The sequence below is a fragment of the Prionailurus viverrinus genome, chromosome B4 (assembly GCF_022837055.1).
Source record: "Prionailurus viverrinus isolate Anna chromosome B4, UM_Priviv_1.0, whole genome shotgun sequence".
NCBI lineage: Eukaryota > Metazoa > Chordata > Mammalia > Carnivora > Felidae > Prionailurus > Prionailurus viverrinus.
In genome coordinates this window covers 90,756,328-90,828,416 of record NC_062567.1, presented here as the reverse complement: position 1 = coordinate 90,828,416, position 72,089 = coordinate 90,756,328, and the positions used below count along the sequence as shown (strand labels likewise).

General features: G+C 39.4%; 2 protein-coding genes across 9 annotated transcripts; both read right to left on the bottom strand.

The window, feature by feature from the left end:
• Positions 1 to 3,926: 3,926 nt before the first annotated feature.
• SLC35E3 (solute carrier family 35 member E3) lies at positions 3,927 to 20,651 on the bottom strand. Of its 6 annotated transcripts, none has more exons than XM_047865996.1 (5): positions 20,042 to 20,651; positions 19,068 to 19,178; positions 15,038 to 15,196; positions 11,734 to 11,816; positions 3,927 to 4,224 (listed from the first exon to the last, which is right to left on the bottom strand). In XM_047865996.1, the coding sequence occupies exons 1-5, from the start codon at positions 20,441 to 20,443 to the stop codon at positions 4,206 to 4,208; spliced, it is 774 nt and encodes a 257-aa protein (XP_047721952.1). In that variant the 5' UTR covers positions 20,444 to 20,651; the 3' UTR covers positions 3,927 to 4,205. The 6 variants fall into 6 exon arrangements, 3 of the variants coding, with proteins under 3 accessions (XP_047721952.1, XP_047721951.1, XP_047721953.1); XM_047865995.1 differs by lacking the exon at positions 3,927 to 4,224 and adding an exon at positions 6,289 to 6,753; XR_007153863.1 differs by lacking the exons at positions 3,927 to 4,224; positions 11,734 to 11,816 and adding exons at positions 16,542 to 16,711; positions 16,813 to 16,917 and having other exon boundaries at positions 15,054 to 16,229.
• Positions 20,652 to 26,651: 6,000 nt separating this feature from the next.
• Positions 26,652 to 70,997, bottom strand: NUP107 (nucleoporin 107). 3 transcript variants are annotated; one of them, XM_047865992.1, is made up of 28 exons: positions 70,872 to 70,997; positions 68,776 to 68,867; positions 68,257 to 68,343; positions 67,084 to 67,199; positions 64,314 to 64,458; positions 61,089 to 61,192; positions 58,270 to 58,397; positions 57,217 to 57,265; positions 54,983 to 55,054; positions 54,486 to 54,574; positions 52,338 to 52,416; positions 50,442 to 50,555; positions 45,799 to 45,889; positions 45,564 to 45,640; positions 43,545 to 43,604; positions 42,483 to 42,628; positions 42,311 to 42,359; positions 38,982 to 39,051; positions 38,546 to 38,664; positions 37,745 to 37,783; positions 37,290 to 37,440; positions 36,843 to 36,955; positions 35,441 to 35,543; positions 34,823 to 34,983; positions 33,915 to 34,040; positions 30,948 to 31,061; positions 27,323 to 27,490; positions 26,652 to 26,954 (listed from the first exon to the last, which is right to left on the bottom strand). In XM_047865992.1, the coding sequence occupies exons 1-28, from the start codon at positions 70,877 to 70,879 to the stop codon at positions 26,847 to 26,849; spliced, it is 2,778 nt and encodes a 925-aa protein (XP_047721948.1). In that variant the 5' UTR covers positions 70,880 to 70,997; the 3' UTR covers positions 26,652 to 26,846. The 3 variants fall into 3 exon arrangements, with proteins under 3 accessions (XP_047721948.1, XP_047721950.1, XP_047721949.1); XM_047865994.1 differs by lacking the exons at positions 68,776 to 68,867; positions 70,872 to 70,997 and having other exon boundaries at positions 67,084 to 67,223; positions 68,253 to 68,328; XM_047865993.1 differs by lacking the exons at positions 67,084 to 67,199; positions 68,257 to 68,343; positions 68,776 to 68,867; positions 70,872 to 70,997 and having other exon boundaries at positions 61,089 to 61,160; positions 64,314 to 64,457.
• Positions 70,998 to 72,089: the final 1,092 nt, after the last annotated feature.

Genomic DNA, 72,089 nt, shown 5'->3' with positions numbered 1-72,089 from the left:
TAACTTTTTGTTCAATTGTATAAAACATTCTGATTCTAACAAATATGGTCAGTGAGCCACTCCATGATTCTCTAAGAACTCTAGTCCAAAGAGATTAGTCTTTCTTCTGAACCCCAGGCAGAGAAAAACCTAGAAAGTCTGAATGTTCCCATAGTAAATCCCAGTCTTTGAGACCCCAGATCCCAACAGACTAATTTATTCCGAGCATTCCATCTCCTGGTAAGACACCGCCCTCATCACTGTCTGGCACCAAACTGCCAGCACTAATCTTATTTATTTTTATATCTTTTTAAATGTTTATTTATTTTCAAAGAGAGAGAGAGCAGGAGAGGGGCTGAGGGAGAGACAGAATCCCAAGCAGGCTTTGTGCTGTCAGTACAGAGCCCGACACAGGGCTTGATCTCCTGAACCACGAGACCATGACCTGAGCTGAAATCAAGAGTCGCACGTTCAGCTGACTGAGCCACCCTGGCACCCCATCCAGCACTAATGTTAAATGAGAGAAGAATTGAGAAAACAGGAAGCTGACTTTGGGGAGTATAAGAACAAATAGGAAAAGGAAAATGAAAACATTTGGTTGATACAGATCATTTGATTGTAAAAGAAAAAATATTTTTTATGGATATTAAAAAATTCAAAATTTAGAAATGCATATGAACCTAAAGTTGCTTTAAACAAATAAAGTCCTTAAAAAAAAAGAGCACACAATCCTGGCTGGTTAAATAAATAAGCAGGCTTGTTCTTGTGGGGTACATAGTATTTATGGGATTTTTAAATAGAAAAATGTGAATTACTGTGGCTTGGGTGATGGGCTCTTTTCCAAATTAAAAACAGCGTAGCAAAAAATATCCCCCAAATAGCCATAAAAAATTTGGTGAATGGGCAATAATTTACCTTCCAATCACTTCATATAGAGTGTGAAGCAATTTTGATAAATCAAATGAAATCATGCCTTCTAACATAACATGAAAATAAATTACCTTTAATGTTTTGAAGATAATTTCTAAAAACAATCCATCAGCAAAAAAAAATGCACATGAACAAGAAGAATTCTTATAGGGGTCAAACAAAATCTTTCTCATTTAATCACATCTGCTCTCAACATAAACAAATGAGAAATTTTAATTTTGATCTGAAAAAGCAGAACCAGGGAATTTTGGAGTTGAAGAGTCCCTTGGAAATTATCTGGATCCAGGCCCTCATTTTGTAGATGAAGAAACTGAGAGCCAAGAGTCAAGCAGTTTGCCCAAAGACAAAGACTATTTAATTGCAGAGCCTGGACTGAAAGTCATGGTTAGCCTTGATCTCCAGGCTAACCCGGTTCCATCGTGCCATGCTAGTTCCCAGACTGAGACTGGTCTTTCTCTCAGCAGGTTTATCTTTTTTTAACCTTAGCAATAATAGAAACCAAAAAATGCATAACGGATCATTCCTTAATGGGCTTGCAAACAATTTTATTTTTTTTTTCAACGTTTTTTAAATTTATTTTTGGGACAGAGAGAGACAGAGCATGAACGGGGGAAGGGCAGAGAGAGAGGGAGACACAGAATCAGAAACAGGCTCCAGGCTCTGAGCCATCAGCCCAGAGCCCGACGTGGGGCTCGAACTCCCGGACCGCGAGATCGTGACCTGGCTGAAGTCGGACGCTTAACTGACTGCGCCACACAGGCGCCCCAGCAAACAATTTTATTAATACCAACCCATATTTCAAGAATACCTTCAGGAGCCAAAAATGAAACTCCTTTTCAGGGCAAAAGATCATCCCTTTTACAGAAAGAAGTATGTGTGCTACTTACAAGGTGGTTTCCAATTTTATTTATAATAATAATTTACCATTAAAGTCTTCGACTTACACACAAAAAGCTCCCAGCTCATGTCAACCTACATTCAGTATCACTTGCAATATTGCATGTTGCAAAAGAAACAGAATCGTCTTTACTCTAGGATTCCATATCCTTTCCTCTCACCCACAAATGACTCTGCCTGCTCCAATCTGCTTTTGCCACCATCACTGCACTGAAACAGCCTTACTAGGGTCAACAGTGAATTGTCAGTAAATGCAATGGCTACTTTTCTGTACACACCTACCTTAACCTTCTCAGTAGTGTTGTCACATTTGCCCACCCTCTCTCCCATTACATTATCGTTTTTCTCCTACCTCTTTTCTTCCTTCTCAGAATTCTATTCCTCCACCAGTCTATGCTGGAGTTCCTCAAGGCACGGTAGTAAACGGTCTTCTTGCTTTATATGAGCCTCCTGGGCAAGCCCATCCTGATCTATGTTTTCTTCCGTATCAGGCACACTCTGTGAACTCCCCATGTGTTACCTCCACTCCAACTAAAAAACTTCCTGCCTTCTAGACCTTCCATTTTTAACTGGATGTCTCAAAGACACCTCAAAATCTGGATGGCTATGTACGAACTCATAATCTTCCTCCTTCCCATGTCACACCCCGTCTTGTGTTTATTTCACGAATGGCACCATTCTCTCTCCAGCTACACCAGACACATGTGATTCCCGACATCACCTCCTCCGTGCCCTCCATTTCCAATCCATCTCAAGCCCGGTTGATGCCATCTATTAAATTCTCTTGGACTGTCCCGCTCTAACATCTCACCGCCACTCCTCCCTCTCAAGCTATCATATCTCTGTACATTGTCTCCCAGCATCCCTCTGGTTCTCCTCCATTAGTTTCAAGACAAAGGGGTTGCTTGCGAAAACACTCAGAACACTCCCCTTTGCTCGTACTACATTCCTAACATAGCCTGCAAGGTGTCCCATGGTCTGAGGACGGCCTTCCTTTCCAGTCTCATGTTCTACCTTACCTTCTTCCCTCCTTGAAATGTAGCCTTTATAGTCCATCCTGTTTGCAGTTCTTTAGACTCATTATAATTCCTCCAACCAATGGGTCTTTGAATGTGCCTTCCCTTTTTACGAGAATGTGATCCCCTCTCTCCACTTACCTAACTTCCATAAATTCATCACATCCCATCTCAGTCATCTTTTCTTCACGGACACCTTCACGGACCGCCAACCTGGGCCAGATTCTTGCTATATGCTCTAGAGAACTAGGTTTTTCGCATTTGCCTGTAATTTGTAATCATAAATTCACTCTGTTTTTATTTAATGTCTATCTTTTCTGCTCGACAGAAGTTTAAGATCATAGGGAACACAAGACTGTTTTGGCATAAAAGGACTACCTTTGCACAGTGCCTCCTAGAGTATCTGGCACATATGTTCAATAAACTTCTGCCGAGTGAATAAAATGATCATCATATTCCTGAGGTTGGCAAGTAAAACCCAGTTCAAGTTTAGAAACAGAAATGCAAAACAGAATACATCTAATAAATCTGGTCTCCATTCTTTTACTCAGACTTTCACCTTTGGCCATTCTGTACACGAATTCACCCAACAACTGTTTACTGATGGAGTCAATGTGCAGTGCCTGATTAATGCTGCTGCTTTTAAATAAATTAAAAAGACAGCTAAGACTTAAAAACGGCAAGGTTTAAAAAGCATTTTAAAAATGAAACAGGAGAAAGCTTGCCTCATTTCAGAGACAGATTTCTCCTTTATGTCATTTAAGATTTTATTTTGGGGCGCCTGGGTGGCGCAGTCGGTTAAGCCTCCGACTTCAGCCAGGTCACGATCTCGCGGTCCGGGAGTTCGAGCCCCGCGTCAGGCTCTGGGCTGATGGCTCAGAGCCTGGAGCCTATTTCCGATTCTGTGTCTCCCTCTCTCTCTGCCCCTCCCCCGTTCATGCTCTGTCTCTCTCTGTCCCCAAAAAATAAATAAATGTTGAAAAAAAAAATAAAAAAAAAAGATTTTATTTTTAAGTAATGTTTATACCCAACATGGGGCTCAAACGCAAAACCCCAAGATCAAGAGTCGCACGCACCACCAACTGAGCCAGACAGACGCCCCTGTGTTATTTAAAAATTTTACTTTATTAGATTCTGCATTTTTGTCCAGCATTACCAATGCATATACACATGCATGCCATCCTTTTTCCACTGGTTCTAGTAAGTTCTGACACACAACAGGAAAGTAAAAATAACAGGTTCTCTTTATTTGTAACAGATAAAACTGAAGTTCAGCCATTTAACACAAGATTAAAAACAAGTGTAGTTACATCTGTAACGAAAGGACAGTGGGCGTTCGTCCACAGCACTGTGTTTCTGGTTTGTTTCTGTGGTCGGGCCTCCTCATTTCCCCAGGAATTTCCTTTTCAATGGGAAGATCATTTTCAGGGCAAAAAATGTTTATCAGACTCTGGTTCCAGTAGTACATATTTTATTCACTTCTATATACACGTACCCCTACTTGATCTTGAGACAACCTTCTCATTGCATTCCTGACATCAGTCGTTTATTATAGCCCTCCCCCGACATTTACTATGCCCCAAGTGTTTACAATGAAAAAGAATTTGCGCATAGCACAAATCAACTCAGCTGTCAGTGTACAGAAGTCACATAATCCTCACGGCGCTGAAATATTTTTCTCCAGCTTTGGGGAAATAATTGTATGTTGGTTTGAACACACACAGACAACATTTCTTAGACAAACATAATGCCTAAGGCTCATCTGGTAAGACAAATTGCTTTGTAATTCTTAGCACGATAAAATATATCTTTAGAAACTGAGAACCAAAGAATATTTACTATTCATTCATTCATTTATTTATATTTTTGGACAGAGAGAGAGTGCAAGCTGGGGAGAGGGGCAGAGGAAGAGAGAGACTCTCAAGCAGATTCCACACTCAGCACAGAGCCCAACACATGGCTCAATCCCATGACCCTGGGATCATGACCTGAGCCGAACTCACGAGTCAACGCTCAACTGACTGAGCCCCAGAACCAAAGAATATTTAAAACAAAAACAGAAAATCATACGTACCAGTCACACAACTAATGGACCGATACACTAAAATTCTGTCAAAATAGATTTTCAGTGAGGCTTTTCATCTCAAACAGGCCAGGGGAAAAAAAAAATCTTAGAAGGTACATTTTATTCACGTGGCTCTTTGTCCTCTTAAGAGTTGTTTTTTCATTTAACGTTTATAAGTAATATTTTTTAAAAGAACCATTTATTACAAGAGGGGTTATCTGTCCCAGTCAATTTCTTGTGAGACATTATTAATGACAGCTTTTAACCCTCCAATGTCAAGAAGCTGGAAGGCAGAAAGACGCTTTGCAAGTAAATATGTATTTCCTTAAGTGGAAACCCTGTACTTCCCCTGCAACCTAATTTTTTAGAAAATTATCCCTTTAAAAACTAGCAGAACTCCCTAAATATTGATTATTCTTCTGCTTCTCTTTAAAACCTTTCCTCATATTTTCACCAAGTTTCTGCCAAATGTTTGGACACTATTTGCCCGGACTTGTTGCCTGAAAATTTTCCTCAGCCACCTTAGAAAGATCGAACGTAGTTCACTGCAAATCGTTCAAGGCCAACGGAAGCTCTACGGATGCCTCCAATGTGGTAGGTAGGGGGTGATAGCAGGGAGGTGGTATTAGGAAATTACCAACGTGAAATGCTCAAAGAGGCCAGGAGAATGGGAGAAGACACCTGCTCAATTCCATCCATCATCTTCTCTTTGGACTGTTTCAACACGGAGCTGTTTTGTTTTTTAACTTCCCATAGTGTCTCTAGAGCTCACAGAGAGCTCAGAAATAAGAGAATACCTGTGGCAACTGTGGTTTTCTGGATAACATATAACTTCTTATATCTATTTTCTACCAGAAATATAGCGCTTTTAGAATTGGATTTTGTCTGATGGTCTTCTTTCCTACACTTTGTTTTCTATAAATGATATTTCATTTCTGTAAGTTAAATAATCAGGAGGTTATACTAAACCAACTAAAACAGAAATGCTGGATTTAACTTCTGACTTGCACATTTTGGCTGAAATTCTAAAAGAGCTCACACTGCAGGCCACCTACGAGCAAGGAGAGGAGTCCTCTGTGTCCTTCCTCAGAAGGGCTGGAACACTTAAAAACCATGACACCTCTGTAGTACAGTGATATGGATTCCTTTGTCACTATTATAGAATTTTAATTTCCTGTATTTCATTTGGTATAACCAAACCATCCTACAGACTTCATATAACCAATCCTTGAAAAGAAGCACGAGCCATTGTTTTAGAGGTACTTTAAAAGAGAAAGTTAGGGGCGCCTGGGTGGCGCAGTCGGTTGGGCGTCCGACTTCAGCCAGGTCACGATCTCGCGGTCCGGGAGTTCGAGCCCCGCGTCGGGCTCTGGGCTGATGGCTCGGAGCCTGGAGCCTGTTTCTGATTCTATGTCTCCCTCTGTCTCTCTGCCCCTCCCCCGTTCATGCTCTGTCTCTCTCTGTCCCAAAGGTAAATAAACGTTGAAAAAAAAAATTAAAAAAAAAAAAAAAAAAAGAGAAAGTTATATTTATGAACAAAATTTCCTTTGTGTTACTTCTTGCAAACCATCATTCAACAAATTTGGCAGTGTAAGTTTTTCTTCTTCTTTGAAGGTAACTTGCACACTTAACGTCTTTTATCTTCTTGGGGTGGCTTTCTTTTCTCCACCAAAACCCAATTAAGGACGCTGTACCAATTTACTCTTACTTCCTTCCTGTTCACTGAGTTTAAAATGGGTATAAGCGAGAATGCCAAATAACGTGCATAACATGCCAAGACCCTGATTAATTGACAATGGATCCTTAAATAAAACATATCCTCCAAATAAAGTGATGCAGAACTTGAAGTGTCCGAACATGTTATAGCTGAAGTTTGTGGATAAGGATAAAAAACCCAACAAGCTAGACTGTTCTATTCACATACGCACACACACACAGAAGGAAAAGCAAGCTAGATGTCATATTCACACACACGCACACACGTAGATACGAAGCAAAGCCTTCCTGTGGCTGGAAGAGCCTCATGGAGCATGGATTGAATTGGCCCCCCCCCACCTGAGAAACGAGAACTTCAATCTGGATCAATCCTAGTTCCTTCAGTAGACTTCAGCAACAGTGACAGGAGAGCGCCTCAACTCTTTCTCTCCCAAAAGAAAAGAAAGAAAAGAAAAGAAAAGAAAAGAAAAGAAAAGAAAAGAAAAGAAAAGAAAAGAAAAGAAAAGAAAAGGGGCTATACGATAAGGTTGGAAAAGGAATTCAGAACAAGGTACAGAGAAGATATTTTGCTGAGCCACTTATATTTCCTAGTGCTATGTCTAATAAACTTCCCTTGGCACATGAGGGGAGGTGTGTGCGGCCCCGGAGACCAGACTCAAGGTGAACACATCCGGTATGCTTAAGTTTAGGAGGGAAACAGGGACAGTATAGGGAGTAAGACCCAGCACCAACGACATGCTAGGCGCTATGCTAGATGTGTGGGTCACCCCACTGTATTAAGCATGACATTTACCTTCACCACAGTATCACTCTTCCCGTCCTGTAACTGTTGGGGCCCAAGGACTTCAAGTAACTTAGATCACAGAGTTAGTAAGTGGCAGAGCTGGAGTCCAAACACAGACGGGTCTATTTAACTCCAAGCCCCTGTTCTAGTCTGGTGCGTGGCCAGCAGTAAAGTGCTGCTGGGTTAGGGGTTTCCAAATCACTGTTCTTAAAAAACAGACTACACACACACACACCTCACTCCTTTAAAAGTTATTCTTACCGTATTTTACGACTATTTGCTCAGAGGTTTGATGTGTACCCCGCGACTCTTCGGATAATGCTAACAGAAGCAGCCAATGCTCTGTGCCTCAGTTTCCGCGTCTATAGGACAGAAATGGATAAAAGCTCCCTCACAGTGCTACCGAGGGGACGAACTAGAGAGTGTGTGCAAAGTTTCCAGCATGTGGCAAGCCCCACACGTGTCAGCAGCTGTCAACAGCAGTGCTGATGCAGAGTCAACATCTGCCAGGTGCTTGGCGCATATTCTCTCAAACACTCCCGGTAGCCCGACGCTGTAGAAGTTATCACCCCCCCCCCGCCCCCCCCCCCCCCCCCCCCCCGATTCCTAAGAGAGGGCGGTGACAGCCGACAGCACTCACAGGCGGCTCAGGTGCACAGGGAACGGTGGGCCCGGGCGTGCAGCCCTCGAGCTGTCTGACCTCGAAACCCGGGCTCCGGCCCCCGTTGTGGGGCCACCCAAGCAGCCTGGAAGCTCCTTCTGGGCAGGAGGGCGCAGGCCGCGCACCGGGGTACCTGCAGCTGCCTGAGCCACTAGAAGTGATATCCTGGAGGGCAGAGGGTCTTCCCCAGGACATTAGTTGTAACCACCACAACACATGCTTCGTTGCCCATTATGAACGATCTCAAAGTGCAGTGGCTCTAACACGCTCGGTGTTGCCTTATGCCACAGCCTCTCTTTTTAAGGAGTTCACGATCTGTGGAAGATGTTTATACTGGAGGGGAGGCGAATTTAAAGAAATTCTTCAGTGAGGTAAAAAAAAAAAAATAATAATAATAATACATTCAATTAAATCAAAAAGGAACAGTCTATACCTGGTATCTCCAATTCCCCTCTCTAATTCTGCTCTCTGCTCCGGTCAGGCTTTCACCTTGACACTCAGCTCTCGTCAGAATGTCCGCACCCCCTCCTTACCAAGCCCCCTCCTCAATTCCCGGTCTTCCCTGACTTGGCCTGTCGGCACAGCTGACCCCTTCTCCTTACGTGGGGTCTGAATCACTTCCCTCCCCTCCTTCGGTTGCTCCTCCTCGGCCTCTGCTGCCAGCTCCTCTCATCTGTGGAGGAGTAAATGCTGACACGACCAGGGACTCCATCTTTGGGCGGCTCTTCTTCTGCTTGTTTGCTTGCTAATCTCAACCAGCCCGACTGCTTTAAACATCTACACGCGACACACAACTCTGTCTGGAATATCTGCATCTGAGAACCTCGATCCTGGACGCTCAGACTTGTTCTACCCGCAGCTCCCTACCCCAAAGCTTCCTTTGGGCTGTCCGCTTTCAGCTGATGGCAGCGCCATTCTACCAGGTACTCGGGCCAAAACCATGTGAGCCAACCTGCTCCCTCTCCAATATACTGTCCACAATTTGTCAGCAAAACCTACTGGTGCCACTGGAAAATATGCCCAGAATCCAATCACTTCTCACTATATCCACTGCTACCATCCTGGTACCAAACCACCATTTTTTCTCTGGGCTCCCTTCTTCTCCTGCCTTTTTTAGTGCAGCGGTTCTCAACCGGGGTGATTTTGCCACCAGAAAGGTCCGGACACGTTTTCGGCCGTCATACTCGGGGCATCTAGTGGGTAGAAGCCAGGACGCTGCTAGACATCTTACAATGTGTAGGACAGGCCTCTGCCACAAAGGACTGTCCAACCCCCAAGGTCAACAGCACTGAGTCTGAAAAACCGTGCTTCAGTCCGTTCTCAACACAGCATCCCAGACTGATCCTATTAGAACATAAGTAAAATCACGTCATTTTCCTGCTCCAAGCGCCCACAGCTTCCCATCTCACCCGGAGTCACGGTCTGTATGTAAAAGCTCTGCTCAGCCCGGCACCCGGTTCCTCTCAGAGCCTTACTATTCTCTGCCCTGTACTCTTCCTGCTGCAACTCTACAAGGCTTCCTTGTTTCCCCAGGGCCTCTCACCACCGGGAACACTCTTCATCCCAATCTGCATGGGGCGACTTCACTTCCTTCGGGTTTTCATTTACAAGTCCCCTTTCTGCAGATGCCTTCCTGACTACCCCCTCCGAGGTTTCAACCCACTCCCCAGCATTTTGGATCCTCTTGCCGGCTCTACTTTTTCTCCTTGGCACTTAGCACAATCTAATGCTCTAGATGGGTATGTTAAACATTTTCTTGTTTATAGTCTTCCTCGCCAGAATTGAAACCTGTGAGAACAAAGAGTTTTGTCTATTTGGTTCACCACAGTACCTCCAGTGCCGAACACAGAGTACATATGCCATCATGTAAATACTTATTAAGTCAATGCATGGTTTACAGTGAATTGTTCAATAAATATTTGTTGAATGAATGAATGTTCTTAACCAGGGCACATCATCGAATGCCTTGATTTGGCAGCATGGTGCACAAGTTCTGGGACTAGACTGCCATGGGTTCAAATCTGAATACTACACATATGACTGTCAGTGAGTTATTTAACCTCTCTGCACCTCCGTTTCCGCCTTTACAACATAAAATGATAGAATTTAACTCACTGAGCTGCTTTGAGAGTGTGACGCCTGATACACCTTAGGTGTTTCTTTCTAACAGTGCCTGGTACAAAGAAATATTTAGTGTTGGTTCTTCAAAAATATTATTCTTAGGGCACCTGGGTGGCTCAGTCGGTTGAGCATCTGACTTCGGCTTAGGTCATGATGTCACGGTTCATGAGTTGGAGCCCCGCATCAGGCTCTCTGCTATCAGTGCAGACCCCACTTTGGATCTTCTGTCTCCCTCTCTCTCTGTGCCTCCCCCGCTTGAGTGCTCTCAAAAACAAATAAAACATTAAAATGAAAATAAAAATATAATTCTTATTATAACTTGTTGGTGTTTATTGATAGTTGGCAAATATGTTGCTTTTTTACTTTGCTGGCATCTCAGTGTTCACTCATTTAAATCAATCAGCACACTTGGACATAATGTTACTAAACTCCCTCTCTCATTTGGGGAAATCCTTTTTTTGTTTTTTTCAGTAAATTGTTTTTTAAGACTTTTTTAAAAGTTTATTTCTTGAGAGAGACAGAGAACATGGTGGAGAGGCACAGAGAGAGGGAGGGATAGAATCCCAAACCGGCTCTGCACTGTCAGTGCAGAGCCTGACATGGGGCTCGAAGTGACAAACTGTGAGATCATGACCTGAGCAGAAATCAAGAGTCAGATGCTTCACTGACTGAGTGACCCAGGTGCCCCTGGGGAAATCTTTCTTTGCATCTGCTTAAGAGTGGAGGCAGAGGGAGGCGCCAGGGTGGCTCAGTTGGTTGAGCAGCCGACTTCAGCTCAGGTCATGATCTCGTGGTCTGTGGGTTCGAGCCCCACGTCAGGCTCTGTGCTGATAGCTCAAAGCCTGAAGCCTGCTTCTGATTCAGTGTCTCCCTCTGTCTCTGTCCCTCCCCTGCTTGCTCTGTCTCTCTCTCTCTCAAAAAAAACCCAAAAAACAAAAAACCACACATTAAAAAAAAAATTAAAAAAAAAGAGTGGAGGCAGAGATAAATGAGAAGAGAAACAGAACTACAAGCAAAATGCTAGTCATTCAGATTCACTTCTTCAAGGCCTGATTCATTTCTTGATTGAAAGTAATATTGAGAAAAATAGGCACACCAATATCCAAGTAAGTACAAAAACAGGTTCCAAAGTCAGATGTCAATGGTCTGAAATTATCTTTTGTTTTTGGATTAGCTGTACCCCTACTTTATTACCAAAGAGACTGAAAAGTGATTTTAAAACCTGGTGTCCAGTCCATTATTCACTCAACAAATATTTATTTAACTCCACTATGTGCAAGGATTGGTGCTCCACGTTAATTTTGATAAGGGAAAAGGTCACTTACTACTTAAGAAAATTCAAAAGCATTCATGATACAGAAAACTAACACATTTCCCCAGCTCACATTTCTTTAAGTTTCCATAGAGTCCAGAGTGGAAAGATACGGTAAAAGACTAAAGATAAGTCTATCTACTCAAAGTAGGCCACGCGATAGTTAGTGCAAGACTCCTGGAAGGAAACGAATGCGACAGAGTTTTAGAAAATAGAAGATGATGCATTTGTAAGTTACTAGGAAAAGGATACGTGACTGGTGAAGTGTTCCCAATGATCCAATAAATTGATAAGTTCACCATGAAAGCTATTACTCCAGACAGCAGCACCATAAGCTACAAACAAACCCAAAGAATTATTCATGTACAGCAGTTGCAATCATTATAGTCACCAAGTAAAAATACACTTTGTTAGGCATTTCTAAAAACGTAAATGACAACCATTAGAACAAGATTTTTAAAAGAATCCATTCTGGAGACAACAAGAACGGAGGGTAAAATCGCAGAATGAATAGTATGCAGAAATGTAATTTTGTCTACAAAATGCAATGGAAAATTCTCCAGTAACATCCTGCCTCTGAATGTGAATTTCCAGGTTCATTTTTCTTATCCATCTGAAGAAAAATTATTCTGTAATAATTTCTAGTTATAAAAGTAATACAGACTGCTTATAGAAGAATCAGAAAACAAAGATAAGCAAAAAGCACATAAGGACTTCTTACAATCCTCACTACCCACCACTGTTAATACCTTTGCACATATCCTTTCCAGAGATTTTTCTAGTTAATTGCTCATATATATTCTTATTTAAATTAAATCGCTAAGAATTCATTGAGTATCTATGAAGCTAGGCCACACCTTCTGAGGAACAGAGTAGGGTCTTGTCTTCAAAGAGCTCAGAAACCACTTGAGGACATAATAAAAACCATGATAATCATAGCTCACGCTTACATAGTACTCACTACATGCCAAGAATTGTCCTAAATGTTTTACATATATTAATTCATTTAACCCTCACAAATGCCCATGAGGTAGTAAATACCATCCCTTTTTACAGATGAACACAGAGAAGAAAAGTGATTGGCCTTCGATCACACAGACAGTAAGTGGTAGGGCTGAGATTTAAGCCCAGGGCAGCCTGATTCTAAAGTCTCTGTTGGCAACCGACTCTGCTAGGCTACCTCTATAACCACATGAAAGAGAGTGAGCTCCGGAAATAGAAAAGTCTTGACCGTTGCCAGGCAAACACACGACAGGTTTTAAGTGAATCTCTAGACAGATGTCATTTGGGGCTGGGATAGGGAACGACTGTTTGGATCTTGAATGTACGTACAGATTAGAGGCAGAAGTAGTGGTAGGGTCCCAAGCAGAGGGAACAGTAGGGGCCAAAGCACAGAGGCATGAGAACACAAGGCTGTGCATGGGATGTGAATAAGCCAACCCGGCTGAGGACGGGGGACAAAGTGGCTGTACCACTGTATGCACATAGGACATCTGTCCAAACCTTTCCCACAACTGTATTTAAAGAGTTATAAAGTCATTTTCTATTTCTAAAATAAGAGAATTTAGATAAAACATTTTCTGTGGAATGTAAGAAATCTACATTCCAAAGAAAACATGTCGTATTTGAAGATTCCTTCTGTCCCCTGGGGCTTTTATCAGTTTTTAGATCACTGCGGTCAGGACTAAAGGAGCTGGATTTGTGTCCTATTTAGGTACAAACAGTAATACCTCATTAGTTTTACAACAGTGAGGTCTGTTACATTTTCAACTAAGAGGACCTTGTTCACTAAAGATTTAAAAAACTGTTTCTAGGAGGCCAATGCCTCATCCATTAGGCTACTAGGGCTTCTTAAAAAATCCTTCTAGAAATATACCACTGTTAATTTTATTGAGTTGACAGAATGTTACATAATTCTTGATGACTTGGCATATCATTAAAAACACAATTACATGCTTTACTTTGCGGCAATGATGCCTTCTAGGGACAGTAAGGAATGAAAGTGACTTTTTCATATTAAATGGACTGCAACTGCTACGGTCTTAGTGCCTCTGACTTTTGGGGAGGGAGGGACTTCCTGCTGCTTTTCTCTGTTTTGAATCTGTCAGAGGGTCTAGTGCATAAAACCCCCTCCTTCTAGTTTAAGGTCTCTAAGCTGCACTAAATTTGAAGAGCAGGTAACCAAGATGGCTGGAACCAAATTAAAAGGAAATATTATCTGAGGGACGGTCAAGGGATTTCTACTGTGGAAGAAAGTTTATATGCCGGAGTCTACGCACTTGAAATAACTGCCATTCTGCTCACAGGGAGCAAAGCAGAGCACTTAAGAACAGGGGTTCTGGAGCTAGCATGCCTGGACTCAGGCTCTGGCTCCACTTACTGGCTGTGGGATCTTGAGTCAGCTCCTTAACTCTGTCCCTCAGCTTCCTCATCCTATATCCTAAATATGAGGATAATAATAGTATCCAACTAATAAAGTAGATTCACAAAATAAAATGTGAGGATTAAATAAGTTAATATTTGCAAAGTGTTGGAATAGTTCTTGGAACAGAGTAAGGGCTATCCAAGTTTGATAAATTACCAGCACCAACAAACAAGACTTTTCCACTGACAGTGTTCCAAAGGTTAAAGTTGTGGGAGGCAGAAATTCCTTCCCTAAGCAGGGAGATTATACTTTCTAACTTAAAATGTCCCCAAAGTGCATATCCCTTTGATCTGGCAATTCTCCTCTTGGGACTCTATTCCAAAGGGAAAAAGTACCAGTTCCTGAAGACATACGTGTAAGGATGTTTACTACAACACTGTTCATAGTGGTCAAGAACTAGATCTATTTTGAATTTTTTTTTTCCTTAACGTTTATTTATTTTTGAGACAGAGAGAGACAGAGCATGAACAGGGGAGGGTCAGAGAGAGGGAGACACAGAATCGGAAGCAGGCTCCAGGCTCTGAGCCATCAGCCCAGAGCCCGACGCGGGGCTCGAACTCATGGACCGCGAGATAGTGACCTGAGCTGAAGTCGGACGCTTAGCCGACCGAGCCACCCAGGCGCCCCTGGAAGTAGATCTATTTTGTAGACACTGAAAAGAATGAGCTGGAGAGATTTGCATGAGATATTAAGTGAAAAAGCAAGATGCAGAAAATTATTTATGTTATGATCCCACTTTTGTAAAAGAAACAAATGTGTAATTTATGTTTATACAGGTGTGTGTGTATTGTGTTTACATGGGTATGTACAACACAAAGAAAAATACGGAAGAACACACACTAGAATGTTAACCTGACTCACCTCAAGGGGCAGGGACCAGGAATGAAGTGTGGAATGTGTACGGGGAGGAGGGCTGGCGAGAAGGAATCCATGATAACCATGTATATGAACACGCACACACAGTGCCTTGGTTTCTTCATCTAAAAAATAATCCTTAGCTTGCTTCCCTTAAAGGGTGATTATACAGATAAATGAACGGATCTGAGATCATGCTCTGAAAACTAAAAATCACACTTAATAGCAAAGGGAGGATTATCTTGGTTCTTAGGCACCATAACAATTACAACTTACCAAAGCAGAAACTGACCAGGGGCCAAATATTCCCCCTTCTCCAAACACGGGCTCAAAGAAGGGCACGGCCACCAGTAACATGGCGGAGGACATCGGAGCCTGGTAGTACAACAGCTGCATTGAGTTCACTTGCAATTCATGCTGTTTGGCTCCTACCCACTGAAAATTAGGAGACAAAACAAGTTAGATAGAAAAAAATAGCATCACTTAGTAAACAAATGATGCAACTCTAGTCACAAGGATGGGGACCTGGCGGGGCGGGTTGGGGGGAGTGCTCGGGGGTGGGGGGAAGAGGAAACCCCTGATTATTCTACTTGATGCCAAAGATCAATAATATATACGAATGTCCTTTAAGCACCCTGGATGAAAGGAGCTTTACAAATTCAATACGTGACAATCTGTTTTCTTCTCAGCTTTGAAGAGAGAGAAAAAAGAGTCCTCTCTTCCCTGCTGGCCCTAGTAAATGGGGGGAATCAAAGAATGCACGCAGGGGCCCAGGAGTATCAGAGATCTTGGGAAAGAGACGGGAATGGAGATTTAGGTGATTAGCAGGAACCAGAAATACAGTGTTAGACTTCATTTGTTTCTAAAACTCCCCCCACCCCCACCCCAGGCAAGAGAAGATGGGGGGTGGGCAGGGCAGACTAACTAGGGATTGACAGAAACCTCAGCTGTCCCAGGTGGCTGCCAGTGTGTGTAGCTAGAAAAGTATGTGAGGTCTTTTCATCCACTTTAGAAAACCCAATCAATGGCAGAAGGAATTTTCCTCTTGATGACTGATTTTTCTGTGGCTAATCTCGCACTGATGCCCTGGAAGAAATTATATAGTCACAAACCCTTTTCCAAGACTACATCATTCAGGAGAACCAACACCTCGAAACCTCAGATCCCATCAGCCCTCAAAATGTTGCACAAATATGAATCAAAAGGAGACTTTCAAGAAAGCTTGACCAGACCGTTTGAATAAGATCTGGCAGAGAACAGCCAGGCTTTTGAATAACTACTCCTACATAATTCTTTTTCCTGTAGATCTGGGTATCCTGTTACACAAACGCGAAGTCTATAGAAATTCACCAAGACAAAAATAGAAGAGCAGGAAATTTGAAACATACCCCTGCCAGCCTCAACTAAGAGTCTTCTGTGAATATGAAGGACAAAGAATCGATTCTTCTGCTGCCCGCTCCCGGGGGTGCTGCAGAGAGCAAAAATGAGTGCAGAGCATGGATGCCCGCTCCTCGGTTCTTTCAGCAACCTCACGAGGCAGCTGCACGTCTCTGACATTGAACCGCCTGGAAGGGTGGCAACTCTCAGGGCCTCCACTTTCCCTCACTGCAGTGCACCCTGGCTTCTGCCCACCGTGAATGAAACTGCTCTCCCAAAGGGCACCGTCACCTCCAACAGCCACACCCAGTGGCCACCCCTCTGCCTTCTTCCTGTGGGGGCTCTCGACAGACCTGACAGGTTTCTCGTGGAAGAACTTGATTTCTGGTTTGCACTCACTTACCTCTTCCTCCATTTACTATTTTTAAGGTAGACGTCTGGCCTTTTTTCTCTTTTATCTCCCTGACTGACGTCACTGACACCCGAAGACCTCTCCAGCTCTGACCTCCTCCTCAGGGCGTGCTCAAACTTCCACAGCTTGCTGGACGCCTTAACTCACACAATCTGCAGGGACTGTTTTCAAAGCAGCTCAGTACTCACTTCCCCAAATTAGCTCCTCCTGTGTTGCTCCCATAATTAAAGACATAATCTCCCCCAAGGATGAGACTCCTTACTTTCGTCATTCCACATTCAGTCAGGTCCTGCTGATTCCTTCTCCAAAAGGCTTCTGGGGTCTCTATCAACGACCACTGTCTGTTCAGCGCCTTCCTGTCTTCCTCCTGAGCCACGAAGAGCTTCCTAATTGCTCTGCCTTCACCCTTTGTCCCCCTCCTACTCACCCTTCACTGCCACCAGAGTTAATTTTCTCAAGCACAGGGGACGATCAAGTCACTCCCCTATCTAAGCCCCTTTCCTGGCCCCTGCAGGATAAAGCGCATGACATTCAAGACTGTGCCATCTGGTCTCATCCGCCCCTAGACCTTGTCCTTCCACAACGCAACAAGAGTCTCACCAAATAAATCAAGTTCTCCAAAAATGCTCTGTACTTTCACACATCACCGCAAAGAAAGACCTCTGCTGTATTTCTCTGCTCAGCAGATTCCTGTGGGCCCTTCCATTTCAATCGTTACCTTGTCCATAAAGTCTTACCTCACCACCCCCTTGAAGAACAGCCACTTCCTCTCTGGTGTTCCTCAGAACCTTCCTCACATCCTGAGTTATCCTACTTGCGATCAGCTGTCTACATGTGTTTCCACCATGCTGCATTACAGCTGTTTTTCATCTTTGTTATCTTCGAGCAACAAGCAAAAGAAATGTGTGCTGAATAAGTGAGCCTTTCCGCAACTAAAGCTAATACCCAATCACTCATCTTTTAACTCCTATGCCCCTTTTAACTCCAATGCCCTAGCAGTAAAGGCAGAAATAGCTTAGAGATTACACCTGGATACAAGGGGAAACGACAACTTTCTTTAAAATGAATTTCTGGGGGAATATACCTATTCCGTAACAGTACATGTACTGTTTACTAATAATAGAAAACGCTGCCTATTAGTCTGTGAACAATCATTCCTTGGTCAATCCCATTTCAAATATGCGCCTGAGGGATACAGAATCCTTTGGTTCTAATCTGTAGCAATTTTGAGACTTGTGGGAACAAAAATGGTCATATTGGCAGGGACACTTAATACCCTGAACTGAAATTACATACGAGGAATGTAAGAAATTCTGATGTTCGATAAATAAAATTGCTTGCTATATTTAATAAACATTTAATCCTTCCTGGGCCAAACAAAATCAGTTTAACAAAAAGGATGAATAGGAATGTTCACTGTTTCTAGTAACAAAATTTAAACTCACTGAAGTATACCTAAATACAACCTTCTTAGAGCACAAAGCCGAACTTCCTCTGATTACTCTCTGTAGTGAAAGACACAGTACCCTGGCGACCAGTGACAGCACTGAGTGGGTGCTCTTTCCTTTCGTGCCACTGGTCTCTTGTTAACACTGCTTCTTGCCACTTACAAATGTCCTCAACCCCAGAATTTTCACATAACGGTATTTCTGAAATGATCAGTACTAGAAAGCTTCATATGCTAAGGCTGTGTTAGTAAACTTCCAACATTCATAACAAGAAATGCCTTAGTTTATAACCAGCAGACATACGTGAAAAAGGTTAAACCGGTTACACATTTTGGCTCTGACTCCCCATGCAGGCTCACCCAGAATCTCCAGGCCAAGGTTTCCAGTATAGAGAAAATACTGTTTCACTGAGCCCTACACCAAGTTATTTTTCCCCACTGTACAAGAAACAAAAAACATACTTGTTGAGACTTTATGGTAATGAAGTAAGTGAATCCATGCACACATTTTTAATGAACGCCTGCTAAAGGCAACGCGCTGTGCTGCTATAGTACAAGAAGTGAAATACCCATTGCTATAAAATACTGAGAGAGACAAATTATTGGAAGCTGATATACAAGTTGTAACAGCAGCGTATGTTCTGAGACAAAGATTCATAAATCTGAAATTTTCCTCTCCTGCTCAAATTTCGGAAATGCACTCATTCCTTCACAGCAACCTTAATAATTAAAGAGTCAATCATAAATTTAACCAATGATCTCGGTCTCAAGAACAAAGTCTTCCTACTCATTTTGTAAAGATTTCCCAGATGATAGTATAGCATCACCCCAAACTCACACTGTCAAGCATGGGTATTATACACTTACACCAGGTAGGTAGGTATTTGGTGAGCATCACACCCAAGTTTCTCTGTCTCCTTTCTTCTCTTCACCTTGAGCCAATTTATGCAATTAGGCTTTCTTCCCAACAGTCTATTGTCTCTATACTGTATTTTCTAAACCTTGGGATACAGCTTCAAAATTTATGAAATCTGCTAAAAAGGCACATAAAGAAAAAAAAAATTACCAACCACTTGATAAAGGGATGTAACTAAAACACCAAGAGCAGCAAACACCATTCCAAGGAAATTAAACTTCACATCGTAATAAGAATTTAGGATTACACCTAAAGTTATAGGAATCTGTAAAGAAAAAGAGGTAAATGTTCAGATTAAATTCATGAGACACAAATTTAGTATTCCTTTCATGTTGTCTTACAAAGTTAATCATAAAAGCATCACTGGGAAACCACCTCTATAATTTTTTTTTTCCATCTGAAAAAAACAGTTAAACCGATTTCCTCCAAGTGAAATATGTGAATTCTATATTTATGTTCCTGTTTAATTCTATTTAAAATTCCGGGTAAAATGAATCAATACATTGCAAATTGCAACAAAGGCATACAACGTGCATGCACATAGGAGTAAACAGACCACCAAAACTAGCGTCTAAACAAAATATAAGCATGAACGTATAGCAAAAGCATTAAGAATTTAAACACTGTAAGTCATTAAGTGCTAAAAGTATCTTCTCTTATTTAAAGACACAGAAACCTCTGCAGTATCTCGCTGCAGACATATTCGGAGACATGTTTTATGCTGAACTCTTAACGTTAATTCATACATGGTTTGAATCCCCTGGGTCGAAGGAGGGCCGTTTTTCAGTTTGAGATTTTGCAGATATTCCAATACATTGAATTGCATAATGTAATGCAGCGTTCTTTTCTTACCAATCACAGCATTTAAGGATTTCCATCAAACAGCAGTTACTAAAGCTCACACAAGCACACTCTTCTGGGCTAAGAGCCCAACAGAGTGCCAAGATGACTTTTTTCACCTCTCCCAAATAAGCCTGAAGTTCACAAACTCACAGATGACTCATCTGTGCATTTCAAGATGACTGGAAAGAGCTTGGCACAAGGTTAAACATTCAAATTTCCCGGGGAGAAAGACGATCCAGGAGGTAGGTTGCTAGAGGTGCGCCTTGCGAAGCTAAAGCTACTCACCAGCGTGAGCTGTATTTTGGTAGAGAAGGTTTTCTTGTAGCACAGGGTCTGGATGACTATGATGACCGGCGTGGTCATGGCCTTGGCCAGCTGATAGGTGCCTATGGTGTTGTTCTGCAGAGAGAGATTGGTGAAGACCACGAAGCCACAGAAGCTGAGGGCCAGGAGGAGGAGTTTGGAAGGCGGCAGACTCTTGGGGGCAAAGATGTCCAGTTTCTGGCAGATGTACAAGCCCAGCCAGGTGACCACGAAGTGCACCAGGGTCAGGCTCATGTTAGGGAAGCCGTGGTGCACATAGATCCATTTGTTTAGGAACACGATGCAGATGGACACCAGCAGGTTAAGCAGGAGCCCAGCGGCGATGCGCCCGTTGCCTCGCATTCGGTCCGCAAGCGATGCCATAACCCCGGCCGAGCCGGGGCCCTTAAGCTCCCGAGAGGGATGCCAGTCTGTCTCCGGCTGCTCTTCCCCTCCTCCGCTGCCTCCACGTCCTCGCCGGCTTCACGGTCCGACCCGGGAGAGGCATGCACTCTCTGCGTCCCTGGTGAGCAGCAGCCTCAGCCACACACACACATGCTCCGCCGCCGCCCATTCAGCTGGTGACGACGCGGCAGCACGTCCCGCGCGCCCCGCCCACCTCCGCTCGCGACCACGTGGTTCGGGGCTCCAGTGCTTCCGTCCCCGAGGTGTGGGCGGAGTAGTCTCTACCCTGCGCAGGCGCGCTGGGCTCTGCGTGAGGGAAAATTGCTTTCTAGGTCCCTTACTTGCTTGGTCGCTTAACTTGGACTCTGGTTGGGTGAATATGGGACCTCTCTCTTGGTGTTGGACATTTCCTGTGTGTCATTTGATTTACTTGCTAGACAGCTGCTCTCAAGTTAGTGGAGTGCACACGCTATCGGCCGGTTTACGTATGAGACAGGTGCTGAGCAAGTGTAGTCATGGCCAGAGAGGGGAAAGCATTACTTTTTGAAAGCATGTTTTTAAACATTTTATTTTAAAAATCAAAACATACAAAAAAGTAGACAGTATGATGAACTCTCGTAAACTCATGGTTAGTACACTATTAAGATTTTCTTCTTTTTGAATCAATGTTTGGCCTTTTAATTGTTCTAGAAAACTGCCCGTTTAGCTTAAATGTCCTAATATACTTGGTTAGAGTTTTATATAGTAATCTAACATATTTGAAATTTATTTCATCTGTTGTTCTATCACTTATTCTAAAAGCTATGCATTTGGGTTTTCTTTGTCCCTTGATTAGGCTGCCAGTAATTTGTCTACTTCTCCAAAGTAACAAAATGGGGTCCTGTGAACGTATGATAAAAGAATCAGACCTAAACTTAGGGAGAGCAAGGCGGTCAAGGGCTTCCCCAAGGAAATGACTGTGAAGATTTGCCAATGAGTAGAAGTTAATAAGGCAAAGTCTACAGTCTAGTTTTCCTAACATAGTCTTCCTGATAAGCTTTTCTTCCTATCATGCTACCAAATTCTACTGATTCTTACCATACTGCGTGCCTTTTCCATTGTATGTTTATATTGCCATCCTCTGGTCCAGTTTGGACCTACAGAACTGCCTGGGCAATGATTTACAACATTAACCCTCAGCTGGTCCCCGCTGAAGAGCTGTGGCACCCTGTCTTCATTTAGTCTATTCAATTCATTGTCTCCTTGTGGTTGTAGATTTGGACTGATAATCTTAGCATGGATGATAAATTATCTTTTTATCATTCATCTATTTCTCTTGCAATATTTGAAAATAGTTACAATATGAACTCTGAACTTCGGGTTAAGATATAATAGCATCTAGTGGATTCCAACTGTCTGTTGTTGGGTTAGGGTTACTAATCCTGCCGTTCAAGACCTTCCTGAGTCTGACTCCATCTTTGCCATTCAACCAGTTTTCTGCTGTTCTGGAACCTGCCCTTCTCCAGACTGATTTAATTGGTTAAGTGGCTTTCTCTACCAAAGCACAGGAGTCCTAATCCTTACTTGTCCTGAAATGTGATTATTAGCCTTATTGCTCATTTACAGATGTTGACTATAGAGGTTTGTGGCTGTTACCTTGCAGCTAGAATGGGATGAGAGTAAGATTCCAACCCCAATTTCTCTGGCTCTGGGACCACTGCCCCTTCTTTTAACTGTGGAGAATTGAAAACTTGTGCAAAGTTAAAATAGCATTGTGAACCCTCCTGTACCCATCACCTGGTTTCACCAAATGCCATTTTCATGTGTACCTGCTCTTCACGTCTCCATTTGTTGTTGTTGTTGCTGCTTATTTATTTTGGGGAGCGAGAGATAAAGTGTGAGCAGGGGAAGTGCAAAGAGAGAGGGAGTCACAGAATCAGAAGCAGGCTTCAGGCTCTGTCTGTGCTGTCAGCACAGAGCCCGACTGGGAGGCTTGAATCCATGAGAGCCAAGAGATCATAACCAGAGCCGGAAGTCAGATGCTTAAGCAACTGAGCCACCCAGGCGTCCCTTCACTGCTCCATTTGATCTTTCAAAAGCAAATTTGCATTCATTCAAATGCAATAAACTGTACATATTGTGATGTGGATGCACCTATGTAACCCACACCCCTGTCAAGATACAGTACATATCCATCACCTCACAAAATTCCCTAGAAAATCCCCACTCCCCAACGCCCGAAGAAACCACTGTTCTCATTTTTTCTTCACCATAGTTCCGACTGTTCTAGAACTTCACATAAATGGATCATACAGTATGTACTTTTTGCATCTAGGTTTTGTTTTTGTGTGGTTTTTTTGGGGGGGGGGGAGGGCAGAGAGACGGGACAGAGGATCCAAAGCCGGCTCTACGCTGACAGGCTGACAGCAGTGAAACCAGTGTGGGGCATGAACTCACGAACTGCGAGATCATGACCTGAGCTGAAGTTGGACACTTAACCGACTGAGCCACCCAGGTGCCCCTGTATCTAGGTTTTTGTTTTTGTTTTTTTGCCAGTTAAGTGTCTGACTCTTGATTTTCGGCTCAGGGCATGATCTCACGGTTTGTGAGTTTGAGCCCCATGTCAGGCACAGTGCAGAGCCTGCTTGTGATTTTCCCCCTCTCTCTCTCTCTCTCTGCCCCTCCCCTGCTTGCTCTCTCTCAAAATATTTTTTAAAATTATTTATTTTTTTAGTAATCTCTACACCCAACATGGGGCTCAAACTCACAACCCTGTAATTAAGACTCCCATGCTCTTCCAATTCAGCCAGCCAGGCGCCCCTAGGTTCTTTTGTTGAGTATATCGGTTTTTCCATTTTAATATTGCTGAGTACTATTGTTTTGTATGAACATTCCACAATTTGTTTATAGTCATCCTATTGATGGACACTTGGGGCATTTCCAGTTTTGGACTATTATAAATAATGCTGCTATGAATATGTGTGCATCATGTTTTTGTAGAATTTATTTTCATTTTCTTGGATAAGTACAGAGGAGTGAAATTTCTAGGTTAAAGGATAGGTGGTTATAAGAAAGCCAAAACTTTCCCCAAAGATTGTACCATTTTATATTCCCCCAGCAGGTGTATCACAGCTGTTCCACAACCTCACAATTTGGTTGTGTCAGTCTTTTTTGATTTTGGCCATTTTGATGGATGTGTGGTGATATCTCATTGTGGTTTTCATTTGCATTCTCCATTGATTTGAGCACTTTTTCGTGGGCTTATTGGTTATGCACATTATCTTCCTTTATGAATCATCTATTCTTTGGCCCACGTTTTGCTTTATTGAGTTGTAAGATTTCTTTATATATTGAGTGGGAGCTTTTCTGTCCAAAGATCTGATATATTTTTGCAAATATATTCTCCTAGTCTGTGTCTACCTTATTTATTTTCATAACGGGGTCTTTGATGAGTGGTTTTGTATTTTGGTGAAGTCTAAGGATTACATTTTTTCCTTTATGCTTATGGCTTTCTGTCATTTTTTTCTTGTATAGGAAATCTTTGCCTATCTGCAGGTCATAAAGGTATTCCTTTTCTTCAAAGCTTTAGTTTTAGCTTTAATATTGAGCTTTATAATCCATCTCTAATTTTTGTTAATGGTATAAAGTGGGGGTCACAGTTCTTTTCCATATGGATATTCAGTTGTCCTGTCATTATTTAACTCCACCCAAATCTTCTATTTTGAAGATTTTTAAATCTACAGAAAAGTTGAAAGATTAGTATAATAAACACTCCTGTGCCCTTCACAGAGACCCTAGTTAATATTTTGACATATTTATCTGTGTAGACTTTTATTTTTTTTTAATTTTTTTTTTACGTTTATTCATTTTTGAGAGACAGAGAGCACAAGTGGGGGAGGGGCAGAAGAGAGGGAGACACAGAATCTGAAGCAAGCTCCAGGCTCCGAGCTGTCAGCATAGAGCCCGACGCGGGGCTCGAACCCACAAACCACAAGATCATGACCTGAGCTGAAGTTGGACGCTTACTGACTGAGCCATCCAGGCGCCCCAGTGTAGACTTTTATTTTAAAGCTAAGCCATTTTAAAGTAAAATGCAGACTTCACGACCTTTCATCTCTAAATAGTTTAGTGTGTATCTCTTAATAAGGATACTCTCAGGGCGCCTGGGTGGTTCAGTCGGTTAAGCGTCTGACTTCAGTCCAGGTCATGATCTTGTGGTCCGTGGGTTCGAGCCCCATGTCGGGCTCTGGGCTGACAGCTTGGAGCCTGGAGTCTGCTTCGGATTCTGTGTCTCCCTCTCTCTCTCTGCCCTTCCCCTGCTCATGCTCTGTCTCTCTCTCTCTCAAGAATAAACATTAAAAAAAAAATAATAATAAGGATGCTCTCCTATCTGGCCCCAATACAACAATCACACCTAAGAAAATTAATTCAAGCACAGCAACTAATATACAATCTATTTTCTTGCTGAAATATTGATAAGAACTGTGTTAAACCTGATTATCAATTTGGGGAGAAATGACATCTTCACTATGTTGAGTCTTCCATTTAATGAACATGGTGTGCCTCTCCATTTATTTTGATCTTCTTCCATTTCCTTTATCAGTATTTTGTAGTTTTTAGCAGACAAGTCTTATACATAGTTTAAGATTTAGATTTTCAAGTCCGTTCATAATGCTCTAATTTTTAAAAATTTTATTTATTTTGAGAAAGACAGAGCACGAGTGGGGGAGGGAGAGAGAGAGGGAGAGAGAGAATCCCAAGCAGGCTCCGCATTGTCAGCACAGACCCCGACATAGGGCTTGAACCCATGATGCTGCAAGATCATGACCTGAGCCAAAACCAAGAGTCGGACGCTTAACCTACTGAACCACCCAGGTGCCCCATCTCATTTTTTTAATGTCTAAAAATGAAAGAGGTTTGGGGAAGTAAATATTTCATCTTTGGGTCAGTTTCACTAGCATCAGTAAAAACTTGAGGCAGAGTCCACTGCTTCTCCACCTTTCCCCAGCTGATGACAGAACAATGTTGGGACAACTACTGCTGTCTGCCGTGGGTACAAGGGGAGGATCATTTAAGCCAGAATATCCCAAACTAATTAGAATCACCTACGGCATATTCTACTTAAAAGTACAAGTTCTAAGACACTATCCCAGGCCCCGTTGCCAGACATCTGTAGAGGTGGCATCTATAAATATGTATTTAAGAAATTCCTCAGGTAACTCAGATGTTCAGCCAGCTTTAGGAGTTACTAATCTGGACCGTGTTTTCTTTTAGAGTCACGTTATCTTAGTTATTCCCCCTTGTAAGTCCTACGCTCTTGTCAATTTGGCATATTTGCCGATTCATAAACAGGCAGAACCATTTCTGGGCCTTGCACATACTGATTTCCCAACATGCAGTGCCTCACCCTTCTTGGGCCATATCTTTGCCTTTGCAAATTCAGTGCATTACTCAAACGGCAACTCCAGTGCTTTGTCCTCAGAGACGTCTTAGCTGGAAGTAGTTTCTTCCTGCTCAGATTACTTGCATTTTTTTTTTAAGTTTATTTATTTATTTGGGGGGGGGGGGTGGAGAAGGGCAGAGAGAAGACAGAAAGAATCCCAAGCAGACTCTACACTGTCAACATGAAGCCCGATGCAGGACTCAAACCCACGGACTACGAGATCATGACCTGAGCTAAAACCAAGAGTTGGAGACTTAATCAACTTAGCCACGCAGGTGCCCCAGATTACTTGCATTTTTTGACGGTGTTTTAAAAATGTATTTGCTTTATTTCCCCTACTAGAAGGGCTGGACTAGATTCCACTCATTTTGTATTTCCTAGTTTATTCAGTGCTTTCTATGTACCAGATACTACATTAAGTCTTTGCAAGATCCCACTTATTTTAGTAGCCAGTTTGCTGAGAGGTTAATAAAAATGTTTTCAAAATAAACAAGAGCATAATATTAGACAAAAGTCTTGCTATATTCATTTTACCTGTAGTATTTAAAAAGTATTACGTTTTATGAGCAATTACATAATTGGCTTAGAAATGTATCTACTTTTCATCCTCTTTATAATTTTGAGATATTAGAATACTTATGATCACAGAAGAAAAATATGATAATAAGAAATTTAACTTCTCATTCATTACATAATAGACAATCCTGGAACTTGTAAGAACAGAAAATTTTAATTTTTACATAATTTTATTAATAAACACAGGGAAATACTGACATAATACATTAAAATTCCAAAGTATCACCATAATATTCCAAAAAATACAAAATTCAAATGTCTAAATTTTCAAGCATTTTCCCCAGGACAATGCAAAAGAAAAAAACCCAGTAGTTACAAATATGTATATTTTACAGAAAAGTCCATTTATCATGGAAATTAGCGAGATCACAAAGAGTGGATGGATTATGACTGAATTTCATATCCTAATGGATCAAGTCCCTCGTCTAGGAGCATTAGAGAGGATTCTCTTAACTTCTGTAGCAATTTCCTCAGTTCTTCCTTAGAAAATACCTGATTTTAAGAAAAGGAAAAAGAGAATGAGAACAAGGAAGAATCTATGAACTTGGAGTCACCTAATCAACCAGATTAGCTTAATGTAAGAAGAAATTCCTCTTTAAAATGATTTATGTAGCTGGAGGCCAGTATGTTAGCATGGTCCAAGAACTTCAAAGCTATTCCTTTGAGCCAATCTATTTACTTCTAACTGCTTACGAATATGTACATATTTTTGGAGAAAAGAACAAACATTAGAACTGGACCATTACTTTAAGAAAATCTAAGAACATCTAAAAAATGTAGACACATCTTGCAAAATCAAATATTACTACATAGCTTCTCAAATCACTAAAATTTAAAACTGCAAATGCTCTAGAACTTACCAGATACAGTTTGTGGCGCTCAGAGGATACCATGTCTGCTAACTGCAAGCATTCCTGATACTGGCCGGTACTATGCAATATGGTATGAAGCAGAAAACACAACATGGGCAGACAAAGCTTTCTCAGTAAAACCATTTGATGTGTTCTTTCATGGTCTTCTTCAGCGTCCTATAGACAGACATCAAGTTGTCATCTTAACAAGTTTAAGCTAAGTAGTGTCACCAAAAAAAAATCAAGTACTAAATCAAAACCAAAATGTAACAGGTACCTAATGGGGTTTCTCTAAAGCTTGTGACGCCCATTAAAAACAAAATAAAACAAGGCAGGATTTTAATCATGATAGCTAGAGACACCATTTTTTGGTAAAAAAGCATGAAGGTAAACAAAATATATTAGAGGAGTCCCAGGTCTGATAATGAAAACAAAATGCTTCTGAATTTGTATGTCTAATAATTATGTCTTGAATAAAAACATACTTAGGGGCGCCTGGGGTGGCTAGTTGGTTAAACGTCTGACTTTGGCTCAGGTCATGATCTTGAGGTTCGTGGGTTTGAGCCCCGCATCGGGCTCTGTGCTGACAGCTCAGAACCTGGAGCCTGCTTCAGATTCTGTGTCTCCCCCTCTCTTGCTCCTCCCCGACTCACTCTCTGTCACTCTCTCATAAACATTTAAAAAAAAAAAATGCTTAAAACAGTAAGAGTTAGAGACTAAATATTGCTAGAACAAAAATCAGAACAGAAAATAAGCCCCTTTCCCCTGGATGTATGTGTACAGATGGAAAAACATCCAGAAAGGACACCAAACTGACAGTGGTGATTGCTGCTGGGGAGAAAGGTCATGATGGGGGTGGGGGAAGGTGGGGAGAGGCATACACAGAAGGACAAAAACTTTGTTTTTAAGCAATGTGAATTTAGGATTCCTTTGTATAATTTTTCAAAAATATAAAAACTAGGGGCGCCTGCCTGTCTCAAGTCGGTTAAGTGTCTGACTTCGACTCAGGTCATGATCTCATGGTTCGTGAGTTCGAGCCCCAGGTAGGGCTCTGTGCTGACAGCTCAGAGCCTGGAGCCTGCTTCGGATACAGTGTCTCCCTCTCTCTGCCCCTCCCCCGCTCACACTCTGTCTCCTCTCTCTCTCTCAAAAATAAACATCTATCTATATATATACATATATATAACTAAAAAAAACCTATAAATTTGAAAAATACCATTAATGAGAGAACAGATATATGAGGAAAACTTAATGTAGAGAAAACAATTAGCATTTCTAAATATACGTGGATCTTCTAAAAATTATGTGGGCAGTAAGAGTACAGAAATATATCCAAGGCATTTTGTCATAACAGATTTGAAAACTAGAATCATTAAAATAATAATAAAGTATCCAGCTTTAAAATGTATGAAATAATCTTAAATATAGGAAGGAAATCCACAGAATTCATAGTGTAAGATAAAACAGAAAACAAGACAAACTAGGGGCTCCTAGGTGGTTCAGTCAGTTAAGCGTCCGAACTCTGGGTCTCGGCTCAGGAGATCGAGCCCCACACTGGCCTCTGCACTGATAGCACGGAGCCTGCTTGGGTTTCTCTCTCTCCCTCTCTCTCTCTGCCCCTTCCTGGCTCTCACTCTCTCTCAAAATAAACTGAAAAAAAAAAAAAAAAAAAAAAAGGGCAAGCTAAATAAATGATCTTTAGAAAAGCCTAATAAAATACCTAATTTTTAAAAATTAAAAAAACTTTTTTTAAAAAACCTAATTTTTTTAAAGGCAGAATCTTCTTAGAATTTGGATTTTTCTTCCTTTAGGACCACTTGTATTAATCAGTGAAAGTATCTTCGTGTGACAGACTAGAGTATTAAGTTGCTAAAGCATTTTTCAAAGGTAGATGTACGTGGTGGCAGGAAGCAATAAAATGTAATGTGGTAATTCTACCAATGAATAATTGTACTGACTGATGCTGACCTAGGTCAGGTTTCCACACACAGGAAACATTACTATCAATCTTTTAGTCTTGTTTTGAGATAGAAATATAGAACGGTAAATATTAAAATGCATACCTCATGCTTTCTTAGCTTTAAAAGGGAAAGCACTTTCATTTCTTTCCTCAAATAGGCACTCCCTACTCTCAGAGGGGGATTTAAAATCAAGGTCTTACTCATAAGTCAAATGAGCAGCTGGAGCCTGCTAAGAATGAGAAGCCTGCTTCCTTCTGAGTGACTGCTATCTGTGCTCCCGTGCCGTCTGTCCCCAAGGCTGCAGGGGCAAAGATGCGAGTGACCCAATCACTCAGAACCAGTGACTCTTGTCAACTCTATTTTTACAATACTCCAGACCGTCCATTTTGTAACTTTCATCATCTAACCTACTAAAATTAATAATTTAGAACAAAGATTTATGTATAAATACTCAAGTCTTTTCAAAATTTAAATACTTAAGTAGCATTTTGCAACATTAAAATTTTATCTTCATGAATACCAGCATGAATCTGAAGAGAAAAATTTAGCCCAAGCAACCTACTGAAGGTTCAAAACCATGTAAGAAATCAGCAGAGTTCTATTATGAACTTCAGGGAGAATTTTAAGTAACTACAGTATCAGGAATAGAAGTAAATAGGGGCTCTAATCTAGCCTTATAACCTATAATTTTTTTGCTTCTGGTCAGAAAAGGGGAGCTAGAGGAGCTAGAAAAATATAGTATCTAAAAAAAAGGGGGGGAATAATATATCAAGATATGGAGAATAGCAGAGGGAAAGATACTGAGAATGCTTCTATGGTTTTCTGTTCAAAATACTACACCATACATCCAAAAATCCAGCATTTCCACTTCCCCTTAGACAGATCATGAGGTGTGTAGAGGCAAAGCTGGTCACTCCTGGTTTCTTTTACGCTCTAGGATCAGGCCTCAGCGTCTTCCACTCGCGTGAATAGTTACCTGCAGTATGCCTCCTTTCTCCTATCTCAACTCATCCAGATTCTACCCCATTCATTCAGGAATCAGTCAAATGCTATACATTTCAAGCATCCTATCTAGACCTCTTCCAGTGAGAAGCAACCTTTTCTTTTTCTGAACTCACAAAATACTTAACCTGTGCTTTGTTACGACATTTAGTACTTTTGTAACTGGTTCTCAACCCAGGATACACATCTAAGCTCTCATGCCAGATTAAAACAAACAAACAAACAAACAAACAAACAAACAAACAAACAGAAAACAACCACCCTCCCCTGACCTACCTCTGACCAATCAAACCAGAATCTCTGAGGCTGCACCCCATTTTTGAAAAGCTCCCCAAGTCATTTACATGAATAGCTCAGAGGTGAGAGCTACGGTTATTAGACCTACCTTCATATCCTTAAATTGAGTTGAATATGACATATAATTAAATTTTTAGGTCCAGAATTTTAAAAAATTAGATTTTAGTATCCTGAATGAACATATTAAATCTGAAGAAAGTTTATCCAAGAGTCAAGATTTCTATTCCCTAGCTAGTATTTTCAGTTTAGGTTTCAATTATGGGATGTTCTGTTATAAGTACAACAGTTATATAAGATCTGTAGGTGCTCCTATTCAGAGAAAGAACCTTTTGAAAAAAGACTTTTTTTTAGCTGTACACAAGGCACAAGCTTACCTCTCTAACATCCACCATCCACCCTCCATCAACAAACAACAAGACATTGTACATTTTCTCCTTCACGTCAGCAGTTAGGGCATCCAAATGCCCTTTCCAAATAACATAATCCATCTGCAAAACAAACATAAGGGCAGACATATAACAGACCAAAACCAATAAATAATGTATTTTTAAAGCACACACAGGAATATTTACATGGAACATCACTCTAAAGAGTTGACTTAACAGAGGAACACATGACTCTTGATCTTGGGACCTTGAGTTTGAGCCCTATGTGTGGTGTAGAACTTACTCGAATAAATAAAACTTTAAAAAAAAAAAAAAAGAGTTGACTTTAATCAGCCAAATACAAAAATAAGTATCAACAGACTGTAGTTAAGTAAAACACTAAAACTGAACACTAATGTCATCTGAAGGCATTTTTCACGTTTGGTTAATAACCTACAGAAAAGTAACTAAACACATGGCTTTTTTTTTTCAAAGAATATTAACAGAAATATCACCTATTACAATAAGAATATAACTGCCAAAAAACCTGCTTCTTTAAATATATAACCTGATAAACACACAGTTATATGGTCAATTAATCTTCAACAAAACAGGAGAGAGTATCTAATGGGAAAAAGTCTCTTCAATGAATGGTGTTGGGAAAACTGGACAACAGCATGCAAAAGAATGAAACTGGACCATTTTCTTGCACCACACACAAAAATAAATTCATTCAAAGACCTAAATGTGAGACTTGACACCACAAGAATCCTAGAAGACAGCACAGGCAGTGGTATTATCTCTGACATTGGCTGTAGCAACATTTTTCTAGATATACAACCAAAAATAAACTATTGGGACCACATCAAAATAAAAAGCTTCTGTGGGAATGCAAGCTGGTGCAGCCACTCTGGAAAACAATATGGAGGTTCCTCAAAAAACTAAAAACAGAACTACCCTACAACCCAGCAATTGCACTACTAGGCATTTATCCAAGGGACATAGGTGTGCTGTTGTGAAGGGACACATGCACCCTCATGTTTATAGCAGCACTATCAACAATAGCCAAAGTATGGAAAGAGCCCAAATGTCTATCGATGGATTAATGAATAAAGAAGATGTGGTGTATGTATGTATGTGCGTATATATATATATATGTGTGTGTGTGTCTGTATATATATATATATATATATATATATATATATATATATACACATATATGTATGTATGTATGTATGTATGTATATACACACACACACACACACACACACACACACACACACACACACACTGGAGTATTACTCGGCAATCAAAAAGAATGAAATCTTGCAGAAGTATGGAAAGTATGGAAAGAGCCCAAATGTCTATCGATGGATTAATGGATAAAGAAGATGTGGTGTATGTATGTATGTATATGTGTGTGTGCATATATATATGTATGTATGTATACATATATGTGTGTGTATGTATGTATACACACACACACACACACACACACACACAATGGAGTATTACTCGGCAACCAAAAAGAATGAAATCTTGCCATTTGCAACTATGCGGATGGAACTGGAGGGTATTATGCTAAGTGAAATTAGTCAGAGAAAGACAAATATCAGAGACAAAACAGATGAACATAAGGGGAGGGAAGCAAAAATAGTATAAAAACAGGGAGGGGGACAAAACATAAGAGACTCTTAAATATGAAGAACAGAGGGTTACTGGAGGGGTTGTGGGAGGGGGGATGGGCTAAATGGGTAAAGGGCATTAAGGAATCTACTGAAATCATTGTTGCACTATATGCTAACTAATTTGGATGTAAATTTTTAAAAAATTTAAATTAAAAAAAAAGAAAAGAAAAAAGACGACAAAATAAAAAATATAAACGAACAAATAAATAAAAAGCTTCTGCACAGTGAAGGAAACAATCAATAAAATTAAAAGGCAACCCACTGAATGGGAGCAGATATTTGCAAATGACACATCTGATAAAGGGCTAGTATCCAAAATATATTAAAGAACTTATACAAATAATATCCTTGAAATAAATAATCCAATTAAAAAATGGGCAGAAGAAATGAACAGACATTTCTCCAAAGAAGACATCCTGATGGCCAACAGACACATGAAAAGATGGTCAACATCACTCCTTATCAGGGAAATACAAATCAAAACTTAACTCCAATGAGATATCACCTCACACCTGTGAGAATGGCTAAAATCAAAAACACTAGAAACAACAAGTGTTGGCGAGGATGTAGAGAAAAAGGAACCCTTGTGCACTGTTGGTGGGTAAGCAAACTGGGGCAGCCACTGTGGAAAACGGTATGAAGGTTCCTCAAAAATCACACCACTGGATATTTACCCAAAAAATAAAAAAACACTAATTCAAAGAGATACATGCAGTATCCCTATGTTTACAGTAGCATTATTTACAATAGCCAAATTATGGAAGCAGCACAAATGTCCATTGATAGATGAATAAAGATGTGATGTGAATGTGTGTGTGTGTGTGTGTGTGTATGATGGAAAATTACTCAACCATAAAAAAGAATGAAATCTTGCCATTTGCCACGACAGGGATGGAGCTAGAGAGTGTAACACTAAGTGAAGTAAGTCAGAGAAAGACAAATACCATATGATTTCACCTATATGTGAGATTTAAGAAACAGAACAAGCAAAGAAAAAAAAGAGAGACAAGCCAAGAGACAATCTTAACCTCTTACAGAGAACATACTGATGGTTACCAGAGGGGAATGGGGTGGGGGGGATGGGGGAAGTAGGTGATGAGGATTAAGGAGCGCACTTGTGATGAGCACAGGGGGATATATGAAAGTACTGAATTTCTATATTGTACACCTGAAACTAACATAACACTGTATGTTGACTATACTGGAATTAAATTGTTTTAAAAAATGTGAAACATATGACCTGTATTTTTAAGATGCAATAGATCCATCTTATCTATATTCAACTTACTTCATATTTCTTTTCTTTGTGTTCATGAGCCACTTTCTCAGTAAAAGTTGCTTGATGTATCAATGTAGGTTTTTGTGGAGCTGAATTCATATGCTTAAACCACTCATTAAAGGTTTCATGGGCTTCCTAAGATGTAAAACAGAAAAATACAAAAAAACCCACAGGTTTTCCATATGTTCAACACAGTATTTACAATCTAGTTCTTAGAAATAATTTTGCAGCATCAAGAAACAAGAACATCAAGAACTGTTCAATATTTATTTTTTGCACACAAAAAAATCATTGTGAATAAATATTTTGTCAAGTGGTAAACACCAGCAAGGTACGCATATATTGTGTTTTCTGGCACCTACTCCTACCTCAGCACCTGGTCATACACATATCTTGACCTTTACCATTCTGTGAAGTACGTATGTTTACTTGTCTGTCTTCTTGACTAGCCCATTAGCTTCTAGAGGGCAAGGATAGACTGCTATCCACAGATGTAGCTCTAGAACTTAGCCCAATGTAATTACTTTGTTATTTGTTGAATGAATTTTAAATGAGTATGTTGTTATTTTAGTTATAAAGACTCTAGAATATTTCGCTTTTCTGTTTTTGCCAAAAAAGAGAAAAAGAAATATTAAAGTTGATACAAGCATTCAAAGAATCTTAAGAAAACTAAGTTTCAGACATCACACACACTACCGCATGAGATGTTCTTGGTTGGTTGGCATTGATTAGATACTTAAGGCAATGAAGGCCAGATCACGATTTCAATGTTCCTGTGGATCAGTCAGTACCACAGTCACAAGAGAAATAAGATAATAAGTCAGTCACCACTTCTGAAAAACAGTTCAAAGTCTGAGAGTGAATCAGAAAAGTCATCAGGAAGATAGGCACATTTGTGATTTTCTTTACAATCTCACCAAATAAGCTCTAATGCATAAATGTTCTCTGATAGCATTATCATCTTCAGCAGGAAGTGGACTGTCCATTCCTTGTTCCTCCCACTGATTATAGATTTCTGCTATCGAATCCTGAGGAATTTTCAAAAATACCTCTTTTGCAGCTTCATGCTTTTTTGATGCTGTGAAAAAGATGGTACACATGTGAATTTCTGTATAATCGTTTATAAAGGAGCCAAATCATTGGTTTGCAACTTTTACAGTCAGCTATAAGCATCTCCAGTCCCAATGTACTTCTATTAAAGGTGTGGGGGATCTTTCTACCTAATGACCAGGATTTTCCTTATTCCAATGTGACAGTCACAAAAGGATACATTAAATGCAGTTGCTTTTACCCACTTTTGTGTCTTAAAGCAATTATATTTTTCAAAGCCTTGAGATTATATGAAAAATTGATTAGACAATGAAAATCCATTGTTATATGTTTTGTTTCATAACATCAGATTTGATATACTAGAAGGGCTGTTTTGTCATCTGTCCTCCCCTGCCCATTGGAAGGGTTAGAAAACCAGTTAAAACTAAATTTAGGAATATATGGATTCAAACAAAAACTTTAAAAAGTATTAAAATAAAGCATACCCAAGAATTTTCTCATTATCGCATTGCCTTGTTTTAGCGCTTCTGCCCTCTGTGCTGGGTCAAATACCAACCAGTCAATTACGTCAATTTTTAAGCGGTCCTCCTATTTATTTAATTGGAAAAAAGACATCAATTTTGGTATTTTTCTAAGATATTTTGCAAATTAGTAGAATTAACTTACATCTGCACTTCTAGTAAACATGATTTTCCCCCAAGTGATACAGAATTATGAAAGAATCTACCTTTCCTTAGTTTCTTTTCACATTTAATAGCTCTCTATTAAATTACAAAAAAACTTATTGGAGTGTGAATCTGGAATTAAATATTCTGTGTCCCACCAACTTAACCAAGTCATTACTTAACTGTTATTCTAAAACATTTTTCTTTCCTAGATAAAAACTTTCTTTAAAAAAACAAAACAGGGGCGCCTGGGTGGCTCGGTCGGTTGGGCGTCCGACTTTGGCCCAGGTCATGATCTCACGGTCCGTGGGTTCGAGCCCCGCGTCGGGCTCTGTGCTGACAGTTCGGAGCCTGGAGCCTGCTTCAGATTCTGTGTCTCCCTCTCTCTCTGACCCTCCCCCGTTCATGCTCTGTCTCTCTCTGTCTCAAAAATAAATAAACATTAAAAAAAAAAATTAAAAACAAAACAAAACCCTTTTAAAAAAGATGTTTATTTTGAGAGAGAGAAAGAGAGAGCAAGAGAAGGGCAGAAAGAAAGGGAGAGAGAGAGAGAGAATCCCAAGCAGACTCTACAATAGCAGCACCGAGCCCAACTTGGGGCTCCATCCCACAAACCATGAGATCATGACCTGAGCCAAAATCAAGAGTCAGATGCTTAACCAACAGACACACCCAGGCGTCCTGTCTGAAAATAGGATAAGTAAACTACTGAAGAGTTAGTGATTGATCAAGTATCTAGAATAGTCTGAGCAAAAACCCAAAGCTCACTTTTTTCTGTTAAAGAAGCTTCCCGGGGCACCTGGGTGGCTCAGTCGGCTCATCCCACTTTGGCTAAGGTCACAGGTCATGATTTCACTGTTCATGTGTTCAAGCCCTGCGTCGGGTTCTGTCCTGACAGCTCAGAGCCTGGAGCCTGCTTCGGATTCTGTGTCTCCCTCTCTCTCCCCCTCCCCCACTTGCACTCTATCTCTCAAAAAATAAACATTAAAAAATAATAATAAAGAAGCTTCTTTTAACACAATACTACTGTAAGTAATTTTAATCCCTTACGTAAGACCTTCATTTTGCTGCCAGCTTTTATAATTTAAAAGGTTTTGGCTGACAAAGAAAAATTCTTAAAAAAAGAAAAGACGCCAGAATATTCTAAGTTGGAAGTTGACCAAAAAGCAACATGAAGGATTATTCAGAGTTACACACACACCTCCCTTGCCAGTCATATTACCTCTGTAGTGCCAGTATCTAGGGCTGGGGCCACGTCATGATGACTGAATTCACCATTATCTTTCTTTCGGGTATTCTCAACTACAGTCTTTGTTATAGCCGCAATATCCAAATCTAAGGAATATTTTTTAAGAGACAAAAATAAGAACTAATCATTCACACTAATATTCTCTAAATGGTCACAATGATTTGGTAAACTGGGATAAAATTTCCTTAAAAATGTAACATATAAAATACGAAAGACGTTACAAAAGAAAACGCCAAAATGAGGATATTTTACACACAAGTTGTAAGTAATTTTATTCCTAAAACAGAATTCCATGAAAATTTTTATTTTTTTTTTCTCTCAAAAGCAATAAAATTTAAACCTGGAAAGATAAATGTTACTGATGCCAAAATGGTAACTTGCCTACAAAGCCCAACAGATAAAGTTCTCAACCATTTTTACCTGCTTCCTTAGCCAGCTCCAGGCAATGGTGGCGCTGCTCAAATTCTGTAACACCTTCCAAAAATAACGCATACTGGGCAATAGCTAGGTCTTGAGGCAAGTGACAAGTATAAAATGCAATCAGATTTGTATGTTTCTCATTTATTAAAAGCTAAAAAACAGAAAAAAATCAAAGGATGTTAATAATAAAACAGGTTCTGGAATCAACAGTGTTTTTTAAAAAGTTCACTTCAAAATTTCAAACATATTTATGAGAGATTCATATAGACATGGATTTGTGCTGCTAAACAGGATAATTTAAAATTCCAAATAAAATGTACTTATAATAATTAAAAGATCTCTTACGGATTCTGAAGGCTCTCCTGCCACTGAGCATTAACACACTACTGTTCTGATTTTTGTTTTCATCAAAATGGTGGGGAAAAAAAATCAAATTGTGGATTCTCAAAGTTTACCTGGATGTATGCCTTTAAAACTTCAATGGAGACTTCTTCCTTGATAGAAAAAAAAGTATACAACCCAATTATAAACACAACTGTTTATGTTTATGTGTACCAGCAATATATCTAATAAAAATTCTATCAAATGATTTAATGACTTTAATATTTACCACTGAGCAATCACTATACGCTAGGCTAAGCGCTTAGCAAAGTTCATGTATTGCCTGATTTAACCTTACCATAGCTTTTCGTAGGCGGTTACTATTATTGTTCACAATTTACCAAGGAGGGAATTAAGAATTTCTAAACTAAGGAACGAGGGAGGTTTTATTTACCCAGAATTACACAGCTAGAAGCTGCCGAGTGAGGATGTGAACCCAGGATTCTTACTCCAAAGCCCAAGCTTTCAACTGTTGTACCATCTGCCTTCTACATGTACTCTGACCAAAATGTTATCATCATTTAGGAAAAAAGTAACAAAAAGAAAAAGAAAACAAAAATTTTAAATCTCACACAAAAATGAGTCTGGTTCAGTTAGCTTAGTTGACTGATTTAGAGTTGGGTGCTGAGGGGGATAAAGCTCTTGAATTTATCAAAAACCACATAACCACCAGCATTCTACATTCACAGACTAGAGCCCTAAATGGTTACCTGCAGTGGGTTATCACCAAGTGACCATAAGAGACTATACAGAACACTTTTGCACCCATACCACCATTTCTAGAAAACAACAACAAAAAAATAAGTGTGTTTTCCTGATGAGAGGCATATGGCAACAGCCTTGCAAAGAAGAGTAAATTGTTCTTTTTTATTTACTTTGGTCTGTAGTCCCAGTGTGCGAAAAAACAAAATGAGGTGAGTCATGAAGCGGAGGAGGTGTCCAGGTAGATTGTTTCTGCTTTTGGAAAGCCATTTGTTAAATTCACCCATCAAACCTACAAGCCATCAAAGCAAAGATTCAACAATAGGGATAAAAATCAAAAGGAGAAATAAACATTATCAAAGACATTTACTGCATTCCTATAGTGCTATTAAATCACTACCTCATTGTTAATATGCGACATATAAAACAGATCCTGGATTAAATTCAAACTCCATTTTTTTTTTCAAACTCCATTTTTTAACAATACTTGCATTCAATATAAAGATTAAAAGATGTGGTGAGTCATGCATTGTTTTGTTGACTTTTTACAAAATTGCCATAAGAAAAAAAGAATTCGTACCAACTAAAATGAAAAGTATAGTATCTTACCATCAATGTCTCCCAGGATAAGGAATTTTTGAACTATATGGTAATGTTCTTGATTCTCTTCCAGAACTCTCTGAAAAAATGTTTACATTTTCCATAAATCTTCTAGTGGTCATTCTATAGTATTATTCACTGGCAAACTAAAATGTCAACTTTTGAAACAATATATACAAAGAAAAAGTTTTAATGAAGGGTCTCAGGAGATCAAAACAAAATATGAGAAGGATATTTTCTGCCCTTCCCTAGCTCGCTCGTGCTCCCTCTCTCTCTCAAAAATTAACATCAAAAAAAAAAAAAAAGAAGAAGAAGAAGAAAGCAGGGAACTATGACAAAACGGTTTAATCTCTATGAATATTATTAAAGTTTTACTTTTTATATTTTACTACTGTTTTTCTTGGCACTCCACGGTGAGCCAGAAAGGGAGGGCACATGGAACCTAAGCAAAACAAACCCTACGAGTCCTTTGAACCTGAGCGGCAGTTCCTGCAGGCATTCCTTGGGTATTCTCTTCTGCACATGGCACCAAGCGTAACAGAAATCACCAAAATAGTGATTAGAGTAGAAAAACCAAGTAACCTGCTGTTAGAGTGTTTAGAAGCAGAGTTTATTTCTTTTTTGTTGAATATGTTTTAATTTTTATTTCATTATCTGAATTTTCTTTCAGCATTTATTATTATTGTTTTTTAATGTTTATTTTTAAGAGAGAGACGGAGCACGAGTGGCAGAGAGGCAGTGAGAGGGAGACACAGAATCCGAAGTAGGCTCCAGGCTCTGAGCTGTCAGCACAGAGCCTGACGTGCGGCTCGAACTCATGAAGTGTGAGATCATGACCTGAGCCAAAGTCTGACACTCAACTGACTGAGACACCCAGGTGCCCCACATTTATTCTTTTTTACATTCAAATCTTTGCTCCACCTGAATTGATTTTAAAACATGGCATGAGGTAGTGATTTAGCTTTGTTTTCATCCAGATGGAAAGCCAATTATGCCCATACCATGTATGTATATAAACCATTTCTCTTCCTTTGAAATGAAAAGATCACCACTGTCATTAAGTTCTAATACATACTTGGATGTCATATGGACTTCTGTGCTTCACTGATCTATTCATTCCATACTAACTGCATATTATTTTCTTGTATCTTTATGCTGCTTTATTATCGAGTAAGACAAGCACGGCATAATACTGTTTTTTTCCATTTTTTTTTTGCCATTCTCACTTATTTTACTTGTAAATTTTTCTGTTCAGAAAAATTTCCGAAAGTATGAAGTTTCTATGTTAATTTCTGAATAGCTAATATTTACATCAAATCTTCTCATCCAGGAACATGGTATATCTATTCAAGTCTTCCCATAAGATTCTATAGTTTCTTTACCAAGGTCCTCACACCCCCAGTTAATTTTATTCCTATGTGTTTTATAGTTTCGGTCAATAATTTAAATGGGACTTTTCTAATTAGTTGTAGAAAGTACAGACAGGCTATGATTTTGGGGGGGATAACTTTGTCTGGAACTTAGATACTTAAAAAATTCTCTTATTCTTTTTTTTTTTTAATTAAAAAATTTTTTAATGTTTATTTATTTTTGAAAGAGAGAGACAGAGTGTGAGCAGGGGAGGGGCAGAGAGAGAGGGAGACACAGAATCTGAAGCAGGCTCCAGGCTCTGAGTGGTCAGCACAGAGCCAGATGCGGGGCTCGAACGCACAAACCGTGAGATCATGACCTGAGCTGAAGTCGGATGCCCAACAAACTGAGCCACCCAGGAGCCCCCAACATTCTCTTATTCTTATTAGTTCTTTTATTAATCCTAACAACTTATTGAATCTTGAGTTTCTAGATTTATACTTTTATCATATGTAAACATTCCCCCTTTCTAATATTTATATTTATTCCTTTATTTGTCATTAGCTGGAATCTCCAAAATAACAGACTGGTAATGAATACTTGACAGAAGAAACACTAATTTCTTTACTATACAAAGTAAAGTAATAAGGAAAAAATAAAACTCAACAGAACAACAGGTAAAAGATTTGAACAGGAAATTCACAAATGGTCAATAAACATAGGAAAACTTGCTCAGCCTTACGAACAGGAAGGGAAATAAGAGTAGAATAGTGAGCTCCTATTTCCCACCTAACCTGTTGGATTAGCAAAAAAAATTGGAAGTGTGACATTTGGGGCTGGTGAGAATTCAGGGAAATGACCACACTAATAAATTATTTATAGGAATATGAGTGAAGTGCTACAATCAGGTAATTATACATCTACCCTTTAACTCAGCAACCCTGCTTTCAGGACACTTATCCTATAACAGGCTTGGTAGATAAGCATATATGTATATAAGCTTAACAGCAACTTTAGAATGAAAGAATGTTCACTGCAGTGCTAAGAAACAACCTAAATACCATCAAAAGAGGAATGTTTAAAAAGAATAAGTTAGGTTACATTAAGTCTATATCCACTAACTTGGATAAAGTATTATTAAATGAAAAAACAAGACAAAACAACTCTCCCCCGACCAAGTTGTAATGTACGTAGTATGATGCAAACAACAACAAAAATCAAAATCCTATCTTGAACTATATACATTATTTACACATATTTGTAATGGTATGGAGAAGGATACAGAAGAATACAGAGCTATATATTTATCATCTCTGGGGAATGAGAATAACCATAAAGGGGTTGGGAAGAAGTTATTATATAGGTCTTATTTATATTTTTGGATTATTTTGTTACATACTTCAGTTATTTACAATTTGTTAGGCGAATAATACTTAAAAATATTAGATTAAGATCTAGGAAAAGTCTTGTTAATTTCCCATTAATATTTTTACTTTTCAAAAAGAAAGGGATAAATTAGCTTACATGCATACACTTATTTTTAATGCTTATTTTTATTTTTGAGACAGAAAGATAGAGTGTGAGCGGGGGAAGAGTAGAGACAGACAGGGAGACACAGAATCTGAAGCAGGCTCCAGGCTCTGAGCTGTCAGCATAGAGCCCAACATGGGGTCGAACTCACAAACCGCCAGATCATGACCTGAGCCAAAGTTGGATGCTTAACTAACTGAGCCACCCAGGAGCCCCTCCGTACTCTTATTTTTAGATAAAACCAATCCTAAACCAAAGAGACAGAAATGAAACATTATTTAAATATGCAACTAAGTCTCTTCCTTTTCAAGAATGTCTCTCATTTGGATAAGAGGTAAAGAAAAGAAGAGAATATAACAGTTTCATAAATTTTTTTGCCTTTCAGCTACAGTGCACACCAACATAACATTCAGTGTTTCCTATTCCAATTATCCTAAAATGTTCCTACCAATATTTACCTTTTTATCAGTAGCCTGAAGTTCTTCAAATACCTTTTCTAAGGTCCAACTTTAAAAAGAAAGTACAAGAAAGGGATAAAACAGTATTAATAATATGAACAAGGGCTACAAAATAAAACTTTACAGAGCGTATTACAAATTACCAGGACAAAAACCAAACCAATAAACTCACTTTACTTCCAAATATTCCCTGGGGAGTTCTTCAGTTTCATCCAGAGTCAGTACTGATGTCCGGATTTCCTGTTCTACCAAACTGTCCACCATCACACGAAAGTAGGCCCACACTGTGTCTTCCCAGGTGTCACAGACAGGAAGCAGCTTTTCCCCCATTCCAAACCAGAAACATACACACAGCCAACGAAAAAAAAAAAGGGAAAAACAGTTACTTCCATTGATATGGACTATAAAATCATTAGAATAACATAAAACACTGTGGATTATAACATACCATACCAAATAATCCTTTACGCCCCCTGCCCCATCTTCTAAAAAGCTCGAACTATTAACTTTTTTTTTTCTTTTTTTCAACGTTTATTTATTTTTGGGACAGAGAGAGACAAAGCATGAACGGGGGAGGGGCAGAGAGAGAGGGAGACACAGAATCGGAAACAGGCTCCAGGCTCTGAGCCATCAGCCCAGAGCCCGACGCGGGGCTCGAACTCAAGGACCGCGAGATCGTGACCTGGCTGAAGTCGGACACTTAACCGACTGCGCCACCCAGGCTCCCCTAACTTTTGTTTTTCAAAGTAGGTTCCACATCCAACGTGGGGCTCAAACTCACAACCCTGAGATCAAGAGTCGCATGCTCTGCTGACAGAGCCAGCCTGGCGCCCCTAAAAAGTTTGAAGTACTGAGACTTTTTCCTACTGAATTCACAATAGCATCATTTTTTCATGTTGATGTAAGATGGTGTTTCAACTAATTATTATAACATCCCTCAAATAACTATAAAGTGCAGGGGATGGCGGGGTCTGCAAGAAGCCCACACACGTAAGACAATCCAAATAGTTCCTGGCCTTAGGGGCCCACACATTTCACAATTATCGCTATCGCTGCTACTTCTTACAAAGTAACTTAAACTTATAAAATTCACCTGAAATCATTATTGTACTACATGCTAACTTGGATAGCAATTAAAACAAAAAAGCTTATAAAATTTATTCTATATGATTAGAGTATTTTATATATCTGATTTTGTTCCACAGGAAAAAAAGAATTAAAACAGACTACATACCTGCTTGAGATTCCCACTTAAAGCTGCATAAATTGCTCTTTCGTATCTATTAAAAAGCTCCTGAAATACAGAATATAAATTTGAACTACAGTTTTCCTCAGCTTGTCAATTTTTTTCATAATCTGAAATTTTACAATGTCTTCTAAACTGAACTTATTCACTTGACAGTTGTAAACTTTAGTGAAAAATCTAGTGAGGCAAAAAAGGGGAAGGACCCTTTAATTCGATGATCCAGTCAGTGCTGAAAACTTCAGGAAAAATCAACCATCTAAATTTCAAATACAGGATGAAAGCAGATCCAACTGTAGCGGATGCTTTGATTATGTATCACTGTCAAATTTTATTTCAGACAGAACCGGTGTAGGCATTTTCCCCTAAGAAGTTTCTAAATACCTAACACCACCTGATCCTTCTCTGAGAACATCAAGCAAGGCACCTGGATGGAACCTGTCGTGCACCAGTTTGCATCTAATTCCTAAGTAGAATTAATTATATTCAGCAAATTAGCCCATTTCACTACCACATTCTATTGATGGCATTTCCAGTCTTCTTATTATCCAGTGACCTCAGAGACTATCACTATATTTCTGAGTCCTCTGCCTTTGTTTCCAATCACCCTCTTGACCATTCTTGCTCTCTTCCTTTCTATTATCAATATTATTCTAGGACAGGCCCTTATTACTTAGGGTCTGAATAATTCTAACAGGCTCCTAACTAGTTTCTCAGCCGTTAGCCCATTCCATTTTTTTTAATTTTTTTTTTTTTTTTTTTACTTTTTTTGTTAATCTCTACACTCAACGTGGGGGCTCAAACCCATGACCCAAGATGAAGAGTCACATGCTGCACCGACTGAGCCAGCCAGACATCTCTAGTCCATTCAATTTTTAAGCCTATTTTTCACTCTCATGCTAATCTGAAAACACTGTTGTCATGTGCCTTGAGGTTTTGATGGTTCACTGCTATCTGTGATATACTCATTCTTTAGAGCAACACTTGAGGACCACCAATGCCTGTTCTTAATTTACCCTTTTCAATCACCTTTCCCATTAGTCCTGTTACAATGTTTGTTTTGAAACTGTGAATTGGTTCCAATGCAACTGATCTATTAAGGAACTATTTAAACATGATGCAAATTTCCCATAACTTACAATTTCATCTGAAAGTAATACTAGGTGAATGCAGAAAACTACACCTGGTTGAATGATGTCACCTAGAAATACTACACAAAACTGAGATACCTCAAACATCTACTTACTACCTCACTTCAATACATGTGTTATAAGCTAAACCCATCCATATTGAGTGTGACAATTTTCAGTTTGATTTCAGCTGACCTCCTTCTATACTTCACAGTAACTCACAAGCTGCAACCCTCTGACCCTCAATTGCACAAGTAAACTTCAGTGCTTTTTCAAGGTAAAATGCTGTAGTTATTGTAGCATTTGTGTATTTCCTGTTTAACAGTGCTTTATTGAGTTTTTACCCTTTTATGTATCACTGAGAATTTTTTAGTATTGTGCTCTCAACTCCATTTTCCCCAAAAGCCCTGTGGATTTTTTTCATGATTTTGCATGCTGTAGTGGTTTTTTAGGAATGCACAAGTCACGTGATATCATAATAGGACTGACTGTAATTCTTTTGTGAGCCTTCTGTTCCAACCCGGTAGACCTACCTCCCTTGAGTTGTCCACCCTATACATCCCACCTAGAATTCCTTCCTCTTTTTTTCACACCCAACAACTCAAAATCCTAGTAATTTTTTAAAGTGCAATTCAGTTCTCTCTCCTGGGAAGCCAGGTTAGCCCAAATGTTTATTCTCTGAACTCATTTGGTACCTCTTTCATATTTTCATCTTTTATCAGTGTTTGATTAGTAGTTAAGCCTGACCATCCCTATTCTTCAATTTGATCAGTTTTTTGAAAACAGAAACTTTAGTCTTACACTACTCGGAATGTTTCAAAGCACCTTCAGCAGGCCTTCAATTAATTAGAGTAAAAATGAGTATCAGTAAGTATCTTACATCTTCTGCCATTCTCCAACAACTTATTTTCCAAATCACTCTATATGGATTCCCTTCCACAGGTTCTAATTCTGTTCCTATAAAACAGTAAAAGAAATAAAATTTATAGTATAAAATATAGAACTCCTTATTTCAACAATTTCTAAAAACGAAAGCTGTGCTTCACAAAGATTGGCATTTAGAGCTAAATGCATACCCAGAGATTAAATTCTCAGAATAAAATCTACTAAAATACCTCCATTAACATTAGGGTCATGATAGAGTTTCCAGCCTTCAAGTGTCGCAGCTCTCCATGCCTGACCACAACGTTTACAGAGTCGTTGTGCCTTTAGAAACAGAAAAAGAGCAGTCAGTCCTATAACCAAGTGTGATACTGGAAAAGCACTGTGCCTTACAGAAAAGTACAAGCAATACATATCAGGATTAGGTAACTTAAAGCATGATACTTCAAAGGGAGATGCAGACAACTAACAACTAGTCATGGCATTTCACTTTGCTACCCTTTGCTCTTTGGTTCTGGGCTTGCAGAGGAGGCTCCCATGGGGCTCACAGGCATTCAATTCTGCTAGAGACAAATGGGGCTAAAGAGGTTGATGACCCTTGACTTCAAGTATTATAAAAACAGTCAGTCTCTATAACGACAGGGTGCTAGTGCTCATTCAGCCCACTGATATTTGTGTGCACTGTGATGAATCAGATGAACTTAGAGTAACCAGCAAGATACATCAGTGAGATAGAGAGACCACCTCTTTAGGAACCATCTCTTCGTCATTTACTTCATATGGTTTGGGCAAGATCCTACGATCCCACCTCCAAACGCTAAGATTAGGCATGTGATCGAACAAGAATCACTCCTAGGACTCTTGCTGGAAATACTGGCAAAGGGACACACTCCTTTTGCTGGAATTGCTAGCTGGCAGGAGGATGCAAGTCTGGAGCTGCTGGGGGCCATCAGAGACACAAGGAGCGACTTCTTGAGAATGAAGCCACAGAAAGGAGGACAGGGCCAAGAGCCTGGGAAAGAGACAGCGTCCCAATACCATCCCTGGATCCTGCTTAAAACCAGATTATGACCCCACAGACTTCCCTGTTCCACAAGCCAATCAATTCTTCCCCATGTAAGTAACTTGAGTTGGGCTTCTACCACTTGAACCTAGAGAACCCGATTAATGTAACTAAAGAATATCATACCCCAAAACATCATTCTGGATTTATAGCCATTAAACATAATGAAAGCTATGTATTAACATGGGGAAATGTTTTGATATGCTATCTAAAAAAGGAAGGATAAAAACTGAATATAGAATCTTGAAAACATTTTTCTAAGTAAAATAAATTAGATACAAAAGAACAAATATTGCATGATTCCACTTGCATGAAATAGCTCGAATAGGCAAATTCAGAGAGACAGAAAGTAGATCAGAGGTTATCAAGGGCTGAGGGAAGGGAGAAACGGGGAGTTATTACACAATGCTACAGAGTTTCTGTCTGGTGTGATGAAAAGGTTTTGGGAATAGATAGTGGTAATGGTTTCACAAAACTGGAAATACAATTAATGGCACTGAAATGTAAACTAAAAATGGTTAAAACAACAAATGGTGTTATCTATGCTTTACCACAGAGAAAAAAAATGAATAATGCAATATGCCCAACTATTGTAGATTTAAAAAAATTTTTTTAATGTTTATTTTATTTTTGACAAAGAAACAGCCAGAGGGTGAACAGGGGAGTGGCAGAGAGACAGAGGGAGACACAGAATCCGAAGCAGGCTCCAGGCTCTGAGCTGTCAGCACAGAGCCCGACGCGAGGCTCAAACCCACAAGTCGCGGCGAGGCTCAAACCCACAAGTCGCGAGATCATGACTTGACCCGGAATTGAATGCTTAATTGACTGACCCACGCAGGCGCACCTGAATTGTATATTTTAAATGGATGTATTGTACGGTAGGTGAATTGTATCTAAATAAAGTTATTAAAAAACCTTAATGTATACTATGATTACAGTTATGTTCAAAAGAGGTATAAAAGACAGGTCTTGTCAGAAGATAGTAAATAACAAGTGTTGGTGAGGATGTGAAGAAAAGGGAACCCTTGTGCACTGTTGGTGGGAACGTAAACTGGTGCAGCCACTGAGGAAAACAATAAGGAGGGCACCTGGGTGACTCAGTCATTAAGCATCTGACTTCAGCTCTGGTCATGATCTCATGGTTCATGAGTTCAAGTCCCGTATCAGGTGAACTAGAGTCCCGCTTCAAGTGAGCACGAGCCCCGCATCAGGTATAACATGAGCGCCGCTTGGGATGAGCCCCACTTTTCTCTTTGCCCCTAGCTCACTTGCTCCCTCTCTCTCTCAAAAACAAACAAACAAACATAAAAAAAACAAAAACAAAACACCAAAACCAATGAGGAGGTTCCTCAAAAAGTTAAAAATAGAGCTACCCTACAACCCAGCAATTCCACTTCTAGTATTTATCCAAAGAAAATAGAAACACTAACTTGAAGAGATATATACACCTTCATGTTCACTGCAGCATTATTTACAGTAGCCAAAACATAGAAACAACATAAGTGTTCACTGACAGATGAATGGATAAAAAGATGTGGTATATATACATATACCAGTACACATACACAATGGAATATCTTTCAAAGAAGAATGAAATCTTGCCATTTGCAACAACATAGAGGACATTATGCTAAGTGAAGTCAGACTAAGACAAATACCATAGGACCTCTCTTATTATACATGCAATTAAAAAAATAAACAACAAAACATGATCATAAATACAGAGAACAGATTGGTGGTTGCCAGAGGTTGGGAGTGGGAGAAATGGATGAAGGGGGTCAAAAGGTAAAAAGGAAAAAAGAAAAAGAATTTTCATTATATGTAAGATGAAAATGTTAATAATGAAAGTTCTCATTTACTGAATATTTACTGTAAGCCAGACAATGTGCTAGATATTTCACAGCAATTATGTCATTTGATTCTCATATGAACCCAAAGAGAGGTGCTAATTCTGTGCCTGTTCAATGGATGAGAAAATCGTGGCACAAAGGTGATTAGCTTACTCATGGACACACAGACAGTGAGTGGTACAGCCAGAGTGACCACATTGTAATAGAATAGGCACTGAACTGAGATCACAGCCTTGGATTCCAGCCTTGATTATTTCACTGATTCTGTGACACTGAAAGTCACCAAACTTCTCCAAGTTTCAGTGTTGTATTACTGTTTGCTTGTAAATGAGACCACTGGAAAACATGGACTATACTGAAGCTCTTTCTAGCTCTAAGAAAAAAAAGAATGCTAGAAGTAAAAAATAAGAAGAAAAACCCCATTATCTATGGTTTTATAAAGGCAGTGGGACCTTGAAAGTTTTTGTTTTTCAAACCTTCAGTAATGTGATCATATTTTTGTTTTCTGTTTTTTAAAATACATCCCTATTTGCCACCATGATTCCTAGTTATTTTCCATACCACCTGGCAGAGTGGCTGGAACTTAACTATTTTCTGAATAAATTAGTATGTAATAAACACTTCTTTTCTTAATTGGAAAAAAAAAAAAAAGAGGGGCACCTGGGTGGCTCAGTCATTTAAGTGTCTGACTCTGGCTCAGGTCATGATCTCACGATTCGCAGGTTCAAGCCCTGCGTCAGGCTCTGTACAAACAGTTCAGAGCCTGGAGGCTGCTTCAGATTCTGTGTCTCCCTCTCTTTCTTCCCTACCCAACTCAACTCATGTTCTGTCTCTCTTTCTCTCAAAAATAAACATTAAAAAATTAAAAAGAGGGGCGCCTGGGTGGCTCAGTCGGTTAAGCGTCCAACTTCAGCTCAGGTCACAATCTTACGGTCCGTGAGTTCGAGCCCCGTGTCGGGCTCTGGGCTGATGGCTCAGAGCCTGGAGCCTGCTTCCAATTCTGTGTCTCCCTCTCTCTCTGCCCCTCCCCCGTTCATGCTCTGTCTCTCTCTGTCTCAAAAATAAATAAACGTTAAAAAAAATTAAAAAAAAAAAAATTAAAAAAAAAAAAAAGGAATGATGCTTATTACCACTTATTACTACAAGAACTTATAATAGTTTGAACATATGTCTATCTAAAGAACATTGCCAAAGAGACTGCAAAATAGGTACAACCTATTACCGTAAGCTTGGAGCTCCTAGGCACTGGATGTCCTCAAGAGTCAGCAAAGCCATCCAGTATGTTGTCTAATTAGATACTAAACATTCTCTATAGAAGATCTTCACTATCACAAAAGATCTTTTTTTTTTTTTAAGTTTATTTATTTTGAGAGAAACAGAGATAATGCAAGTGTGGGGAGGGGCAGAGAGAGAGAATCCCAAGCAGGCTCCATGCTGCCAGTGCAGAGCCCGGCACATAGGGCCTGAACTCAAAAACCCACAAGATCACGACCTGAGCCTAAACCAAAAGTCAGATGCTTAACTGACTAAGCCATCCGGGCACCCTCCCAACAAAAGAGATTTTAAAACATGAAATTAAAAGGAAGAAGTCTGAGGGCCACTGTAGTTTTCACAGGTAAACAGTGTCACCTAGAAGAGCAATTAGGGTCAGACTCATTCTTAACTCTTAAAAATCAGAACTAAAAATAATGGGGATATGCCTAGGGTATGCAGTACAATTTGGGAAGGCAAAGTCTGACTTCTTACAAAAGATTTTCTATTAGAGTTGCATAAACTACAATGCACTGCTTTCTGAAGTAATGTGTTTCTTATCACTGGAAATGTTCAAACACAAAGTAGATCCAGAAATAATGTGGCAGAGGTTACAGCATCGAGGAGACATACGAGGTAGTCACAAAGGTCCTTTCCAACTGAAAGAGTCTATGACTTCTGAAACTGAACTAGCAGGGTGTATATGACTTACCTCTTCTGTCATTCCAGCACGGATTAGAGTGAAAAGATATTTGAGTAATCTGACTTCATCTTCTCTATCCAGATCATCAAGGGGCATCTTCTGTCTAATGGGAGCATCAGGGTCCTATCGAACAAACAAACAAACAAATAAATAAATAACAATAAATTCTTTGTACCCACATACATTTTAAACATCCCCAAGAGATGATTAAACTCTCGAGTTTATATACTGAAATAAGTTTATTTACAATTTAGTTAAGTAACGAAGGGAGTGAAGCATCACACAAGCATTCCAGAGAGCCACAGAACTGTCTGCTGCCCATTCAAAAAAGACTGTTGGCCCACCAAGGTACATACTTCGGTCAGACAAGGCAGAAACACAATGCCAGCCAAACCAGGCAACTCTTAAAAATGCTACAACATGAGCTGTAGCCTGTTGTAGCAACTGTACCTCCAAGTTAATCCTAAACAGAATTAGGTCTAGATGGAGAATGAGCACAGAGGAAACACTGAAGGAAGAGTAATACATTCTATGACTTGAAAGTGCTTCTCACATGAGAGGAGAGCCATAGTGGGATTAAGGCCATATAAAACACACTGATGTCCAATAAAATAATTTTTCAAGAACAGATTTCTAATAAATAAATCTACCTAGAACAGTTTATTCCCACCTATTATTTTTCATGGATAAAGAAATGTGCCTTTAAACATTTGGGATAACATATTGTCCTCACTTTTGCAGCAAACATCACAAGTGGTCTTCATGATGAATTTTAAATGAAAAACTATTTTAGTTTTTGAAAACGTTTATTTATTTTGAGAAAGAGAGCACGCGTATGCACGAACAGGGGAGGGGCAAAGAGAGAGGGAGAGAATCCCAAGCAGGCACCTTGCTGTCAGCACAGAGCCTGACGCAGGGCTCAACCCCACGAACTGTGAGATCATGACCTGAGCTAAAACCAAGAGTCGGATGCTTAACCAGCTGAGCGAGCCAGGTGCCCCTAACTGAAAAACGATTTTAATGCGACTCTTATTTTAAATGCTACTCTTATGTATGGTAATATATCAATTCAGAAAATAAAGTACATTATAGGTGAAATGGCTACTTTCACAAGTATTTTGTGGACCGATACAATCATTCAGTTTTGGAACATGGTCTCTTTCTGGCAAAAAGGAAATCACCACTTTCCACATGTTAAAAGTAAATGATTTTTAGTTGTTTGCTACAGGGTGATTTAGCTATGATTTATTTCAAGTTCTTCCAGTAGCCTCCAAACAATTCTCATCAAAACCACTTTTGCTCCCAAAGAATTCTATCAATTTTTCCATCTGTTACTTACTTCTCCTACTTTTCATTATAAACATTTAGTGCACATGTTTCCACCTGTCACAAACCTCTCTTTCTTTATTTCTACAAGAATTAGAGTCCTGTTCTTTTCAAATCTATTGTTATTCCTATTACTCATATCCTAGAATGGCCTTTCTAACCTCAAGCTTATGCAACGCTCCCCTCTCCTCCCCCACTGCCCCCCCCGCCACTTTTTATATGTAAGAGGCTTCATGAGTCATCACTTTAAAGTTGAAGAGTCAAACCTTACTGTAAGACCAAAATTAATTTGTTTTTAAAGCTGGCAAATCACTTTCTCTACCTTCTTTTACAATTTATAATTCATAGGCAATAGGTTCAAATGTTCAAATACATTCCATCAAATTCAAAGGCAACCAAGTAGTTTGTGGTAAACAGTATATACAAATCTTTGGGAAACCAAAACAAGGATCCCTATGAAGAAAATTCTCAGCCTTTAAAAAACAAACACACACACACACAAAATAAATAAAAAAATAAAAATAAAAATAAAAACAAACACAAAACCTTGAAGACAACTTTCATTTCAAAGAAACTTACCAATTCAGTGACAAGGGGACGGACACTTCCTATATAAGAAGGCAGCTGCCGCTGCTTCAGGGTATGCAGAGTATTTTCCCTGCAAGAAAAAATATAACATTTTTTTTTTTAATTTTTAAAAAAAAAAATTTTTTTTTTTCAACGTTTATTTATTTTTGGGACAGAGAGAGACAGAGCATGAACGGGGGAGGGGCAGAGAGAGAGGGAGACACAGAATCGGAAACAGGCTCCAGGCTCTGAGCCATCAGCCCAGAGCCCGACGCGGGGCTCGAACTCACGGACCGCGAGATCGTGACCTGGCTGAAGTCGGACGCTTAACCGACTGCGCCACCCAGGCACCCCAAAAAAATAACATTTTTAAAAAGAGTAACTTTAATATGTTTATTTAAGGAAATAAAATCAAGTCAAAGTAGAAAAAGAGAGTACAAACTCAGAAAATCAGGCAAAAATGCTAAATATAAAGAGGCATTTTAGGGGCACCTGGGTGGCTCAGTCGGATAAGCGACCGACTACGGCTCAGGTCACGATCTTGAGGTTCGTGGGTTCAAGCCCCATGTCAGGCTCTGTGCTGACAGCTCAGACCCTGGAGCCTGCTTCGGATGCTGTGATTCCCTCTCTCTCTCTCTGCCCCTCCCCCACTCATGCTCGCTTGCTCTCTCTCTCTCTCAAAATAAATAAATATTTAAAAAAAATTTTTTTAAGAGGCATTTTAGCTCAGATGACTAACGATGCTAAACATGTTTTCATGTCTTTATTGGCCACTCATCTGTCTGCTTTTGTGAGCTTATCTGTTCAAATCTTTGCCCCCGCCCTTTTTTCTTTTACTACATTATATTTTTATTATTGAGTTGTTGTTCTTATCAGCTACAAGTCTTACACTTTTCTTCTAGTCTGTGGCTCGCCTTCTCTCATTTCTTAATGATGTCTTTAATGAGTAGTTTTTCATTTTTATGAAATCGAATCAATCTTTCCCAATTATTGCTTCCTATGATCTTTCTTACTCTTGCCTATCCACAAGTCACAAAGATATCCTATGTTTTCCTCTAAAAGCTCTGTGGTTTTAGCTTTTATGATCCATCTTGAATTAAATATTGGGTATGGTGTGAGGGAGGTGTTTTTTTGCATGATATCTCATTTTTCTGCAAGGTTTGTTGAAAAGACATTCATTCCCTCATTGGATTGCTTAGATGCCTTTATTGAACACTAACTGACCATCTAAGTGTGGGTCTGTTTTACAGTTCTATTCTGTTCCACTGATCAGTAAGAAAAGACTAACTCATCAAAAATGTGCGAAGACATTTACCTTAACTTTTTCAATTTTAAATGAAAATTTCTTTCTCCCAGAAAAATCACAACTACTCAAGATTTAATTTTTGACAACCACTGAATAGCATTAATTTCCTAGTTAAGCACAGAAAAGATATAAGAATTGACTTGCAGACTTTGTACAGGCATAATGTTACTGAATTCAAATGCAATCTGAACAGTTTCTTCAAGTCTTAATATAAACTGTCCCTTTAATTTAGGAATGCTTTTTGGTTTCAAGGTCCTAAAATAATTTAGAAGTATTAAAGGATGTAGTGACCAAAGTTTTTCAAAAAAGCCCAAGTAGCTAGAAACATAACAGAAGTATCTTCTTGATAATCAAATTACATTTAAAATAAGGTCTCCCCACAGCCTTACCCTAGCCTGCCTATAAAAGTCCCATATGAGTTGACTCTCTTCAATCTCATTTCCTACCATACTTTCCTTTGCTGTGTTCAGACTGGCCTCCTTGCATAAATAGTTTGTTTTCAGGATCTTTGCAGTTTCTGTTCCTGTCTGGAACAACTTGTCTCCCAAATTTTTGCATGTTTTGCCTCCTCTCACTCATTACCTGTTACTTCCTTAGAAGAGGCCTGTTCTGATTACCTCTTCTATTTAAACTTGTACCCACTGTCATCTTCTACCCATCAACTCTCTTTTTTTCAAAGCTCTAATTGCCCAACAGGCTAAATATTTATTTGTGGTCTAACTCCCTTAAATAATGTCAACACCATAAAGGCAGGGTTTTTGTCTGCTTTGCTGACAGACTGAATTTAAATATTTGCTGAAAGATAAACAAAACCAACACTGAGTGACTTCAAGAATAAGCGTTTAGTAACTTACCAATAAACTGATTTTGCATAAAACTCAATGTTATCAGAAAAATCTCCAATTTCATCTTTGGCAATGCTCTCTAGCCAATCCACCACCAGCTAGGAAAGGGGAAAAAAAAAAAAAAAAGACCATTAACTATAAAATCTGTTACTGTTTTACTTGAAATGGTACTTCCATCCTTAATTCAAAATGTTTCTGATTAAAAAATACCAACTAACAATTTTTTCAACCACTATTTTTGCTTTTTTAAGATACATAAGTATAGCAAAAGAATGAAATGTTCTATAGGAATAATACAGTTCTTAAAAAGCTATTCCTGGAAATGCTAGGGCTATTCATTTGAAAACTGAAGAACAAGGTTCTTAACTCCTTTTAACTGTAAGCAAAAACATCAAAAAGAAAAACAGTTTTTTTAAGTTTTAAATTTAAAAAGGTTTCAGTTCTTTGTGTGTCATTTACCTTTTCTCCATGCTTCATAAAAAAATATTTTAAAATTCTAATCTTACCTGACTTTGTCGGACAAGTGGATCTCTCTGAAATAATGTTTCCACCACCACTTTCTCACTGGCATTAAGAGCCTATTAAAAAAATTATTTAAAGAAAGAAAAAAAAAGATGTTCTAAGGATATTATTTTAATAGAAAGGAAAAGGTGAACCTGACATGTATTCAATTACCCATAAACATTTAACCACACAGCAGATCTGTACATTCATGTGTGAAAATTTTTCTTAAGCAAATTTCAAACTGCTAGATCAATCTGCAGCTGTTCTTGATACTTTCATTCTTTAGCTATTCGTGGAATTTTAAAACTCTACTTCCTCAGAGATGTTTAGGGAAAACAAAACACAGAACAAAATGAAACAAGCAAAAAAAATCATAGTAAACGGCAGGATGCAATCATGTGACATTATCAGAAAGTGAACATTTAAAAACTTCTAAACTCTTGGGTGGGGGTGGGCTAAATGGGTGCTGGCCATTAAGGACAAAACTGTGTGGAGCACTGGGTATTATACATAAGTGATGAATCACTCAATTCTACTCCTGAAAACAATTATTACACCATATGTTAACTAAGGAGAATTTAAATAAAAATTTGAAAAAAATAATAAAAACTTGAAACTCTTTCATTCTACATACCAGAAGTTGATAGGTAATAAAATTTTACAATCCAAGGGCTTTCCTTAACAAGACACAAGATAATGAATGATCAAGGAAAACTTCACAGATGTGATCATATAAAAATGGGAATGTCTACTTGACAAAGACCCCTTAAACAAAACTGAACAAGTAAAAGGAGGACTATCTTTAACATATACAAGAGAAAACAATAATTGGAAAATGAGCAAAGTGTATGATTACAGAATTCATGTAAGAATATTAAGGCTTGGGGCGCCTGGGTGGCGCAGTCGGTTAAGCGTCCAACTTCAGCCAGGTCACGATCTCGCGGTCCTTGAGTTCGAGCCCCGCGTCAGGCTCTGGGCTGATGGCTCAGAGCCTGGAGCCTGTTTCCGATTCTGTGTCTCCCTCTCTCTCTGCCCCTCCCCCGTTCATGCTCTGTCTCTCTCTGTCCCAAAAAAATAAATAAACGTTGAAAAAAAAAAAAAAAGAATATTAAGGCTTAAGAATGAAGAATACTAGGGGTGCCTAGGTGCCTCAGTCGGTGAAGCGTCCGACTTCAGCTCAGGTCTAGATCTTATGGTTCGTGGGTTTGAGCCCCGTGTCGGGCTCTGTGCTGACAGTTCAGAGCCTGGAGCCTGCTTCAGATTCTGTGTCTCCCTCTCTCTCTGACCCTCCCCTGTTAGCACTCGGTCTCTCAAAAATAAATAAACGTTAAAAAAAAAAATGTTTTTTAAAAATGAAGAACACTCCACCTTGCTAATAATCGATAACATACACATTAAAGTGACACACCTAATCTCCAATTGGCACCATCAAATGAGTTAGAGGAAGCATTTTCACCCATTGTTAGTACACTGCATTAGGAAGGCAAGATGACAATCTATCAAATTTTGACCCAATTTCACTTCCAGAAATGTAGGAAATATTGAAATACATAGATAAATACGATTTAGAATGTTCACTGCCTTACTGATTGCTACAGCAGAAATAGTGGAAACAACCTAAATATGTCTATCAGAATGTCTGAAAAAATTTCAGTTCTGGCATATTATGAAAAAATAAGGTAAACCTACATGAACTGACAGAAAAAACAAATATTGGTGATTAAAAAAGAAACTCGTAGTATAATGTATAAATGAAATCATACTATATGTTAAAAAAATAAAACAAACCCATGGGGCGCCTGTGTGGCTCAGTCAGATAAGCCTCTGACTCTTGATTTTGAGCCCCAAACTGGAACTCTGTGCTGAGCGCATGCTTGAGATACTCTCTCCCTCTCGTGTGCACACACTCTCTCAAAATAAGTAAACATTAAAACACACACACACACACACACACACACACACACACACACACAACCGTGTGTATATATACATATAAAGATGCACAGAAAAGTGTCTGGTCGCAAATTGTTAGAACAGTAAGGGATAAAAGAGGACTTTTACCTTTTACCCTATAATATAAATTAATATTTGATTACTTTATGAGATTGTATCTTTTACTTGTAAAATTTTTTAAATGAAGAAACTCAAGATGGAGGGTCAGAAATCAAATCCTATTATTAAAAACCATTTTAAGTTTTAAACATTTATAAAGGAAAAAAATTAATCTTAAACTTACACTAAGTACAAACATATTTTCATCTTCTAATGCAGACTGTATTCTGTCTCTGAGGAAAAATAACAAAATGAAAAAGGCTTAAATTGCATAAATATATGAAATCACCTTTTAAACTATATATATACACAAACCTACATTCTCTCCAGCATAAACAAGTTGAGCTTCCAATAAACTTAATCATTCTTTTGAAACAAAGATACAAGTAGTAAGTACCTTCTGGATCGGATATTGACATCTGAGCAAATCTGATATTTACTAAAAACAGACACTGCAAAGTCTTTCCTGGCTACCTGCTAAGGCACACACTGAACTTTCTAATATAATTGTTTTCACATGGCAAAAATTATACAATCTAATTTTCTTTCGGGATTTTCTCATCACAGTGAGAAAGCAGCAGAATGAGAGGCAAAACCACTGAGCATCTGAGAGAAGGAATATTTGGTTAACTTCTTTCAAACTGCCACTTTATATAAAGTCTATTTTTCAGTTCCTTTTCTTTAAAATTGTTTACTGTTAATTTATTTTTGAGAGAGAGAGAGAGAATGAGCAGGGGAGGGGCAGAGAGGGAGGGAGACACAGAATCCAAAGCAGAGTTCTTTTTCTTGTCTATCCTAAGTACTGCAGTATTTTCAGTACTTTCCTGATCTTATTTTTGGGAGCTACCAGCCTTTTGATCTAATATTCCCCTCTTCCCTCCTAACTCACTCCTGATAATCATCTAATGATGAGGCATTAGAAACAGTAAGTAGCAAAGATAGTAGAACCTATTTCCACACATCCTACTCTAACTTTTAAATTAATTTGCCTATTTGGGGGCCTGGGTGGCTCAGGTCATGATCTCACAGTTCTTAGGACTGAGCCCCATGTCAGGCTCTGTGCTGACAGCGTGGAGCTTGCTTGGGATTTCTCTCTCTCTCTCTCTCTCTCTCTCTCTCTCTCTCTCTCTCCCCCCCTGTAAAATAAATAAACATTAAAAAGACAAACCATGTTTAAATTAATTTGCCTATTGGTTACCTTGTGTTTATTTCACTTATGAGGCCTACACAACTTTACCTATACAGAGAAGCCAGCAGCCTCCATGTGACCATCTCCTGTTGAAGAAGCCAGAGCATACTGGCTGTTTTTGAGAACTTCTGAAGTCCAGGTGTTGCTCGGCTCACTATTTTACTCAGTATATTCACCTAACGTAAAGACACAGATGTAAAGAGGTTTTCTATCATTCTGAGCCATAACTGCGTATTCTTCAAATGCACAGCTCTAAAACTAAACATATACACACACACACATTTAGAGTATGAATTTTTCCTATCTATTGCCTTTTTTAAATTGAATGGAAATATAACATTCCCACTCGAAATGGTCTTAATTTGAAGTAAGGTGTGTTTATGTGAGTATAAATGTAAAAGTTTAATATACTCCAAATTTCAGATTAAACAAGAACAGCCATGGACACATTTTTTTCTTCTTTTATAAGCTAAATCTAACCTATTCCTGACAAATCTAACCTATATCTAACCACAAGATAAACCAAATCTAACCTATTCCTGACAAAATGATAACATGGACTAACAGCATAGCAATGAAAATTGAAAATAAAGTTATCTTCAATTTATGCCTGAAAAATTTATAACATATATCAAATCAAGAAAAATATTTTAAGATTGGTACTAAAACACTGTCATTGCTAACCACAACTTAACCGAAGTCCCCTCCTTGTTCTAAAACCAGAGTTCTTAACCTTTTTCAGGTTGAGGCATTATGTGAAAATCTAACGAACAGCACGGATGTTCTCCCCAGAAACACACACAAAATTATTTATCAGAAGGTTTAAGAATCCAGGGTAAAGGAAACCTTTCTCAAAGGTTTTGAACAGTACCTCTTAATCTTCTGAAGTGAAATTCAGACACAGAATCGCTCTCATTCAGAACATGAAGAATCATTACCACCACCACACCTTTTCCCTCTCTTTAAAAAGTACTCACAAAATAATGTTACTTTTGTCTTAAGGCCAGTGTTTAATAAAAGTGTTATCAGTACTTCTCATTATTTTCTATTGGAACCCTAACTCTAGTAATTCACTAAGTGACCGTTACTGCTTCAGTTATTTAATGAAGTTACTGCTTTTATAATGGAACAATTCAGAGATTGGTTATTGAAACAATATTAAACGATCAAGAAATGTTGGCTATTATATTGTAATCATTCTTGAATGTAATAAAGTCCATTTATTTATTTGCTTATTTTTTTAGTAATCCCTACACCCAACATGAGGCTTGAACTCATGACCCTAAGGATCAAGAGTCACATGCTTTTCCAACTGAGCCAGCCAAATGCTCTTCCTCTTCCTTCTTCCTTTTTAAAAAAACAGACTTAATGTTTTAGAGCAGATTTAGGTTTACAGCAAAACTGAGTGGAAAGTACAGGTTCCCATCGCTTTCTGCCTATCAGGATCCAGCACCAGAGTGGAACATTTGTTACAACCATGAACCTACACTGACATGTCATTATCATCCAAAGTCCATAGTTTACATAAGGGTTCATTCTTGGTGTTGTATATTCTACAGGTTTTGACATAAATGACATGTATCCACCACCATTATCTCATACAGTTTCACTCCCCTAAACATCTACCAGGTTCTACTTTTCATCCTTATATTCCCCCACCCTCTGGGAACCACTGATCTTTTCACTCTCTCCAAAGTTTTGCCTTTTCCAGAATATTGTTTAGTTGGATTCATGTAATATGTAGCCTTTTTGAATTGGTTTCTTTAGCTTACTGATATGCACTTAGGGTTCATCCTTGTCTTTTCATGGCTTGATGGCTCATTTCTTTTTAGCATTAAACAATATTCCATTGTCTAGATACACACAGTTGATTTATCCATTCGCTTACTAAAAGACAACCGGGTTGCTTCTGAATTTAGGCAATGACAAATAAAGCTGCTATATGTAAAAAAGCTACATACATTTATATGTAGGTTTTTGTGTGGGCCTAAGTTTTTAACTCGTTTTGGTAAATACCACAGTATGAATGTTGTGGAATCATATGATAAGACTATGTTCAGGTTTCTAAGAAACTGAGAAAGTGTCTTGCAAAGTGACTCTACCGTTTTGCATTCCCACCAACAACGAATGAGACTGACTGCTGCTCCACATCCTTGCCAGCGTGTGGTATTGATAGGTGTTGGGGACCTTTGCCATTCTACTAGGCGTATGACATCTCATGATTTTAATTTGCAATTCCACGATGACATATGATGTTGAACACCTTTTCACATGCTTTTTTGCCATCTGTAGATTTTCTCTGGTGAGGTGTCTGTTAATGTGTTTTGTCTGTTTTTTTAATTGGATGTTCATTTTCTAATTATTGGGTTTAAAGAGTTCTTTGTAGGGGCACCTGGGTGGCTCAGTCGGTTAAGCGTCCGACTTCAGCTCAGGTCATGATCTCACAGTTCGTGGGTTCGAGCCCTGCGTCGGGCTCTGTGCTGACAGCTCAGAGCCTGGAGCCTGTTTCCGATTCTGTGTCTCCCTCTCTCTCTGACCCTCCCCAGTTCATGCTCTATCTCTCTCTATCTCAAAAATAAATAAACGTTTAAAAAAAAATTTTTTTTAAATAAAGAGTTCTTTGTATATTCTAGATTCTCCTTTTTTTTAAGTAGCAGAATCCTTCAGTTTCCCAAAGAAAACTCATATGGACCTTCAATAAGCAAAAAGCAGAGCTGCCCTGGCTAACCTCCCAACCATGCTACCCCTGCCACTACACCCTTAAGACATCTCCCCCCTTAAATACAGTATGGAAATTCACAGGTTGATGCTGTTCAAAAAACTAAGAGTACTGAAGTTTGACCAACAATGGAGTGAAAGTAACTTACCTGACTACTACAGATGTTTTCATATTCTTCTACAAGGTCAAAAACCGTATTTGAAGAGTGCTTCAAGTAAGACTGCAGGAAATCAGAAAACATACTCATGGATGCTAGAACACATTAAAAAGAAAAGGAACAAGAAAGTTAAGTGACATACTCCTAGGTAATTATGTTTCTATGAAAACTTAAAAACACAGCTACGTATCTCTTTTTTTTCTGCTGTATTTTCTAAAAAATTACAACAGTGGTGGGGTGCCTGCGTGGCTCAGTCAGTTAAGTGTCTGACTCTTGATCTTGGCTCAGGTCATGATCTCACAGTTCATGAGTTGGAGCCCTACATCAGGCTCCGTGCTGGTGGTGTGGAGTCTGCTTGGAATTCTGTCTCTCCCTCTCTCTCCCCGTCCTTCCCCAACCCCCCCAACAAAATAAATTAAACTTAAAAAAAATTGTAACTGTGGTAAGATAAACATAACAAAATTTACCATCTTAACCATTTTTAAGTGTACAGGTTAGTGGCATTAAGTACATTCACAATGCTGGGCTACCATCACCATCATCCATCCACAGAATTCTTTTCATCTTGCAAAACTACAACTCAGGATAGCCAAAGCGATCCTAAGAAAGAACAAAGCTGGAGGTACTATACTTCCTGATTTCAAACTATACTACAAAGCTTGAGTAATTAAAACAGTATGAGAGGCGCCTGGGGTGGCTCAGCTTGTTAAGTGTCCAACCCTTGATTAGGGCTCAGGTCATGATCTCACAGTTCTTGAGATCAAGCAGCACAGAGCCTGCTTAAGATTCTCTCTCCCCCTCCCTCTTCCCCGCCCCCTCCCCCACTCTCATGTGCACATGCTCTCTCTCAAAATAAATAAAGTTAAAAAAAAAACAAAACAGTATGATAAGGCATAAAAACAGACACATAGATCAAGGAACAGAATAGGGTCCAGAAACAAACTCCCACATGTATAGTCAACTAATATTTGACAGGGGAGCCAAGAATACTCACTGGGGAAAGAACAGCCTTTTCAATAAATGGTGCTAGAAAAACTGATGATCATATATGGAAAAATGAAATTGGACCCCCTAGATTACACCACTCATAAAAATTAACTTGTGGGGTACCTGGGTGGCTCAGTCGGTTAAGCATATGACTTTGGTTCAGGTCATAATCTCACGGTTTGTGGGTTTAAACTCCCGTGTCGGACTCTGTGCTGACAGCTCAGAGCCTGGAGCCTGCTTTGGATTCGGTGTCTCCCTCTCTCTCTGCCTCTCCCCAACTTGTGCTCCGCTTCTCTCAAAAATAAATAAACATTAAAAAAATTTTTTTAAAGGGGCGACTGAGTGGCTCAGTTGGTTAAGCATCCGACTTTGGCTCAGGTCATGATCTCACAGTTCATGGGTTCAAGCCCCACGTCGGGCTCTGTGCTGACATCTCAGAGCCTGGAGCCTGCTTCAAATCCTATGTATCCCTTTCTCTCTGCCCCTCCCCAGCTCACGTACTCTGTCTCTCAAAAATGAATAAATGTTAAAAAAAAATTAACTTGAAATGGAATGGAGACTTAAACTTAAGACCTGAAACCATAAAACTCCTAGAAAAAGATATAGGCAAAGAGCTCCTTGACATTGGTCTTGGTAACAACTTTTTGGATATGACACCAAAAGCACAAGAAAGAAAAGCAAAAGTCAAAAAGTCTGACTCAAACTCAAGAACTGTGAGATCATGACCTGAGTTGAAGTCAGACGCTTAACCCACTGAGCCACCCAGGCACCCCATGTTATAGTTCTTTCTACATTCTAGATATTACCCTTTTATCAGACATAGGATTTGCAAATACATTCTCCCATTCTGTGGGCTGCCTTTTCACTCTACTTACTGTATCTTTTGATGCATGAAAATTTTAGATTTTGATGTAGTTCAATGTATTTTTTTCTCTTCTTACCTACAAGTCTTTTAAGAGCACACGGATGTGTTGGCTATTAATCTGTCAACAATTACTACAAAAATATAAGCCAAATTTTAAAATATCTGATTTGTATTTTAAACATACAACAAAGTAGCTGAGAAAGTTGTAACAGATACTAAGATGATATATTCTACTCAGGGAAAACATACACACTCCACTACAGTACTGTATCATATTGAAGGCCTCATCCAGTGTTCACACTAAAAATGAACTTTTTTTCTTTCTATTTTATCTATTTAGTAAAAAGGATATCTAAATCACTCAAAATCTGAGTACTTATTACTGGCAGATACTATAAGGAAGCAGTGGTTACCACAGTGTTAAGAGAAGGGCTGTATAATCAAACTGCTTAGTTTCAAATCCTGGTGCCATCACTTTCCAGCCAGGTGAGCTTACGCAAGCTACCCATTCTGAGCAGCAGTTCCCTTTCCCCTCTAACAGTAATAGCTACTGTAACTCTTCAATGGACCCCTACAGAAGATAATGTTCACCCAGGGGTAAGCACACGGACTCTGGCACGTTAGCTGACGATGATGATAAAATGAAGATCCCATGTGGTAATGAATACATACAGGCACATGAAAAGCAAACTTTTCTTTCCAAAGGGGAATGGTAATAACCAACCTGAAACTAGAAAGGTCTTCATACTATTTAAAAAAAAGACAGCATTAGCATCCAGGTGAAAACATGTGAATATTAGATAAAAACTAAACCTAGAGAAAAAGAGATGCCCTTTCAACAGAAATACGAAAAGAATGAAGATATGAGACTTATCTAATAACCTAACAAGGTATTTGTTTTTTGTTTTTTTTTTTTTAATTTTTTTTTTTTTCAATGTTTATTTATTTTTGGGACAGAGAGAGACAGAGCATGAACGGGGGAGGGGCAGAGAGAGAGGGAGACACAGAATCGGAAACAGGCTCCAGGCTCCGAGCCATCAGCCCAGAGCCCGACGCGGGGCTCGAACTCACGGACCGCGAGATCGTGACCTGGCTGAAGTCGGACGCTTAACCGACTGCGCCACCCAGGCGCCCCCTAACAAGGTATTTGAACTGAAAAACGAAGTGGCAAGATGCCGCTCCAACTGAGAACGAAGGTGAGATTCTCAACCTTCCAGAGCTACTACATCAAATGGCTCAGCCATAACCATAACTAATCAGCTTAATGAAAAATATTTTATAATGACACTCAGGAATAGGAGATAGTTTCCTGGGTCTTAGTAAAGCCAACAGGCTACATTGTTAAAGAGTTAACGCCATTTTACCAGCTTCGCCAGGATCATCCTCACGTAACATAACGGCACTGAGAGTTACATCCTCTGTTACACTGTGGGACTCTGTACTTGTGAGGAGTCCTGAACGCTGTGATGTGAATGCAGCAGCCCAATTACTGTCATCCAGATTAGTTACCTATAAAAAAAAAGGAAGATACAGAAAAGTAATGAGCTATTGCCACTGAGTACAAAAAAAGACATTAATGGCTATTTTGTTAAGGAAATCACAGCTTATGAAACAAAAACAGTATAAACTGTTTTCTTCTCTGTACCACTCCATATCTTTTTTTTTTTTTTAATTTTTTTTTCAACATTTATTTATTTTTGGGACAGAGAGAGACAGAGCATGAACGGGGGAGGGGCAGAGAGAGAGGGAGACACAGAATCGGAAACAGGCTCCAGGCTCCGAGCCATCAGCCCAGAGCCTGAGGCGGGGCTCGAACTCACGGACCGCGAGATCGTGACCTGGCTGAAGTCGGACGCTTAACCGACTGCGCCACCCAGGCGCCCCTCCATATCTTTTTTTTAAAGGCAATAAATACTGCATTTTGTAACATTTAAGCTGATATTAACATGTAAAATAAGGCTCTAAGTCTCTAAGGCTCTTAGAGCGGTCATACTGCTCTAAGTTCACATCGGTTTTTCACTATTGGGAAAACGTACAGGACAAATGATCCAGTTTTTTCAACATATAAACGCTAACAAAAAGGGTGATGGAAGAACTTACAGATTAAAAGATGAGCCACATCAAGCAAATGCAGTGTGTTTACCTTATCTGAATCCTGATTTAGACAAACCGACTTGAGAAAACATGACACAACTGAGGAAATTTTAAACAAACCAACTTAAAATTTGACACAGCCGAGGAAATGTGAACACTTAGTAAAATATATACAATAATGAAAACATATATATACACAAAATGGATATTTAAGATGATAAACAAATTACTCTGTGTGTACGTATGTGCGTGTGTGGAAAGTTAGACGTGTTAATGGCATTGTGTTAAAGAAAGAATTGTCTTATGTCTCAGAGATATGCACAAAAATATTTATGGGTAAAATGGTATGAAATCTGGGAGGTGTAAAGTAACAAAGGGGAAACACTTGTGGGCGTAGATGAAATAGGATCAGCCATATATTAATAACTGGGCAAAGAGCACATGAGGGCTTATTCTATTTCCGGACGTGTCTGAAGTGTGTGCAAACACATTTAAAAAAAAAATTTTTTTATGTTTATTTATTTCTGAGACAGAGAGAGACAGAGCATGAAGGGGGGGAGGGGCAGAGAGAGAGGGAGACACAGAATCCGAAGCAGGCTCCAGGCTCTGAGCTGTCAGCAGAGCCCGACGTGGGGCTCGAACTCACAAACCGTGAGATCATGACCCGAGCCGGTCAGTCGCACAACCGACTGAGCCACCCAGGCGCCCCCACATTTTTTTAAATTCACCTTTATTTAAAATCACCTTTATTTAAGATCTTCTGAAAGCCAGAGAAAGCTATCTGAAGGCTTAAAAATTTGTCTTTATTAAAATCCAGGCACAAGCAACAATAAAAATGTTTATTTAAACCCAAACATTTTATAATGCCCATATTATTAATAATTTACTCTGTCCTGGGCTTTAAGAGACTAGAAATCTTACTATTAATCTTGCAGTTCTGAAGCAATAAATAATAAGACATCTTCTTTTGTTTAACCCCAGATGCAGTCAATTCACTCATGTTTTTAAGCAAAATAAGATAAATGCTGCTAACATAACCAGATTCAAAAGCAGCGTAAAATTATTCAATGACTATATCATTGTTAGACATTAACATTCTAAAAATCCGTAAAACAATAAGAAGTATTTAACAAATCAATTTATCCTTTTAAGGAGAGGTTTAACAAGCTAAACCATTCTTCAGAAAACACCTAATCTGGACAATTTCAAATGTGTGCAAAAATCCCTGTGACTTTTCTGGGGCGCCTGGGTGGCTCAGTCAGTTAAGTGTTTGACTTGATTTCGGCTCAGGTCATGATCTGCAGTTTGTGAGATGGAGCCCATGTCGGGCTCTGCACTCACAAGTGTGGAGCCTGCTTGGGATTCTTTCTCTGCCCCTCCTCTGCTTGCTCTCTCAATGTAAATAAACTTAAAAAAAAAATTGCTGTGCCCTTTTAATAAGCACAGAGCCAAACACAGAACTGTTTTTGTTTTTAGCACTAAATTTTCCATCATCCTCTACTATTCCAACAGAACTCTTCTGTTTCCTTCTCTTATTAGATTGAATCCTTTCTTTTTTATAGGGTATTTTGAACACCTAGTCATTCTGTATGTTTATATGACATTTCTTCTATTTTCAATACTGTACCACACAGTGATTTCTAAAGAGTGTCTCATCTACTTTTTCCAACATTTTCTCTTTTCTTTCCTTTAATGCATTGTCTCTCTTCCTTATGATACTCTTCATCCATTTCTCTTGGCTTCCTACTCTTCTATGCTTCAAAACAGGGCTCGTCAGCAACCAATCAAGTATTTCTTCAGAGGAGCAGACTGTCAGATTAACACATTCTATCTGCACCCAAATGTTGTTGGTATTACAGTTTCCAACTATGACAGGAGATGCTTAAGGTTTTCAGCCTAACCAAAATACAATTTCAATCTACGTAACCTACCTAGTTAACTCTTTTGAGGACTATGACTTCAAGCCTCACTAAAGGCTTTTAAGCTCAATATCTTACTTATATGAAAAAGGGGAAATTTTTACCCCATTTTTCCACATACCATAGACAGATTTCCCAAGAACCCTGAAGACTGTGTAAGCCGGGGAGACCTCCCTCCTGTTCCAAGAATGCAGGAAACATCTGGATGCCTCAGTAAGCTTCGGCTGGGTGGAGTAACTACAAACAAGAGGTTAGAAAAAGAATCCAAAGTGCATGAACATTGATCATGAAAACAAAACAATCAAACCACCAATAAATAACTTTGTTTCTAATTATTTAGATTCTAACCAAGTAAATCCTTTAAATATTAACATTTCCATGATATGAAGATTTAACTTATTTTTGTAAACTTGATCTTTTGGTACTAGTGAGCCCAGCAGGAAAATCTTTTACTGCAAACAGAGATGCTTTCATTATAACATAACTAAGTAGTAAAAAAAGAAAGACACTAATGAGTCCATGGATTATTCATATTCCAATTTTACAAATACTGAAGAGGTAGTTTAGTGTAAAGGGCACAGGCTTTGAAGTAAACAGATCATTGTCTGAATTTTGGTTCCATCACTTACATATATGCTTAGCCATGCTATCCTCATTGAATAACTTCTCCACGTCTCGATTTCAGTTTTGGTAAAATAGAGATAGAATACCTACATCACAGTTATTGTGTATTTATGTAAAGTATAGTGCCTCACACATGGTAAGGGTTCAACAAATAGTAATGCAATCATTATTATTTGTTCTTAACTATTGATATTGTAACCAAAGATTATCACGTGTACTGTAAGCTTTAACATATAGCTATTACTATTATTAAATATTATATTAATGTTATTAAATACTATGTATATTTAACATAAATATATATGACAAATACTTGTTATATATATATAAATATATATTATATATTGTACATAATATTTATATATATAACAAATACTTGTTATATATTTGTACATATTAATATATATTACTATATTATTAAATGCTTTAAAAGCAAAAATTCTTATGAGGCACCTGGGTGGCTCAGTCAGTTGAGCATCACACTTCAGCTCAGGTCATGATCTCACAGTTCATGAGTTAGAGCCCCGCATCAGGCTTGCTGCTGTCAGCACAGAGCCCAATTTGGATCCTTTATCTCCCTTTCTTTCTGCCCTTCCCCGGCTCACACTGTCTCTTGAAAATAAATAAAACAGTAAAAAAAAAAAAAAAAAAAATCAAAAAAAAATCTTACAAGGTGGTCGAAACGAACTGGGAGTTCGAGGGATAACCTGGTTTCTTGGTGTAGTATTAGCAAAAATTTCATCTTGGGATGGCCGAACTATAGGAAGAGTTAAGAAAAGTTTTCCATACAAAAAAAACACCATTAAAGTTAGAATCAACCATATTTACCCTATATAAAATATTTGAATACACTTTTCAACAAGATTTTGATGGCTACCACTTTTTCTATGCAAAGAGTAAATCACTCCCTCTACCGCTTAATTTCTCAGATATCAGTCTTATATTACTACACACTGAACTAAGAGTACTTAGATTTCAAATAAAAAAAGGATATCTCATCTCAGCAGAAGCTAGCTACAACAGGATAGCAAGAACGTCCTTATTTTCAGGGTAACACAAATTTTAACAATTTCCCTATCATTTTATTATAATACTGAATGTCTAATATCTCTCATAAAAAGAAAATTCTATAACTCTGATTCCAAGCATGCTGTAATTTGAATAATGATGCTTACAACGTAAAGGATACTTAAAACTCTTTTTTGAGCACTCTGTTTCCGTGCAGTCCGAGTCACTTCTGCCTCTCGGATCACAGGAGATGACATCTCTCCATAGCCGCTCCTAAAACAGTATAATTAAGTTCATGTGAGTGAAATGATAATGTACCATTTGCAAAGAACTCTATCATGACTGGAGCAAAAGACCCTGGGTCAGTCAAAGCATACATCATCCCAGTAGCCAAGTCTTTGACCTTTTGGTTAACAGCGCTCTTTGATTCCAAACCCTGCTTATCCCTCAAAGTCCACTTCTCAAATTTTTCCTGCACAGGCATCTTTGAGTTTCTAGCACTCACTATGTTATTCTCACCTATGGAATGATTTCAACACTTGGCATCTATATCATAGCACTGTTTTACATAATTGCTTCATGAAGGCAGGTCTTTCCTTGGTTGAATTGAGGAGTTCCCTGAAATTGCAGGAACCATCTCTTAAAAGAATATTCCGCAGTTCCCAAAATTCTTCAAACCATGGGTACTACGAAAAATAAAATCTGTTGTTGGGACTGGTGAGATGGGAAGCTAATTAAAAAAGAATTCTAATAAATTGGAGAAATGACTCTTCAAGTTATTTCTCCCCAGAGTACACTAATGGCATCTCCTGTCTCAGTACTATTGCAGTTGCCCTGATCTCCCGTTGTTCTCAGCTCAAGGTCTAGAAAATAAATCGTGTGAATTAAAAAACCTATATTTTGAGGGGCGCCCGGGTGGCTCAGTCGATTAAGCATCTGACTTCGGCTCAGGTCACAGTCTCATGATTCATGAGTTTCAGCCCTGTGTCCAGCTCTGCGCTGACAGCTCAGAGCTAGAAGCCTGCTTCAGATTCTGTGTCTCCCTCTCTCTCTGACCCTCCCCCACTCATGCTCTGTCTCTCTCTCTCTAACAAAAGAATAAACATTAAAAACAAAAAAAAGACCTGTATTTTGAGACAAGAATCTAACATGCTTTTTCCTCCACTCAAAATCTTAAGATAGCTCTGAAGCCTATAGAATCAAGTCCAAATTTCCTTTATTTTTACAATCTAACCCCCGACTTACCAGTTCAGTCTTATATTCAACCACAAACATCCTCATACAAACATACATTGCATGTGACCATTCAGCTACACAATGCCTTCCTTTTCATATTCTTGCACCCTGTAGATGTTTCTTCTACAGAAGCCTACATTTGCCCCTCTCATCCACCTGGTGAACATTTACTCACCAAAGAGCCTCCTGGAGTCTGGAGACACATATATCAGGTGGGCAACTTGGTTCTTCTACTTATTAGCTTCCTAACTGTCACCAAGTTCTTAAACTCTTTTAGCCCCAGTGTAATCTATGAAAAGAGGATCAGAGTACCTATCCTCATAGGATTGTAGGAAGACTAAATTAGCTAATACAATATATATGGTAATAACAAAGCATTTAAGGCACTCAATGTTAGCTATTATTCAGGCCAACTAGAGAGTTACCTCCTTTGAGAAGTCTTCCTGATAGATCCCGTGGCAGAGAGACTTTTATCGCATCCTCATTTTCTCTTCCCACAGAAAAGTTAAAACACATCATTTTGCACTGCTCCATTGTCTCCTCCACTACAACTAATTCCCAGGGGCCAAGAACAGGAAAAACTCACCTGTATAGCAGGAGGCTAGCATAGTGCCAGAGTCATAGAAAGACTTTAATTCTGTAACTACCTGATGCTGGAACTTGTATCAGAAAGTCTGGGCTGAGATCCCAGTTCCGTCACTGTCTGGCTTTGTGATCTCGGTCAAGTCAGTCGGCATGTCGAAAGCCAGACCACCTCCTATTCCGCCCACCCCAGCAATGAAAAACGTTGCCCCAAAACGCAGAACAGGTGGCACAGCTGCCGCGAAAACGCAAGGGATGATCACTGTCCGTATCCATTCCCGACCCAAGCTGCCTTTCTTCCATCATCTGCAGAGACTCCCAGCCCGGGGAAGGAGTCCTGGGGTTAGCACCCGGGCCTTCCTGGCTTCCTGTGGGAGTCAGGCTTCGACTATTTAGTTCAGCCCTACAAGCAGGAAGGGCAAGTGTCCTAGCTTAACCATTACCATCACCTCAACTGACCTGTCCATGGCCACAGCCTTCTCCACCGAGAAGCTCGCCAACTCGACTCCAGCTTAACCACCGCGTTTCAGCCTTCCCGCTCTCCGGAAGCAAACCCTTCGACCCGGAAGCAAGTCCCAGCTAAGCTGTCTTAGAAAAAAAGGGGAGGGAGGAAGAACCACCTTTCCCCTTGAGCGCACGCGCGACGACTTCCGCCTTACTGCCGCAGGTCCGGTCTGCGCAGGCGCGAAGGTTGTGCTTCGGTGCGAAGGCGTCTGACGGGACCGGGCTGAGCCGGGCAGGGCTGAGGGGACGGGGCAGGGGCGGGTCAGGGGCGGGTCAGGGGCGGGGCCGGTAGGTTTAGCGGTGTGGCGACGCTGCCGCTTTGCCTGACTGGCATTTGTGGGCGTGGGCCAGGCGCCAGGTTATCCTAGAGGGAAACTTGGCTTGTATTGATAGTCTAGAGAAATGTGCGGTCATTTCCTGGTGTTCTCAGGAGGCCGGGACTGAGAAGGAACCTGGACCCTGAATTCAGACATGCAGGCTCTCCCCTCCACCTCCGGGGTCCCTGCCAGTCTCACTCAACTCATCTTGTTTGAATTGTAGCGTAAACCCCCTACACTTCTTGATATTGTTTTCCGTAATGGCTCTTTGTTTTTCTTTAACTTGGTATTTTTCCCTATTAAGGAGAAAAAGATTACTCGCCTTAGAAACCATAAAGAGCGGGGTGCCTGGGTGGCTCAGTCGGTTAAGCATTGGACTTTGGCTCAGGGCATGATCTCCTGGGTTGTAAGTTTGAACCGGTTTTGGATCCTCTGACTCCCTCTCTCTCTCTCTGCCCCTCCCCTGCTGGCTCAGTCTCTCCTTCTCTCGCTCTCTCTCTCAAAAATAAACATTAAAAGGGGCACCTGGGTAGCTCAGTGGGTTAAGCATCCGACTTCCGCCCAGGTCATGATCCTGAGCTTTGTGGGTCCAGGCCCCGTGTAGGGCTGTATGCTGACAGTTCGGAGCCTGGAGCCTGCTTCAGATTCTGTTTCTTCCTCTCTCTCAAACCCTCCCCTGCTTGCACTCTGTCTCTCTAGCTCCCCAAAATAAATAAATATTAAAAAAATAAGTACATAAAATAAACATTAAAAGAAAAAGCATAAAGAGTGATATGTAAGTGATGTATCACTAAATTCTACTCCTGAAACTAATATTACGCTATATGTTAACTAACTGGAATTTAATAACTTGATA

Excerpts from the sequence above, each read along its gene's own strand:
- SLC35E3 (XM_047865995.1), bottom strand. The coding sequence starts at position 20,443 with ATGGCATCGCTTGCGGACCGAATGCGAGGCAACGGGCGCATCGCCGCT. Across the intron at positions 19,179-20,041 it reads CCAAAATACAGCTCACGCTG|ATTCCTATAACTTTAGGTGT; the intron begins GTGAGTAGCTTT and ends TTTTCTTTACAG. Across the intron at positions 15,197-19,067 it reads TTACATCCCTTTATCAAGTG|TGGGTAGGAGCCAAACAGCA; the intron begins GTTGGTAATTTT and ends CCTAATTTTCAG.
- NUP107 (XM_047865992.1), bottom strand. Across the intron at positions 67,200-68,256 it reads CAGTTCGTTTCGACCACCTT|TTACTCCACCCAGCCGAAGC; the intron begins GTAAGATTTTTT and ends TCTTGTTTGTAG. Across the intron at positions 36,956-37,289 it reads GGAGCTGGCTAAGGAAGCAG|ATTTGGATATTGCGGCTATA; the intron begins GTAAAAATGGTT and ends AATATTCCTTAG.